Consider the following 71,775-nt stretch of genomic DNA (forward strand, 5'->3'; position numbering starts at 1 on the left):
ACTCGGCAGAGGCTATCCGGGTGGCCGGCGCGCGGCGCGCCCGAAGGCATCCGCCGACCCTTCGGACCGCGTGGGGTCAGAGGTCGCGCTCGGGAAGTCTCGGCTCTGGGTTTAAGCGCTGTGCAGTCAGGAAGGGAGGATAGGATAGCGCTAGCCCGACTGACTAGTGTCTCGGCTGATTCGTGTGGGGTAGAAGGGGGCACAGAACGGGATGGTGGCTAGTGGTGGATGATGGGATGGTGGTTAGGTTAGTGCGTACTGCGTAGAACGTAGCGGAACATGCATTGTTTTTTCATGGCAAACAACATGCAGCATAATGTGCGGGATTATGCCAGAACTCATACAAAAGGGTAATAATATTTCGGCCGAGGGAGTGGATCAGTGCCATGACAAAGCATGACGATGCTGCCAAAATCGGGATGCTTTTTTGCCCCCCATTTTTTACCCCTAACATGCAGCGCTTAATCCGAACTTAGAGGTCCCCGACTGACCTTAGACCTTAAAATCGCACCCGTCCGGTGCGCCACCTTTTCTTCAGGGGCGCTCTTCTTGGTTGTATCTGTTCTTACCAATAACTAAAGCAAATCGAATGTATAATAAAAAGGCATACCTCGAACACAGTTTTATTCACACCCGCTCGTGTGCATACTTGTTTTGACCTATACCTTCTCGCATCATAATATTACTTCAGTGCTTAACCCTCAACGGAATTTTGAGTTTTCTGCATACGAGTATACCCCGGCCGAGGGGGGGGGGGGGGTGATTGCGACCACTCTCCGTCTTTTTGCCCCTAATTGAGCTAGCGCCTTGCGGATAAAACTGAGCGCGTGCGTCGTATGACATGCAGCAACAGCAACTGGTACCCGATTTGAATGTCTCGGGTCAACCGATAAACTCTGAGGTCAGCTCAAAGTCGCGAGATCGGTTTTTGGTAAACAACTTCACCACATAGTGGTTACAGAGCCAACATTATGGCACCATCGAGTTTTGCATGCTCAACTTCAAGCGCGTCGAATAGTATACGCTTTGTTTTCGTTGAGGTCAATTTAAGGCATGTTCACATCAGGTCATGGTCAGGGCAGAGCCACTCAGGCCACGAAGCTGGCCCAAGGAGGTCATATATGTAGCTTCTTCGATTCGGTAGGTCCTCACAAGTCCACTGGTGGCTTCCCGACTCGCTAGCTCAATTTGATCGGGACTTTTTGGTGAAAACTCCTGTGACCTTAGTGACGTCATAAATGAAGTCGCCTAACTTTAAGAATGGAAAAGTGAATGCTGGGGCTTGCAAAGATTGTATAAAATCGCGAATTAATGCGCTTGAGACAGCTTTAGATGGCTCCTGGCGCCAAAATAACAGCTTTCATATTTCCCAACTGATCGATAATCGTGAGGTTGCGTGTCCGACCTGGCTTCAGGTCACTCTTAAGAAAAATACGAGATATCTACATACAAGTTGAGGCCTCTGTGAGATAGTACTAGATCATATAAGCTTCATTCCCCGTTGAAAAGTCCCCTGGCACGAAGGGTGCTGCGACGTCGCGACATTTTGGGACCTTACAGAGGTTCACTTTTGACGTCATTGGTCAACGGCCTGACCTTAACCTTCGCACTTGTAGGAGGGTGTCGAACAGCCCTCCTACCCTCAGTTTTTCGCAAATAACTCGCGCAAAAAGCGGCTGATTGCGACGACACTTTCAGTACCCTCGAGTTAATCAATATTACGCCTACCCTGTAATTTATATGACCCTGACTCAAAAGACCTTTGGCTTGTGATTTGTTTTCCGAAACCATGTTTGGCCGGAATCGCGTGTTGGCGTATTTCGCGTAGAGCGCGTTTTATGTCTTTTTGTGGCTTTAAGCGATCAAACATGTGAAAGGATGTTGATCCCATGGATTCTAGTGGGTATCAAGGTCACGTGAAGGTCAGTCAGGTCACTGATCTTTAATGACCTTTGTTCACTCTTTCGAGTTCTACATGTTTCTAGGGTAGATTTTGGAGTTGATTTCGCATTTAGAAACCGTTTGAACATTTAAGAAGTAGTTTTGGTTCCCTCGTAACATGTGACCTGATGCACGAAAACATCATCTGTGATCAAAACTAACTTGAAATTCGTGATCAGCACCCCGCAAAACCCTATAACAGCTTCACTTTACGAAGCTCTAACAGGTCCCGATTCCCCGACTTTTGAGTTATATTGACCTGTCAACCAATGACCTAGGACCTTGAAATTGGGTATCATCGGCCTCCTCTCGTCACGGGCAACACGCTCTTTTTTCCGCGAAGCGTTTGCTCGATCAAGGGCTGAACGGCAAAGGGGTCCAATGGATCCTCCTCCCCCCCCTAACGATAGACGCTGGCAAAACACCAATATGGGCGAGGGTGAAAATACAGCTACTGTCATAAAAATTGAGCTTAAATCAAAGGTCAGGCTTGCCAAATTTCAGCTTTCGCAGCTATCAACAAAAATAAACATGTGGAGGCGGCACCTCCCCCCCCCCCCCCCCTCCTCTCGGCCACTGCCAGCGAGGTTTTAAGCGTATCATACACGTTACAAGGCATCATATATCAAGATGACACACCCCAGCAGCCATATGCACTGAACAAAAACTTATTACCCACGCTAGTCTATCGGCACCATAGCACATGGTCGAGACTGTCGTCAGCCACGGACGCGCACTCGACCAACCCTCTGAGCCCGTTGACTGCGGGTGACCTTGACATGTCAAGCCTGATCGGCGGCCGGCCGCTGTCGTGCGTCGTTACACGCGGAGGGGAGGGAGACACAAAGCTCTGCGTTATAGTTGACCTCTGACCTTTCCCTGCGCCCTGGTCACTGACCCCGCTCCATGTCGCTGGGCGGTGGCATGGCGGTGGAAACCGGTTCTAGCCTCTACACATGCCACCATTCTAACCCTCCCCTCCCCACGCTACTACGCGGCGTGGAGTACGCTCGTGCGTAACTGGGCGGAGCAAGGGGTCACGCGATACAGGGGCGGAACTGGTTGCCCTCCCGCTCGCCGAGCGACCTACGACTAATACCCTGGAGAACCGTACCTACTTCGTTAAATTTTCGATTCTCGCTAAGTTGCCGTTTCGTCGTTGGAATAGAGTTACGCGGCAGCATATTGGAGCTGCGAGCCACCGTCCAAAAGCAACTTAACCCGCGCGGGGCTGGGGTCTCCAGCCGAACGCGCGGGGCTGGGGGGGGGGGGGTAAATTTTACCCCCCCCCCCTGTTATCTCCCGAACTAATGGTCCGATTTGGAAAATTCAAACGCCAATCGAAAGCTCTCATCACGAACTACTAAAAACATGTACTTAATTTAAAGTTTGAGGTCAAGGTCAAGGTCAGGTCAAGGGTACAAATTGCAAGTTTCTACAGTATCGGCCTTGCACCGTAGTTGCCGAAGAATGGAGTCATGGACTGAGACTGATCGCCCAAAACGTGTTCTTAGGCTACCAAGACAATATTCGTTGCACACAATATCATTCAGAGGTCAAGGTCAAGGTCAGGTCAGGTCAGGTCAGGTCACCAAAAAACAAAATATAGAAAAGGGCATGTGCGACACATGTTTTATGGGTCATTTTACTCATAGAATTCAATAGGCACACTCAATAAGTGATATGGACCACCTCTGGATGAATTTCAGGTCGAGGTCAGGTCAAGGTCAGGTCAAGTGAGGTCAAATTTTGAAGTTGGTTGTTAAGGCCTAAAAAGGTGTCTATCTGATGCAGTTTTTCACGGTGAATCGAATGGTGCTATTTTTGTTTCCGTACGAGGTCTAAAACTTCCAAAAAAGTCATTTTTCAAAAAAATTGTGTGTCGTGACGTCATAAAATTTTGAATCACTCCCACTTTTTTGAACCGATTCTTCTAAAATTTGGTATGTAGGTGCACATAGACCACTTCTCTGACATATATTCCGGTTTTTTCGATAGACTCAAAATTTTGGATTTTATAATGATTTTCCCAAAAAAGTCAGTTTTTTGAAAAAAATTTAGGCCAAAATCCAAAATTTTCAAAACACCGAGATAGCCATTTGATAGACAAAGTAAAATTACGTATAACCTTTTTTTGTTACGTCTTGATTCCTTTAAAAATGAAGATGTTAGCGGCGTTTGAACTTTTGCCGTTTTTGAGGCGAAAATGGCGAACATCACGTCACTAAAACGTCAATTTCTCAAAAATTTTCCGACGGATTTCGCTCAAATTTTCAGGGAACGTGTCAAATTGATGTAAGAAAAGGTACTCAGAGTTTGGCGGCGCTGCGCGCCGCCGTTTTTGAGATATCGCAAAAATTCGCGAGGGGGGTAAAATTTACCCCCCAGCCCCGCGCGGGTTAAATTGTCAACAGCAATGCAAAGAAGTCTGTTATTGCTCAGAGCTTGCTTTTTTGAAGAATTAAAAAGTGATACAGTACGTTAAGAAGGCAGCTGTATTCTTGAAATGGATTGTTTCGAGGCAACTATCCGGAATCATTCAGTCTTTTCTGAGCTCTGTTTGAGTTATTTTCTGTACCATCGACACAGACCATCGTGGCAGACGCACCGATGCTGCACTGAAACTTTCCGCCCCGAAAACATGGGATAGCTCACCCCGATCGTGTGCAAGAAGACCACGCGCTTGTAACTTCCCACTGCCCAGCCGGCCGCCCGGCAGATGTCGTGGCGCGCGGTGCCGATAACGCGCTGCCGCCGGCGCGCGGCGTCGAGTTCTCGCCCTTATTGACACCGGCCGGTCGGCGGGCGTAACATGGTCCTCTTTAAGCCGTTTGAGCAGCGCCTAGCAGTAATACTTTTCGGAAAAAAGGGTATCATTGGACTCAGAAAAGAATACCGCACCACATGAGCCATGAGCCCATATACTTTTCCAAAAATCGGTTTTTTTGAACAACCCTACTGGGGAGGGGTCTGCTACTGATATGAACTGCCGTTTCCCATGGCAGTGGCACACGTAATTGCTGGACATTTCCCGAAATAAAATCAGTATGTCGGTGTGTGATTAGATTAGGTGACGCGCTGCTAACGGAAAGAGGTATGGTGCATGTTGGCGAGGCATGACTGTCGCCTAGCAACCGAACATAATGGATCCTAGACGGCAATATCGTGTTACATAACCCGGATTAGACAATCTGCTCTTCCCTTGACGATTAGCTCATGTGACACTAGCAGAAACATCAGCTTTGCAGTGTACCCAGGTAAAACCCGAGGATATTTAGGCCCGTAGCCAGTGCTGTGATCTATGCCAATATATAGGTGGTTAGGGCCCAAACTTGAAAGAAATCGCTATAGATCTATCCAACATATTTTGGCTTTCAGATTTAGTTCAAAAATTTACAGTTGCTTTGCACATTTGTCAGCTAAGATGTAATACAGATTTACCAAGCAAAGGTTGATCACAAACATAATATTTTTCGGGCCCATTTGCATCGCGTACCTATATGAGCACGTAATACCTTTGTACGACCTAATCGCGCCGCGCCTAGAGGACCTTTTGTCGAGGCTGCTGCGAGAAAATAAGTGTTGGCTTTTGATCCCCGTAGAAACCCCATCGCAACACACCAGCGACCTTGCGTGCTGCCACGGCGAAGAGGTCGAGAAAGCGGTAAAGGAGGAGGGAGGGGGAGGTCGTATTCAGGACGACATATTCCGTCACGACGGCCTACTGGCCCAGCTTTTCTGGTCGATACATATGACGCCAGAGACCAACGCACACATAAAAACCGAGGACTTTGGCGACCGAGCACATTCAGGCGTCGGCCAGCTAGGAGACAGGTAGGAGACCGTGTCATTATATGTAGCCTACCGTATCCTAAATATTGAAAATGCCAGCTTAGTTTTTTGTCACATGCTTACGTAAGAGAAGGAGGGGTTGATGCGACCCCTAACATTTTCCGTGATCATAGCGTGGAAAGGGTGGCGCCAAGACCCTAGGTGTTGGTACCTATGCCCTGTAATGAGTTCAGGTCCAGTCATCTCAGGTCAAACAAACAGGAAACAAACAGTGCATGACCATGTCAGAGAGCAAAGACCAGCCTTAGGGCTGACACAGACCGTCTTTCCGCAGTCAGGAAATCGCATGCGAGAGCCTATTCAGATGCCTACACTAAATGACGTTCGCATCAATCGCACGCACCTCCCGCATACGATTGGAGCGAGCATGATTTAATGTATCGGAAAAGGTTATCGAATGCGATTTCCTGGCTGCGGCAAGAGTCTGTTTCAGCCTTTAGCGACTATTTCGACTGAAAGCAGCTGGGGTCAATCAACGTTTTTTGCTAATGACTTGGAACACGGTACAGATAGAACTTCAAAAATGGTGTCATTGTGTTCCACTTGCTAAGCCGAGGCAAATGAGATACTACATGTATCTCAATCTCAAAGTAATCTTTTATTACCTTCGCCCCAGTGGGGGGGGGGGGGGGCATATGTTACCACCCTGTCGCGTTTTTTTGCGTGTAATTAAAAAACCGCGGCGCGTCGCCGCTTTGAGTAGCTTTTTGTACATCAATTTTGGACAATGTGTGAATTTTTTACCCCAGGTGATGTCAGGTCAGGTCACCAGGTCAAGTTAACCCTCGCCGGCACAGAGTAAACCTTAGGGGGGGGTTGATGCAACCCCCCTAGGGTTTTTCGCCAATAACTCGCGTAAAAAGCGGCCGATCGCGACGAATCTTACAGTACCCTCGCATTGATCAATTATACACCTACCCTGAAAATTTCATGACCCTGACCCAAATGACCTTTGACCTGTGACCTCTTTTTCGAGACCATCTTTGGCCGGAATCGGGAGTCGGCGTATATGTCGGCTCGCATTAGCCGCGCATTTGCAAGCTTTTCGTGGTTTCAAACGTTCAAACATGTGATTTGATGTTGCTCCCATACATTAGGGTGGGTATCAAGGTCACCTGAAGGTCAGGTCAGGTCATTGACCTTTGGTCACCTCGGTTCACTTTTTCGAGTTTTACATTTTTCTAGGCTAGTTTTTGGAGCTGAATTCGAATTTAGCAGCCATTTGAACATTTACGAAGTAGTTTTGGTGCCTTGGTAACATGTTACGAAGCTGTCAGAGGCGGATGACAGGTACTACGAATACCCGTCACGACCCCTACCGGTTGACCTGACCTGACCTGACCCAACCTGGTCTAAACGCTTAACGACATCATCTGTGATCAGAACTAACACGATATTCATGATCAGCACCCCGGAAAACCCTATATTAGCCACACTCTACGACTTTCTAACAGGTCCCGATATTTCCGATTTTCGGGTCATTTACCTGACCTGGAAGGTCAACCGTTGACCTAGGACCTTAAAATTGGGTATCAATGGCTTTTTCTCTTGACGGGCAACACGCTCGTTTTTTCCGCGAAGCTCTAGCTCCATCAGGGGTCAAACGCGAGGGGGGTCGACCCCCCCTTGTGCCGTCGAAGGACTCAAAATGGCCTGTGCCGTCGAGGGTTAACCCTCGCCCGTAAACGGCGATCTGCCACCTTCGCCCATGCAGGGGGGGGGGGGGGTTGGTGCGACCCCCCCCCCCCCCTTGGCGTTTGAAAACGGAGCGTCGTAGAGCTTAGCGGAAAAGACCAACGGATTGCTCTCGCCGAGATCTCGCGATTGGTGGTATATTTTTTGGTCCTAGGTCAACATTTGACCTACTTTTGACCGGTCAAAGGTCAAATTTTCGGAAAAATAGACTTTTTTTTCAACTTTCCGCGGCGATTGCGGCAAAACGGTGGGAGATATCGACTTGAAACCTTCACTATCGTGTTCCTTGATCAATTCTCTATCGTTTGGTATGTATTTCGTTTCCCTAGCTCTAAAAATGGCGCGTTGGGAGCGCCGGAAGTCGGCAAGGTCACAGTCGGCGGCAGAAATTCAAAAATCAAAATTTAAATTTTTGAAATCTGATTGCATTTTTGGATTTCGGAGGTCCATTTGCTCCCTATAGAAGCTAATATTGCTGCATATTCCCATTGAGGTGACAAGAATTAGCAAAATAGTGGTTCGGGCGCTTTTCAAAAATAGTACCGGACGCTGTTCCTCTTGTGACGTCATAGCTCCGTGACCTGACCTGACCCGGTCAAGTTTCTTATACCATATGATAGCCAATACTTGCCCCAACATGCATGGGAAGTTTCATCACGATCCATCAACCGATGACCGTACCACCGGCAGGAAACCTCGGGCGTTGGCACTCAGTTTGTGAAAATCCGGCCGGAGGCTGTTCCCTTTGTGACGTCATAACTCCGTGACCTGACATGACCCGGTCAAATTTTTTTTATCAAAAGATGCGCAAGGTTTGCCCCATAAGGTACCCAAAATTTGGCGGCGCTGCGCGCCGCCGTTTTTGCGCTATTTCCGAAAAACCTCAGGGGGGTTGCACCACCCCCCCTACATGGGCGAGGGTTAAAGGAGTGTAAACCAAATATGAGCTTGATGTGACTTGAGGCAGCCAGAGCCCGGAGTGCGATCATGCCTAAACATTAACCTGCGTACCGACGGGGGCGGATATCCGCCCCCCCCCCCGCTGAGGTTTTTCGTAGATAGCGGGAAAACCGCGGCGCGTAGCGCCGCGAAACTTTGTAAGACAATTCTCTCATCAATTTTACACATGGTGTGCAAGTGTAAACCTCCTAACTTTTAAGGTCAGATCACTTTGAATGACCCAACCTCAAGTCACTTTTTTGCAACTTTGTCACCGTGCCAGAGCTACAGTAGATGTCGGAGGCCTTTGAAAGTCGCAGGATGTTATAAGGTCATTAGTAGCTACAATTTTTTTTATCTCGGAATTTTGATATCGATGACTTAACCCTATTCCTGGCGGGAGGGGCCTCAGGAGCCCCCCTTGAGGTTTTTTGGTTATTTCTCCCAAACGCGTTGAGCTAGGAAGCTCAAATTTTCTGACTTTTCCTAAAAGGCTTCTACGCAACATGTCTGAAAATTTTGAGTTGATCTGACCTCAGGTCAGGTCACCAGAGGCGGTTTGGTGACCCTACCTCAGAAAAGTTTGCAATCACGCCAGAGCTAGAGTTTTTGACCGATCAATGTCTTCTCTTCAGGCTTTAGTTAGGGTACCAGTATGTGCAAGTTGTATATCTCGGAATTTTGATATCGGTGACCTAAGGTCAGGTCAGTTTCGCGACCTCCCCATTATAAGTCAATGGGGGAAAAATCAACTCCCTGTTTTTACCACTAAAACGGGTCGGAATGGCCCCATATACCATGCATGACTTCATATACGATCAACCTTCACTACCTTGAGGTCTGTTTTGCTGTTGGGCAGCTGTGAGGTCATGTGACGTCATCAAAGGTCACCAAAGGTTTTTGGCCAATAACTCCGTACAGGAACAAGATACAGACGCGTGGATGGTCTCATTGTGTTCAGCTCGTCAAGACGCATCGAATGATATACATGATGACCTCGAGGTCACGTGACCTGAGGTCAGCCTTTGACCTTGACCTTTCGAGGTCAACATATATATCATTCGATGCGGATTGACGAGAAGATCACGATGATGCCCTTAGTTTGTTCCTATCTTGACTAATTCGAAAGTTATTCGAGAAAAACTCTCCATATCTAGCGCCGCCATTTTGACTTTTTCGACCCCTGTGACGTCATCTTTGACCTGACCTGAAAATGACCTTAGTAAAAATTGTAGATCTTGACCGTGCGTATCCGATGCCGTTTACCGTTTGTCGCTGCGATTTGTAGTTTTTGAGATCTGAAGGGGGGGCCGAATCGGCCCCCCCCCGCAAGTTTCTTGTCCCGGCGGAGCCCGCCAGGAATAGGGTTAAGGTCAGATCAATTTCTCGACCTCTCCATTATAAGTCCATTGGGGAAAAATCAACTCCCTGTTTTTACCACTAAAACGGGTCGGAATGACCCCATAAACCATACATGACCTTATATACGATCAACCTTCACTACATTGGGGTCTATTTTGCTGTTAGACAGCTGTAAGGTCATGTGACGTCATCAAAGGTCACCAAAGGTTTTTTGCCAATAACTCCGTACAGGAACAAGATACAGGCGCGCGGATGGTCTCATTGTGTTCAGCTCGTCAAGGCGCATCGAATGATATACATGATGACCTCGAGGTCACGTGACCTGAGGTCAACCTTTGACCTTGACCTTTCGAGGTCAGCATGTATATCATTCGATGCTGATTGACGAGAGGATCACGATGATGCACTTAGTTTGTTCCTATCTTGACTAGTTCGAAAGTTATTCGAGAAAAACTCTCTCCATATCTAGCGCCGCCATTTTGACTTTTTTACCTCTGTGACGTCATCTTTGACCTGACCTGAAAATGACCTTTGTGAAAATTGTAGACCTTGTCCGTGCATATCCCATGCCGTTTACCGCTTGTCGATATCTTGCTTCGTTCTCGAGATCTCAGGGGGGAGGGGCGGTCATCCGCCCCCCCCCCCCCGTTGGTTCTTAGTTGGCGCAGACCCCCGTCGGTGCGCGGGTTAATAACTTTCACTTAGATCTGACCTGTGACGTCATCAGTGACCTCAAAGTTGAAGAAAAATTGGGGCTCACTAGAAGTTTTTCAGGGCTATCAAATGCCATTTGAATGCTGAAAATCTGACCAACAGGTTGGGAAGGCATTGACAATTCACTGATATATTGCGCCATATGTAAAAGATATCTTCTTTTGACTGTACCTATTGTCATAACGCAATTTATTATTTGCAGAAAACGCGTTCAGGGATCAGCAAGGAAATGAAGTTATTCGTTTGCGTTTGGATCATCGGCTACATGTTTGGGGTGGCCAGAGCTTGCCTAGACATCCCGGAGTATTACGGTGGCCTCGACTCCTCGCTGGTGATCGGTGCCAGCACGCTGGCCAGCCCGGCGTCGTCCTGCAACTGCTGCGGCCTGTGCCACCAGGACACCGCCTGCAGGAGCTTCAGCTTCCGCCCTGACACGGGCGAGTGCACCCTGTACAACCGTGTGGGCGGCTACGGGGAGCTCCAGCGGCAGCCGGCCGGCAGCCAGGTCACCCAGTTCTTCTTCATGCCCTCCAGCTCCGGGAGTGACGAGTTCTGTCGCTCGGACAGCGACTGCGTGACGCCGGGAGACGCGTGTCGCGGCCGCATCTGCACCTCCGACCCGACGGTCACCTGCCGGCGAGCCTGGGAGCGGAACGGCGCACTGCCTGACCACCGCTACTTTGGCTACCTGGACGGCCAGGAGCACAGGCTCTACTGCCGCATGCAGGGCCAGTACAGCGGCGCCACGCTGCTGCTGGCCTCGCATAACGTACCCACCGACGGCGTGGCCTGGTCGGCCGACAACGTCCTCTACAAGTTGCACCCGCGGGACGGCTACCCCAGCGAGGCCATCGACTACTCCATTCTCAGGTAAGTAACGACTCCATCCCCAAGTAATACACCGACTACCCCGTCTCCATCCTCAGGTAACCAAAGCAACTGCACTGTTATCAGGTATAATAGCTATCCAATTCTAAGGTAAACTGATCTACCCTATCATACCCTATCATACCCTATCATCAGGTAATGTCTACCCCATCGTCAGGTAAGCAAAGACCAAAGTAACTGCTTTATCGTCAGGCATTAAAGGTAGTGTGCCACCTTTGAAAGATTTCCCATTTTATTTTTCCTAGGATAAGAAGCTTCTGTTTTTACCTAATATCGCAAAAAAATAAAAAATGGGCCTGGAATAGTGCCTTTTTCGCCTAAAAGTTTATCGGTTTTTCGATATGTATATTGTATAACAACTGTAGTGGGCTCACCTGCAAACAGGCGTCGGCAACAATCGCGAATGCGGCGCACATGTGACAATAAGCAAAGGTCATTATAGAGTTACGACGTACGGGAATGAGTTATCAGCTGTCTAATCGTAGACAACACAATGTCGAGCCTTAAACGGTAAGCCTGCATTGGTATTGTTTCTTTTATTTGGCTGTCGAACATTATTTATGGTTTGAAATATGATTTTATGTAAAATAATTGATATGAAAAAGCCGTCTCTTAAGTTATGACCCCATTTCACCACACGCAAGTGGCAGAAATGACAATGATCAGCTGACGCATTTTTCTTGGCCGAAGTCAGAGCGCGCGGCCCGACGCACCACCACCGCACCACAAAGTATGAGCAGAAGCCGCGCCCAAAGCCAGGGCCCCGGTAACGTGAGGTAGCCGAGTCGGGGCAGCGTGCGCTGACCCAAGCCGGGGCCGCAGCTTTGGGCGCGGTCTACCGCATTCCCGCGGGCAGCCCCGGGCTATCACATGACACCGGGAGGACGCGCGGCCCCGGCTTGGGTCAGCGCACGCTGCCCCGACTCGGCTACCTCACGGGGCATTCCACGTCAAATCAAACACCGAAATCCGTCATCCCCTTCGATTTTTCTGAAAATTTGTAGGCAGACTGGGCATGGTTCAAAACTGAGTTACGTGTAAAATTTTCGAAATTTGATAACGTATCGCCGAGATATAGGTCATCGAATATAGCCAAAAATGCCACACATCTTTTTTTTTTAAATGCTTATAACTCTGGTTCCTTTTCTGGTATCAAAATGATATTAACAGGGTCTTGTAGGCAATTGATAAGGCTTTGATTTTTAATTATAAAATTAAATTGAAGTGACCTTGAAATGCATTTGACCTTGAATTAAAACAGAAAAATTTAAATAGGAAAAAACACGCCACCTTCGATTTGAGTAATTTTTACATATTATGTCCGTCACAATGTTCCTAACCATCTGTGAAAAAAAAATGGAGTGGGCCATTCATAACTTTCGCGGCAAACGCCGTTTTCATGCATCAACATCACGCAACCGCGCGTGACCTTGAAAGACAGAGTCAAGACATGCTTGCTTGTGTACACTTTCTGAAATGAATGATTGCTGATTAGTGATATCCCAAACTCTGCGAGAATGGAAATGCATAGTCATCGTAGTCAAGCATTCACGTTCCATTGTAAAAGTGTCTCAGGCAAACGGTATTTTGCGGTGAATTTTGAGCCGTGTGGAAATGCATCATGAAATAGATTCAACGAAAACATTATCACGCAACGATATCTTCACGTCTTTTGATCTTCACTATACGAAAGAACATACATTTTTGAGTATGTATGGGGAATTTCTAGTTAATCCGATAATAAATAAATATGGCAGTTAGAGTCCTGCTAAGAGTAACATGTCGCCGGCTGAGGCGGGATCGGCCGACGCGGGAAACGCAGCAGTCACAATTTTATGTTTACACGTTCATATTTCAATTGTTTACCAACCTATTTTCAGAATTCTTTCACCATAAGATTGCCTGTACATTTCTTAGTCTTCTCACAAAATTTGACGCGAATCGAACGTAATCAGCGGTAAGGAGCGCGATGTAAAGACGGAACCGTTCCGTTCCGTCCCGGCACAGTCTACAATTCAGGCGGCGCGTAGCGGTCGGCGCCGGCTGCCGAGTCGCCGCGTCGCCGCGGCGACAGGATGTTCACTTTACACCGCTATTACTAGAACAGTTGTGAACCGATTTTCTTATTGCTTGCACGATGAGATGTGCAATTCAATTCTGGACAGGTAGCCATAAGTAATTTCGCATCAATATTATGAGATATTGGCGAAAAACAGGAGGGGTGGGGCGAAATTCACTCTTCCCCCTCCACTGCGCGTGATAACATACGTTTGCATATGTGCCATTTTCTTCAAAACTTATGAATGGCCCACTCTAATTTTTTCACAGGTTGTTAAGAATATGGTAGGCAATAAAATATATGAAAATGAGCCAAATCGAAGGTGGCGTGTTTTTTGCTATTTCAATTTTTGTGCTTAAGAACAGAGTTAAGCAAATTTCAAGGTCATATATTTAAGTCGATGTAATTCTAAACAAATGCTTAAGAAATTACCTAAACATTAAGGTTTATTTCATTCAAATCAAACAAGTACAACCAAAGTTATGGTCGTTCAAAAATATAAAGATACAACATTTTGTAAAAAAATTGATGCCCTATATTTAGAAGACCTGTGGTCAGAATGTGCAAAAAACATCAATGTAATGTCCGGGGCGACACAAGAACTCGCTCACAAATTTATAATGAAATCGCTGATGGTAAGGTGCAAAACAGCCGATTTTTGTTCGATTTGACGTGGAATGCCCCTCACGTTACCGGGGCCCTGGCTTTGGGCGCGGTCTACCGCACCACCTAACAGGCGTGTTCGAAACCGCAGGAGATGATGATGAACGGGTTTATCGAAGCTTGATTGGATGAGCATATCGGTAATAGCGATTTCAGTGTGTGCATTTATTGTTCATAGTGGTGTAAATGTGGTTGGGGTACGACCGACAACCCGTCGGGGCGAATTTCGCACTGGGGTACTCAAAATTTGAAGAATTTAAGACGTTTCCATGAGTTTTGAAGGTATGGATAAGTTCTAAAAATCCGGTTCTCCTTATCTGGGCCATTAACTCCATACGGTCCAGGAAAGCTGGCACACTACCTTTAACCCGCGCATGACTGGGGTATTTTCCATAACGCGAGTGACTGGGGGGGGGGGGGGCTCTACAGAGCCCCCCTCCTATCTCCGAAACTACTGGGCCGATCGTCAAAATTCAAATGGCGTCTGATAGCCCTGGAAAAACTGTCGAGCGAAACCTATTTTCATTGACCTCGAGGTCACCGATGACGTCACAGGTCAGGTCAAATTAAAAATTATCGACATTTTTGCTAGTTCACAATTTAGGCTCTGACCACCGGACGGCCGGTCCGATCAGGCTCATTTTTGGTTTACGCACTCCTTGACGGATGCCTTAGATACCCTGAGGGTACCGAACTTTTACTTCGAATTTATAAGGTCAAGGCCAGGTAATCCTAGGTCACGAAAACTGTATATCATGTATCGGTCACGTGACGCATGTTTTATGGTCCATTTTACTCATAGATTTCGAAAATAGTGTCGTCTGTGTCATTTGAGGTCAATGTCAGCTGAGTTTACCAGAAGTCAGGTCACTTTCAGGTCAGAAAAGGTCAAATTTTGAAAATGAAATTTTTCAACAAAAAAGGTGCCTATCAGATGCAGTTTGAGCTCAGGAACACGATGGTGCCATTTATATTGCTGTACGACGTCAAAAACGTACTGAAAAACGGATTTGAAAAAAAAACATAGAATTGTAAAATTTTGACAATAATGCGAATAACTTGGCTATTTTTGAAGATATTGGGCTAAATCTTGCAAATGTAGTTCATCAGTAAGTGTTCTATCCCTATATTCCGGTTTTTGCGAAAAGTCAAAAACTTTTTGAAAAAATCAAAAAATATATTTTTGTAATTGTAAATACATATTTTTCAAAAATTGCAAAATATCGAAAATTCCAGATGTCAGTTTGATAGCTACGTGTATTTGTAGTCCACTCATGCAAAGAAAATGGATCTAGCTTTAAAACTGAGCTCTTGAGAGCGTTTGCCGTAATTCAGTATTTTGCATGAAAATCGGCCGACATGACGTCACTCTGACGTCATTTCCGGTCAAACCATGGTAGCTAGAAAGTTGAAATTTTGAAACAAGGTGTCAAAGTGATGCCTTTGAAGGTACCGCAAGTTTCGTGTTGATCCGTCAAACTGTTTAGAAGATATTGCTGAAAAACGGGAGGGGGGCTCTGTAAGGCCCCTCCCCCCAGTCATGCGCGGGTTAACTACTCAATCCTCAGGTGATCCGGTTACATACTACTTGATACTACCTACTCCATCCTCAAGCAATAAGTGCTCTCTTACCATGTAATAAATTTACTACTCGATCATAAGGTACCGAGTACTCTCTTATCAAGAACCCAAACAACTACTTGGTCATCAGGTAACCCGCTAACCACTCCATCACCAGGCATAAAGACCTCAGTCCAGTCCTGGACCTGGAAAAATAGCGGCCAGCATCCATCCAGCTGAACAGTTTTGGTTGCCGTTTTAGCCCTGGCCTATGTTGATAACCATTGGCTTTGGGACGGCACTGTGTTGACAAATCCTCAAAAGCATTGCGGCGCTAAAAGTAACGTTAGTATGACGAAGTGTTTTTGCTAGTGGGCATCGGTAAAGGCTTTTTCATGCCGGGTTATGTGGCGAATGCACCAAGCTTGACCAGTATATACAAATATCTTTTACAACAAATATATTTCGCGGTCTGAAAAGCCATACAATAGAGATCGTATCTACAAATACAAGTACAAAATACGAATATAATGAACGTATTCAATGTTTTGCTAGAAAATAACGTATGCTTCTTTGATAAATCAGGTATTCCTATAATGTAAACAACAGTTTCTATCGAAGCTGAAACTTACTACGAAACAGTAGGTACGTAGCTCTTTTCACAACGAAACATTCTTATTTTCTTACATGTAGTCTATTCAGTAGATAGGTACACTCGTTACATTATCGCATCATTTTTGACCCTCCAGAGTCCACAGTCCACACAACACGTCGCGTGTGCTGCACTTCGTGACTTTAGAGCCAAAGATGAACAATAAGCTGTTTCCTCGGTCCACTCTAGTCCGTGCACCATCAAGGGTAGCCGTAGCGACCATTACTGTAGCACTAGTTTGTCTTACAACTAAGCCAGTCTCAGCCTGCACTCAATAGATTCATCTCGATCACTTCAGAAAGTTTGCGAAAGTGTGTTTATCAAGTCAGGATTTCGACAACCCGTTGCAGAAGTTTACTTCTTGCTCTTAAACACGCTTCTGCGGTTTAGTTTATCGCCACAAAGAGGGACGCAGCCGAGTGCTCCAACCTGCTCTCAGGCTAGGCGATGTCTTCCGAGTTCTTACACAGGCTCAACAGTCACCACCTCAGATCAACTCAAGCCTGATGACGGGGATGACGAAGCCGCGCTGGGGTGTGTCTCGCAGTTGGGCGATCTGCAGGCGCCGCCTCCTGATGTGTTGTCGCCAGCGTCTGGCCATCAGCATCTGCAGGCACGGGTCCAGCAGCCCCGACATGACGGTGAAGAGCGCCACATTGCCGAGGTACTTCTGCTTCAGACTCAGGTTGCTGGTGTTGAACGGCACCAGCACGGTCTTGGCGATGACCGTGACGAGACAGAGCTGCGCCCAGCTGTACGCCGGCAGGTAGTTGCGAGGCCGACCGGTGTCCGGTGTCCCGCTACTGACCTGCAACAGGACCAGGCTGCAGAAGAACGTCAACAAGTGCATGGCGCTGTTGATGGTGAGGGGTATGTTGGGCCAGACCTTCAGCTCCGAGGACAAGGTGTCTGTGCACCAGAATGTGTAGGCCCCTGGTAGCATGTCGGCAAAGAAGAGGGACGAGAACAGGCCAGCCAGGAGGAGCATAGCCACCCGGTTCTGCCAGGCGAGGAGCCGCTGCGTGATGCGCCAGGCCACGGCCGGGCGACGGGCGACCGTCAGCTGCAGCAGACGACACAGACTGAGGAGGCTGTTCGAGGCGGTTACCAGACCGATCCCGTTCACTATCACCAACCCGTGGATGGCACAGACCGGGCGCAGCCACGTCGCCGGTAGCATCCCTCGCAGGCTGTCCACCAGCAGGCTGAAGGCGTTCGTCATGGGCCAGCATATGCCGTTGATGAAAGCCCTCAGAAGAAGCAGCTCATCAAGAGCTCCAGGACCCTGTGAGCGTCTGATGTCACGAACTAGAAATAGTGACGGAACGGCAGAGATCACTATCTGAGCCACGCAAAGCAGCTGCATGGAAGGATCCAGTGGGTCACCCTGCTCACCTGGCTGGAACGAGGTCAGGTCCACCGCTGCAGATACGTTTTCAGCCGGAGCGCTCAGATGCATGATGGGGGCCAGCACCGTCGGACGCTGCTGAGACTCCCGCCGGGCGCTCCTGAGACGGCGTAACTTCACTGTCCTGTCGTACACAGACGGGAGCTGGCTCCCGGGAGGCCAGCCGACGTTCACTGCCACGTCTCTGCGACGGATCACCAGCCCAGCTCCGGCCAAGATGCACCTGCGACTTACCGTGTCAGGTATGAGACGCATCTACCGCAGCTGGGAGGCTTTATGGCAGCTAATACCTTGACTGACAGTCACAAAAGCATTTCTGCTGGGATCTGCGCTCTGGTGGTCCGAATATAGCAAATCAATGTGGAAAATGGCGTTTTTATCGGTTAGCTCCCACTGGTCCCCGACCAAGTGACAAGCAGTGACAAGCAATGCGGGGCGGTCGAAAGAAGAAATACACATAAGAAAGCACTGTATTTGGTCCAGTCAAAGGTGCGATCACAAAGGTCTGGCCCTCAGCGATCACAAAGATCAAGCCCTGCACATTTGACGCGTTTTGATGAACCAACTCATACTGCAATCTAATAGAGCAGCTATAATGTTTCGAAAACCAACGGTAGTTCTGGTAAACCTTCTCTGGTAGAGTACTCCTAATTTCCATGTACTTCTGTGTAGAGAGAAAAGTGGTAACGTCACGATATAGTACTAACTAATAGGTATACGTAGAGCAAAAGACAAAATTGCAGTTTCTTGAAATCATTAACGTTATTTCATCCCTTTTTCACTTTTCGCTCCTTGCGCTTAGCACCCTATCGATTTATTTCAATGTTTAAAAAACACAGAGGAAATGTTTCGAAAATACTGACCAGCGGTGATCTCACTTCGCCTCTTGTTCCGCGCAGGTACGCTGACCTGATCAGGGACTCGATGTCAGGCAGCACCTACGAAGTGTTCATGATCGCCCACGAGTACCAAGGAGAGCCAAGTAAGAAACGCACTACAATTAGCTAGAATCGGCACTCGGACAGTGGGTCTGTGAATTATATGTGGAGTAATATGTAGGCATTGTAGCATGAGTGTAAAGTAAACACAGATAAATCTGTAGTTTGACCACCATCCCTCTGTCCCGTTACAGGCCCCTATTTGTATTGTGACGCCTCCTGGTCCGTTACAGACTTCTGTCTGTAGTGTGCTGCCCCTTTGACCCGTTACCGACTTCTGACTCCTGCCTGTACTGTGACGCCGCTGTCCCGTTCCAGCCGTGGTGCAGAAGCTGACCGCCTCCCGGTCGCTGACTCTGATCGGCACCGAGCTGGTTCCTCTGAGCGGCGGTCAGTTCCAGGTCAATCCGACTCTGGCGTACGACGACGGCTGGCTGGCGTTCCCGTACCTTATTAACGACCCGGCCCGATCGGAGCTCTACACAACGATCAACTCGCGCACCTCGTACTTGACCTGGCGGTCGGTGGTGACCACAGGCGGCGATCTGCTCTGGCCGCTCAACAGGCCGCGCGCCACTGTGGTCCTCTACATCCGCGAGTGAGCGTCCGCACGACGCGAGTCCGTGAGCGTCTCTTGTGAGCGTTCGCGCCACATGTGGCTCCTGCGAATGTCCGCGCTTCAAGGCTCCTCTGCATCGAGCGTCCGCGCCGAAGGGGCGCTCTGCGTCCGGTCTTCGGCCCTCTGCGTCCGCAGAACAGCACACAACAGTGTCTCAATCTGTACACTCCGAACTCACGAAGATGACAGGTTCTTAGAACCACTGGATCTCACCATTTTCAGCACTGCAAAGCGACTAGCGAGCTGTTGCGTCATCAGCAGAAATCGAATCGTTTTTGACGACCTAGCTACTCGTGATATATCAACTACTTCCCTTTAAAGCTGTACTTCAATGTTTGGTTCTGTCGTGTCAATTTCGCCACTGTTTATCTTTCGCCCGGCAGGCGGTGGGCCTCCCGGCCACCTTCCGCGTGGTGAGGGGGGGGCATTTTTGCCCTCCCTGTATCTCCGAAACTACTAGACGGATCCGTAAAATTCAAACGGCGTTCGATAGCCCTGTCAAATTTGTCGAAGGAAACTAAATTTCATTGACGTCGGAGTCACCGATGACGTCACAGGTCAGGTCAAAGATAAAATGTTTCACCGTTCACTAGGGAATGCGCTATAACATCGAGTAACACGAATTTTGTCGAAAATCAGCGATAAGACGTCAGTTGCTTAGTGCATATGTTGCTATTAGAGGTCACTGATAATACCAGGTCAGGTCACAGGTCAGGTCACTAAGGGTCAGCACATGAACCCAACTTTACTAAGATTGTGCGATGCATGTTTTATGGCCATTTTTCATTTCCAACTCAATGGTGCTGGTTATAAGACCATCACGGTTTAGATCACTTTCTGGTGGAGGTCAGGTCAAGGTCAGGTCAAAAAAGGTCAAATTTCAAAGTTGATAGTTTTGCATAAAATGGGTGCTTATCGATTCGATGCACCTCGTCACGGGGAGTCTAATGGTTGTCCTTGTTTTGCGCTACGAGGGTTAGAATTGCTAAAAATAGAGATTGAAAAGTTGACGTCATCAATTTTGAAGTTTTTTTTTTTCGCTATAACTTGGCCAAAAAAGAGGTATCGATCTCAAATTTGGTATGGGGATAGAAGGGGTAGGTACTGTCACATATATTCAGTTTTTTTTCGAAATTTAAAAAAAATGGATTTTTCGGCTATTATATTAAAAAAAAAATATTTTCTTGGTTTTTATAATTTAAAAAATCCGAGATTGTAGTTTTTTAGCCCCGTTAATTCTACACCTTTTATGTCAAAAACTGTTTTCTGTATCTCTAAGGCTGTAGGCCTGACAGGTCTTCTTGCGAAACTTTTTTTTTTGTTTGTTCGAAAATGGCATAATATGGGTACCTACCTGACGTTTTGTAAATGGGTAACACTCTGACGTTTTTAGTGGCCAACATATCAAAACCTTTGGATTTTTTGTCACAATGTGCAAAAGCTTTTGACGGGAGGGTACTGATAGTTTGGTGACGATCGGCGCAGCGGTTCTGGAGATATATCGAAAAAACTAAGGGGGGGGGGGCAAAAAATGCCCTTCCCCCCCCCCACCGCATGGAAGGTTAGGTTACTGATCCTGTTATTGACAGGCAACCTACCGTGCATGACTGTTGTGCTCAAATTATGCCGTAGTTCACAAAGAGTAGCAAATGGGTCAAATGTGATTTTAGTTCGGGGCACGTTGAAAAAAATCAAGCGAGGTGTTAAAGAAAACGAGGCAACGTATCATTAGTCAGTGGCCCATTTTCTGGTTATCGTTAAATTTTATTTAGCAATATTATCCGCGTTTTTTATTACTCTCAAAAATGTGTCGTCTACTCGTTATCGCGTCACAATAAATAACATATTTCTCCCAAGTACGTATGCAGCAGTAAAACAGCCTAAAACACAAGGCGTCATTTCATGGCGATATATTTGTGACATCAGTGCACATACATTTATTGACAGTGGTGAAGTGCACGAAAACAGATTCGGTCTCTGTTCAATCAGCGAGAGTACACCTCAAAGCACACACTGTATATTTTGACACAGCTACCATCATCGCAGCAGCAGTTAGAACAAACACATTTACAGTACGCCAGCGAAATACGTTTTGATCAGAGGGCTCTTGGCTGGTGCCAAGCGATCATCTATGACCAAGGAACGCTAAATACGATGTATAGCTACGGTAATTAGCATGGAAGGCATCATCACAGTAAATCAGTTTATTTCACAAATGCTCCTAGGAATACGAACAAAGTGAACAAGGGGATCTTCATCTCTAATATGGCCATTGCTAAGAGCGATAAACAATGCATATTTTAAAAGGAAACCACACCTGGCTGTCAGCCACAGATACACCTCGCCACACACATGTTCTGATAATAACTGCCGGTCATTCTATCAGGGACGCGAAACCGGGTCGGTGTACCTAACCATTGTGGACATGTGATCATAGCTCATAACACTGACATATAGACCAAGGAAAATGGTACAGGCACAGAACTCATACATATAGAGTATGAAGCAGCCATTAACCACCATGGAGCAGGCATGTAACACAATCTGTGCAAAAACCAATCAGCAGCAGGGAGCCCGCCGCTGTGAACGGACGTCCTACTTCAGTACGCCTTTTGTCCCTTTGTCCCTTTCTGGGTGTGTGTGCGTGTGTGTGTGTGATTGTGACCGGGCAACGGCGTAAGCACATTAGTTGTGATCACAAATTAAGAATGTAGTTTACAGCTGGCAGTTTCTGACATATAATGCGCTTTTTAAAGGCACTGGGAATTTCCAGGGGTCCTTTCCGACTGCTACAAGCGCACCTGTGTTTTCATAGGCAGCCTCATGTAGTGAACACATTTCAAAAGTACGAGTACGCTTCAACCTGGTCTTAGTTGACGCTGATTATACGTTTACAACAATGTTCCCACACGTGATAAAGCGCCAACTATACTCAGTAGACAGTTAAAAAATAATACTATTACGAGTAGAATCGATACCCAATTCACGAATGCACAGCTTGCATGATAGCAATCAGCCCTACGAGCTACGGTTTTAGCTCCGTGAAACGCAAGCCCAGTCACGATGTGAGCTAGCCGAGTCCTGACGCATGGCCGCTAGCTCACGACTCATTAGTGGGGTCAGCGTTGTGAGCTAACGAGTTTTGACTCATGGTTAATAACTCAAGACTCATAAGGGAGCCAGCGCTGTGAGCAAACCGAGCCCTGACTCATGACTGTTAGCTCACGACTCATTAGCGGAGCCAGTGCTATGAGCTAATCGAGCCCTGACTCATAACTGCTAGCTCACGGATAATTAGAGGAGTCAGCGCTGTGATGCAGCCGACTCAGTGAGCTGTGAGCTGTGAGCGCGCACACTGCTGGTGACACGGGCCGGGCCGCACGGAAAGAACGGCACGGCTGGCCGGCACGGACAGCACACGGTACCTCAGCACCGACCGGACACGGCAGCTTGTCATGGACGTTCGTTCAGTCAATATTCAGCCATGAACGTTAACTCGCTGCTATCACGGCAGCGGGGCGCTGGCGTTAACTCGGGAAAGGTGGCGTTGACACGGCTGTATCTCGGCGACACTCGGACGCTTCCGTGCGGGCTGGATCACTCAGGAAGGCGCTCGTGACCTGGACACATTTGATGGCGGTACACTGGGACGGCTGACCTGGCCCCCTGACCGCTACTGGCGGGTTTCGCCGTGACCTAGACACCTACTGGCGGGCGGTGCCCCGTCCATAGACAGATGGTGCCCCGGTGGAGTGAAGTAGCCGACAGTTGTACCCATGGCACACTCGGTCAGCGGGTTATCTAGGGGACCGGCAGCGCCCGGGTCCATTGGTGGCCAGCCGGTGAGCCCATCCGGCGGGGCCGGCGTCCAACTCTGGCCGCAGGAGGAGGCTGGTACGGGGCCCGTGGGCCAGAGCTGCGCTCCGCTCACAGGCGAGGGGTGCGGGTGGGTGAGCCGCGCTGGTGGACCAGCACAGGCCGCCGGAGAACCGTGCGGTGGCGTCAGGAGACACGCCGGTTCCAGCTTCACCGCACACCGGCCGCCCGGACCGGTGGCGCCCCACTCGGTAGGCGGCGAGTCACCACACCAGTAGTTACCACCACCGCCGCCGCCGGCGCCACCGTCAGCCCAGCCGGCCGCGGGGCCGCCGGTCGAGACTGAGGAGGCCGGCGAGGGAGTGCCGACTGTGGTCCTGTATCCAGAGGCCGCGGAGAGCGCCGCCGGCGGCCACTGACACTGGTACCCGGCCGCGGCGTGCCTCAGCTGCTGGTCCTGCAGCTCAGGTCGCAGGTAGGCCGGGGAGCCTAACGGTACGCCGGCGGAGCCCAGCTGAGGCGAGCACTCCGGGAACGGCGCCACTGAGCACGGCGGGAACGGCGCTGGGCAGGTCAGGTCGCCGGAGACGGGCTGGTGCACGGCTGAGAAGGGCTCCGGGCAGAACAGTCGGTCACCTGTGGACAGGCAGGGAGGGACAGCGTGTCAGTGGGGTACGTCACGGTCAGAGCAGGGCCTTCAGAGGGCATCGGTCTCAACTGCGGACGGGAGGGATGGAGAACACCTCAGCGTTGTGCGTTAGAGGAACGTCTCAGATGAGCGCAACAGAGGACACGACTGGAGAGAACTATTTGATGAGCAGGGGTAATTTGGCGTGGAATGGAACTGTATGGTGAGCAGGGACATCGCGACGCCAAGGCTGTCAATGGATGAAAAGGCTCAATTGACCGCTTAGCAGGACTCGGAAAACGCTAGTGATTTATCCAGTAGGACTATGTAGGCTGGAATCCAAAACATTACACGAATCACAATCACGCAAGCTTTGGGATCATCCTCTCAATAAAGAAATATGATGCCACACTGGATCGGATTTATTCATGTATGGAGGCTTACAGCGCCCAGAATGTAAAAGTACAGTGATGCCAATAGTTTTGCTGGTCTGACATCATTGTAACTCCGTGAAGGGACGCATAAACTTGATGATTCTTGTAGATGTAGAGTAACACTGGATATATGACAATGCCCGTCTAGGCTAGTGGCCGTTGGCACACTTCGCCCGCAGATTTCTGCGGTGAAAATTGACCAATAGCCATCCTCCATCTTCATGGCTGCGTCCCGGGACTCTCCGGGTTGGCATGCCAAAATTTACGACCCGTTGCCGGCCCGTCGCGTCGGCTGCCTGCGGCCGGCGCGAGCACTCGACACATCATAAAACCAAATATCCACCGACCGCGCTCGGCGGGTCCATTTGGAATTCCTCGATAATTGCGTGAAACGTATGGCACGCGGCCCGAGAGTGAGATGCCACTACTGGGGGCATTACTGGCGTGGGGGACTCATCGCGGATAGACTGTAGTCAGGTAGCTTCAAGACGTGTGTACGGTACGTCGTGTCATGCCATCTTTGCATGGCTGCATGACTGCACATTTTCATGTCCATAGGCGCGGGAGCCGGGGGGCAGTGGGGGCAGCTTGCCCCCCCAACTCTGGGGCCGTGGGGGCGGTGCCCCCACAGCTTTGAGACGGAATACCACACTTTTTTGCAAATGTTTTCTTTTTTTTGTTGAAAAAGCCGAGGGGTGAAAAATAAGTGGCCTAAAACCGGTGAGAAAACTAGATTTGGGGGTACCCTAGGTTAATCTCTATTATGGTGTGCCCCCCCCCCCCCCCCCCAGTCGGAAAGTAGTTCCCGCGCCCCTGTTCATGTCTGTAAAGCTTGGCAATATTTTTTTTTTTTATAAATATGTGATAGCGTTTGAAGGCAAACGAAGAAAAGCACTGAAGGACAGATTGAATGTGCCCTATAACTTCAGAGCTTCTGTATCGGGTGTGCAAGATCGGATTTTCCCATACCTGCTACATTGCATGATTAAATCGAGACATCCAGGCATTTAAACGGCACGTGCACTATGCTTTAATATTACAAGCCGTGTGGTTCAAGGGGTGTGGTTAAACACGTTAAAGGTAGTGTGCCAGCTTTCTTGGACCGTATGGAGTTAACGGCCCAGATAAGGAGAACCGGATTTTTAGAACTTATCCATACCTTCAAAACTCATGGAAACGTCTTAAATTCTTCAAATTTTGAGTACCCCAGTGCGAAATTCGCCCCGACGGGTTGTCGGTCGTACCCCAACCACATTTCACACCACTATGAACAATAAATGCACACACTGAAATCGCTATTACCGATATGCTCATCCAATCAAGTTTCGATAAACCCGTTCATCATCATCTCCTGCCAGGGGTGTCGATTTCTCAAAATGGTTGGGGGTGCTCAACCCCTGCACCGGGTGAAAGATTGCAGCTTTGCCATGGGCACAACCGTAAAAGGCATGGTTGGGTATCCCCATAAGGTACTGATAATCCCGGGATTTCCACTAATATTTCCCAAAGGTTGAACGTTCTTCAAAATCATTCTGCTCGTCCTAGTACTTGGCTACCTCATTACATAAACATCTTTCCGAAAAAGTCGTACATTTGCCGGCAGCTCGGCAGCAGCCCCAGCACCTCTGTAATAAGGTGACAGAAACCGATGACCGCGGTTAGCACCGGTGCAGCAGCCCCTGCGGTCCACAGGGGCGGACATTGCGCGGGAGGCAACGGTATAGCTACGAGGCTCTGGCGTTAATCAGACGATCACAATAATCGTTAAAAAATGACAGGTGATCGCATTTCGATATTTATGGGTTTACGATTTTCCTCAGTGGCGTAGCCAGGTGGGCCCGTGAGGCTCATGCCCCCCCCCCCGTTAGGTTCAGGGGCCCATCGGGTTATTCGGGCCTGAGGGGCACTGCGGCGCCAATTGGCCGCTGAGGGTCCAGGTTGGCTATATTTGGACTCAGAAGGGCCCCACAAGGCTCGTAAGAACACCTCATGGGCCCACAAGTACCAACATTAAGATCTTCATAGGGGCCCAAGCCAGCCTCTGAGGGCCACTTGCCGGCCTCTGGGGGCTTAACCGGCCTATAGGGGGCCAGCTCTAGGAGCTGCACACCCGCCTGTAATGGCCCCACACCCATTTCTCTGAGGGCCCCTATAACGGCGACTGTGAGGGCCCTCACCGGCACCCCTGAGCGCCACACCGGCGTCTCTGAGGGCCCCACACACCTAACTCTGAGGCCCTACACCAATGCCTTTAAAAACCCTACATGGGCGGTTCTGAGGGCCCTTGTCAGTTACCAGCGACCCTGACGGCCCCACACAGGTGACTCGGAGGATCCCAGCGGCGTCTGAGCGCACCATGCCAGTCTCTGAGAACCACACAAGGCTCCTGAAGGCACCGGTGACCTCTTGATATCTTCTTGTCGGCCTATGAAGGGTCCGTTCCGTAACAGCAGTTCTGAGGGCCCCACGCGCGCCTGTGATGGCCCTAAACCAGTGTCTCTGAGAGCCCCCACAACGGCGCCTGTGAGGGCCGTCACCGGCGACTGTGAAGCCCCCACACCGGCGCCTCCAGTCCGAAGGCCCCACATTGCCATATCTGAGGGTCCCACACTAGTGCCTCTTAAGGCCCTATATCGGTGGCTCTGAGGGCCCAACATCGTAGCTTCTGAAGGCCCCACAAGTGCGCATGTGACGGCCACCCTGCCACCGGTGACATTTGAAGGCCCCACACCGGCGACTGAGGGCTCCATCGGCGTCTAAGTCCGTTCCGGTCTCTAAAGACGACCCCACAGGGTTTCTGAAGGTACCACCGGCCTCTGATGGCCCTTAGCCGGCCTCTGAGGGCCCGTCGCCGGTCTCTGGAGCCCCCTGCTGGCTTGTAAAGGGTACGCGCCAGCAGCTCTAAGGGTCCGACACCCGTGTACGACGGACCCACACCAGTGTCTTTACAACTTAACGTCTTTTTTCGCTCTTCTTCTTAAAACTAACTTTTCTGGCTTTACATCTTTATTTCATGCCTTGTAAATTGCGTAATTGTTTTATTTTTATTAGTGAAAGACTGCAGAACAATTATTTTCCTCAAGCAGAGTTAGTGGGAGTTATTGAGGGACAAAATCATTGGGGGTGCCCGGAAAACCATTGGGGGTGCTCATTTGAGCATGGGGGGTGCTGCAGCACCCCCAAAGGTATACAAATCGACACCCATGTCTCCTGCGGTTTCGAACACGCCTGTTAGGTGGCTTCTGATGCTCGTCGAGGTCGGAATTTCCAAATTCGCGTGGTGCGTCGGGCCGCGCGCTCTGACTTCGGCCAAGAAAAATGCGTCAGCTGATCATTGTCATTTCTGCCACTTGCGTGTGGTGAAATGGGGTCATAACTTATAAGTTATAAGACGGCTTTTTCATATCAATTATTTTACATAAAATCATATTTCAAACCATAAATAATGTTCGACAGCCAAATAAAAAAAAAAAAACAATACCAATACGGGCTTACAGTTTAACCCGCGCCCTGCTGGGGGGGGGGGGGTGTTTGAACACCCCCCCCTGTGGTTTTTCGCAAATATCTCAAAAACGGCGGCGCGGAGCGCCGCCGTTTTTGGTACACCTTACCATACATCAATTCTACACATGTTGTGAAAATTTCAGACCAAGGTCATTCAAGGTCAGGTCACCAGGTCACTTGAAGTGACCTCACCTCATAAAAACTTTCAATGTCTGTCATAGCTACACCGAGTGACCGATCGCTTTGAAACTTTCAGCGATTGCTAAGAGCAATAGCATGTACAAAATGTATATCTCAGAATTTTGATATCGATGACCTAAGGTCAGGTCAATTTTGCGACCTCCCCATTATAAGTCAATGGGAGAAAATTGAAATGCGCCTCTTTTGGATGAAAGACATTATAAACACTCCCAAACACCGAATTACAAGTGGTTTAGACACACTGAACTTGAAAATGGTGTCCGTGACCCTTGTTTATGCCCTGAGGTCATCTTAGGTCACGAATGGTAGCTAAAAGTTTTTCGCAAATAACTTTTGATAGAGGCATGCTAGAGCGATGAAAACGCCTTAGATGTGTTCAGCTCGACGATACGGATCGACTGATATGCAACATGACCCTTTCCGGTCAGGTCATGACCTTGACCTGAGGTCAAATTTTCAAGTTGACCTTTCAAGGTCAAGACATAGTTCATTCGATGCGTCTTGACGAGAGGAACACGATGCCGGTAAAAGTAAGCTCGTACAAGGCTTGGGTCAAAAGTTATTGCAGAAAAACTGTTTTCGAAAAAATCGGCTATTTTTGCAGTTTTTGCCCCCTGCAGGCAAAACCGTTGACGTTAGGTCAAATCTGAGAGAACTGCTCAGAAAGGGCGTTAATAGGGCTATCGAATGCGCTTTTCCGCGGCGCTGTAGCTCTATTGGTTCCCGAGTTATGCGTTGGCTTCTTGGAAATTTTCGACATTCGACCTGGAAATCGGCGAAATTTTGCCTTCAATGATCTCTGGTGACCTGACCTTTGACCTGACCAAAAAATTGACCGAAGTGATTTCGTCATTATTTTTTACGCTCTTTCGAACGCCGCCTTCCGCGTATCGCTACGTGGCCCAGGAGCCGAGTTACAAGGGGGGTGTTCAAACACCCCCCCCCCCCAGCAGGGCGTGGAAATCCAGGACCCCCAGCAGGGCGCGGGTTAAGGCTCGACATTGTGTTGTCTACGATTAGACAGCTGATAACTCATTCCCGTACGTCGTATGGTCGTAACACTATAATGACCTTTGCTTATTGTCACAAGTGCGCCGCATTCGCGATTGTTGCCCGACGCCTGTTTGCAGGTGAGCCCACTACAGTTGTTATACATATCTAAAAACCGAAAAACTTTTAGGCGAAAAAGGCACTATTCCAGGCCCATTTTTGATTTTTTTTTGCGATATTAGGTAAAAACAGAAGCTTCTTATCCTAGGAAAAATAAAATGGGAAATCTTTCAAAGGTGGCACACTACCTTTAAATACGTTGAACCACATGGTTGCTGACGTCACTATCATATAGTTGTGAGCTTTTTGGCAGGTATGGGAAACACCTTCCAGCCCTAAGGCGGGGAATTCAATAAATGTCACCTCGCTTTTTTAGCAAAATCACCTCGGGCCTAACGGCCCTCGGAGTTTTCGCTAAAAAAGCCTCGGTGACATTTATTGAATCATCCCGGCCCCGGGCAGGAATATATTAATCTTATTGGATCTTTAATGGTCAATAACGTTTGACCTTAGGTATGCTGTCAATGAACTGAGCATATATTTGTCGCAAGACCATGCATCTGTCAGCAATCAGTATTTCCCCACGCTTCACCTGTCAGTGCCCAGTGGTAGAGATTGTCTTCATCGCTCATTCAACAATACAAACATCACATCTTCGAGATGAGGACACTCGAATGAAACGTGCCACGAGTAGCGATCACTGAATCCATCTGTTCGTCATCGATTCCTGCCTGTCCTGTCCGTCCGTTCATCTGCTTGTCTGCCCGTACGTCTGTCCGTTTGTTTCTATTCATGTCTGTGTGTCTATCTGTTTGTCAGACTGTCCGTCTGATATCCGTTCGTCGGTACGTCTGTCTATCCGTCAGTCCTTCCATCCTTCTGTCCGTCCGTCCTTTCGTCCGTCTGTCAACCTATCCGGCTAGTTTGTTCGTCTGTCCGTCTGTCCGCCCTTTCATCTTTGCCGGGCCTGCCCGTTGTGGGACGCGCCTTCAGGTGGCAGTTGGTGCCACTGTAGACCACGTCACCACACACTCACTGAGTCCCAGTGAGCGTTTACAGCGTGTCGTAAAACTGACCGGGCCGGTCCCCTCGGCAGGGCGTAGTATTGACAGATGTAACCACAGACAGACAGACAGACAGACAACAGAGAGACGAACGAAATGTCCGGCAGACTGATGGACAGGCTTAGGGGAGAGTGGGGTACCTAATTTGGCCGCTTTTTTTAGAAAACGATGTAACTAAAAAACGACAACACATTTCTCCATTTTCTCAACGCTGACAGGTGTGGCATACATTTTACTTTACTGGACAGTAAACTTGAAATGATAGAGTAACTACTTATATTGAAATTGTGACGTATTACAAAGGTCTGCAAAGCGGCCAAATTGCCCCACTAGCAGGGTTATTTGGCCGGGGGTGTGGGGCAATTTGGCCGGTGTTAGTTTGAGGCCATGATTTTTGTTATAGGCGAGTCAGCTTCACATTCAGCAATGACGCGTGTCCTACGACGCATTTGAAGCATTTTGGAGGTTGACTCAGCCGTCACAGGGGTCGAAAATAGCCAAAATAGCGGCTCTAGATGCGATGACAGTTTTTACGAATAACTTTTGAAGTAATCAAGCTAGGCCAAAACTAAAAGTACCATCGTAATTCTCTCGTCATTCCGCATCGAAACATGTATGTGTTGACCTCGAGAGGTCAAGGTCAAAGGTTGGCTTCAGGTCACGTTACCTCAGGTCGCTTGACCTCAAGGTTACGTGAGTCATCATGTCATCATGTATATCATGTATATCATTCGATGCGCCTTGACGAGCTGAACACAATGAGACCATTTGCGCGGCTGTATCTTTTTTCTGTAAGTATTTATTAGCAAAAAATCGTTAGGTAACCTTTGATGACGTCACATGCCCTTACAGCTGTCCAATAGGAAATATGGCATCAAGGTAGTCAAAGTTGGTCATGAATCATGTCCTTTATGGTATAATTGACCATGACAACACGGCCGTCCCAGCATAGTGACTCTGAGCGCACCGGCCAAGTTGCCCCGCTAGACCCGGCCAAATAACCCCACATTGCCATTCCGAAAATGTTTGTCTATAAAGTTGTCATGGCTGTACAGAACTACATGAAATTGTTCTTGGAACCGCTGAACACCCTCAAGAATGGCGCTATAATGTTGGAATTCGTTTACAGCCCAAATACTACATGTTATACAAATTTTTAAACGGAAGTAAAAGTTACCATTTTCTAACGAAATTCACGTTTTATTAATTTTGAATAAAACTAAGAGGGGGTAAGCCGTTTTGACATTTGTCCTCGGGTTAGTTCTGCCGATGACAAATGAATAGAGACCAAAGTTATTTCATTCACTTTTATCAGCTTTCGTACAGGTGGGGGCGGCCAATTTACACCACCGGCCAAATTACCCCACTCTCCCCTACGTTATACGTGGCTTACGGACTACAGGACGGACAGACGGACTTCTTCTTTTTACTCATGACATATCGGTCATGCTGTCATCAAATGTGTAACTAAGAAGTCCACAGCAGTGCCTCAAGCCATATACGACAGTATGCCCCTACTTTCAATTCACACCGCCTCCAACAGCAGGACGGTAGTTTGCCGAGCCCCGAGGTCCCAGCGGACAATCAACAGCCACCATTTCACTGCTGCACACTGCTCAAAGCAGTCCTCACCAATACCACCCCCTCAGGCGGCGTGGGATGGCAGTATTTCAGCTGCGGCCACGGCCAAAGGACGGCTCAGGCCACCGCGTCTGAAGCGGTGAAAAGCGCAAGACGGGGCCATTTTCAGAGGCACTGACAGCCGGCGGCGGAGGACTGGTGCTGAATACTGAACAGCGCCGTGCGGCGGACGCCATGGTAGGAGTGTGGTAGGGTGTCTCGAAAAATAAAGTTGACATGCCTATAGTCCAAAACATTTGCAATCGAGTCTGCTGGTTTCGAAAATCGCAATTAAAAAATTATGAGCCATTGTCTTCAACAAGCGCAGTCGCGATTTCCAAAAGCTTGCACCCACTTTTCGGGCGTTGCAGTCTCCATTGGTTTTGCTTGGTGTTAGTGGCAGTAATAATACGGTGGTTTTCACGAAAGTCTCAGGCAGAGTTCGTGGGTGAAGAGTTTAAGCGTAGTTTCAGGTCGGTAGTTAATTGACTTTATTTAGTGTAGACGTTGTCGATACACTTTTTAACCCTATTCCTGGCGGGCTCCGCCGGGACAAGAAACTGGCGGGCGGGAGGGCCGATTCGGCCCCCCCCCCCCTGAGATCTCGAGAACGAAGCAAGATAGCGACAAGCGGTAAACGGCATCGGATACGCATGGACAATGTCTACAATTTTTACTAAGGTCATTTTCAGGTCAGGTCAAAGATGACGTCACAGGGGTCGAAAAAGTCAAAATGGCGGCGCTAGATATGGAGAGAGTTTTTCTCGAATAACTTTCGAATTAGTCAAGATAGGAACAAACTAAGGGCATCATCGTGATCCTCTCGTCAATCCGCATCGAATGATATATAAGTTGACCTCGAAAGGTCAAGGTCAAAGGTTGACCTTAGGTCACGTGACCTCGAGGTCATCATGTATATCATTCGATGCGTCTTGACGAGCTGAACACAATGAGACCATCCACGCGTCTGTATCTTGTTCCTGTACGGAGTTATTGGCCAAAAACCTTTGGTGACCTTTGATGACGTCACATGACCTCACAGCTGCCCAACAGCAAAACAGACCTCAAGGTAGTGAAGGTTGATCGTATATGAAGTCATGTATGGTATATGGGGCCATTCCGACCCGTTTTAGTGGTAAAAACAGGGAGTTGATTTTTCCCCCATTGACTTATAATGGGGAGGTCGCGAAATTGACCTGACCTTAGGTCACCGATATCAAAATTCCGAGATATACAAATTGCACATACTGGTACCCTAACTAAAGCCTGAAGAGAAGAAATTGATCGGTCAAAAACTCTAGCTCTGGCGTGATTGCAAACTTTTCTGAGGTAGGGTCACCAAACCGCCTCTGGTGACCTGACCTGAGGTCAGATCAACTCAAAATTTTCAGACATGTTGTGTAGAAGCCTTATAGGAAAAGTCAGAAAATTTGAGCTTCCTAGCTCAACGCGTTTGGGAGAAATAACCAAAAAACCTCAGGGGGGGGGGGGCTCCTGAGGCCCCCCCCCCCCCCCGCCAGGAATAGGGTTAAAGTCACGCCTGTAATGCGATCTTCGCTTCAGCGCAGCTAAACTCTGGACAAACCACGTCCGGCACCAGCCCATAATCTCAGTCGGAACTCGGACCAGACACGCTAGCGCCACAGACGCCTATGTAGTCGACACTCGAGCCCAACCGCGGCAGCAGCACAGTGATAACTTTCGTCTGCTCTAACCATAATAATAGTACCCAAGCCACAATTGTGAGCCGTCTCGTGTCCAGATCCTGCCGAGGACGAGAACGACGGCCGCTGCCGCCCATTGAGGAGCGCTGAGTTTCACCTCGAGGGGCTGCGGCCGCCAGTGTTGATTGCACTCTCGTGATGGTGTCGACTGTCTATGTATGCATTGGTGGTGAAGTTCCTCATTCATTCTCAGGCCATGGCAAAGCCCGGTCCAAGTACCCGTAACCAGACCGTGGTCCCGGTCCTGAATGTCCACCTAGCAGACCTTCCTCCAGCTCCATTGGTCTCTTACACTGGCGGATCTGCAGGGAGGGGGCATTTAGGGCTATGCCCCCTCAAAGGCCTAAAGTGGCCTGTTTGCCCCCCCCCCCCCAAACGATAATGAAACATAGTTCAATCAGTGCGTGACCCAGCAGCCAAGTTAAACAGGGGGTGTTTTACCACCTCCCGGCCCTCAAAGGTTGCGCCAAGCACCGACCCGGAGCGGGTTAACTGGTCGATAAAAGCAATGTGAAGTGTTTACAAAGTGATATAAAGGCATGGGTCGGGTGGGTTACCATTTCTATATTTTTTCTTTTTAGTTAAAAAATGTTCATCGTGTCAGGGCTGTGACGAAAAATAAGTGGCCTAAATCCGATGAGAAAATAGGATTTGGGGGCACACTAGGTTTGGCTCCTGCATGAGTTGCCCCCCCCCCCCAAAAAAAAAACGCAAATCTGGATCCGCTAGTCTTCCTCGCACGCAGCAGCGATGTTCTCCGATGATTCCTGAAGCAGAGGAATGCTGCTAGCGCAGAAGAGAGTCGCAGAAGCGTGTCGGCCATGACGGCCGATATCAATGTCAGCCGTGCGAAGTCAAGGCTCGACCTCCCACTTATCCGGACAAAAAATTGGAATGGAGTGCGCTCAAGAGCAAGACAGAAACGTAGAAAACGCGGCATATCATGTGTGTTGGCATTCTTACTGCATTTTACCTAGTCAGCAACATGGATATTAGCTTTTAGCATAACCTACTGTCAGCAGGATGAGTATCACTCAGGTAGCAATTTTTGGATATGTTGCGCTAGGAAAGTGTCTTTAGTAAATGTTTATGCAACAAATGTATTGGTTCGTTGAAAGATCGCAAGCTGAAGCGAGAACGCATTTATACGGTTTACGTGAAAATAACACCGAAGAAAGCCTACGGAGACTGCAACGCCAGAAATTGTCAGGAAAGGGTTACGATAGACGAGGTGCGCTGGTTCTTAACATTAAATGAATTTTTTTAAATCATCATTTCATGTCATAATAAGGCTAGATGCATGTGGTTTTTGCTATAGGAAGTGAATTAATTTTTTTGACCCCACTTTCGAGACACCCACTGTGGGTGTGGGTGTGGGTGTGGGTGTGGGAGGAGGCTGGGCACAGTGGGGAGGCAATCGCACGGCTGATTATGGCGATATTTGTAGAGATTTTGGAGTGAAGGGCAGCAGATACAAGAAGAATTAATCACTATTCTACTCGTATCTAGTTAGGTGCATGCACTGTTGGGAAAAGTTTTGAAGAAAAGAATGAAAATACAGTAGCTCAGCTAGGCTCCCGTTGAGAGCTTAGGTAGCGAAAAGATTCAAGCTCTAATCGTAATATTCAATTAAATTAAACGCAAATTGAAATCTTACTTGAAAAGACTATCAGACAACAGTGCAAAATGTCCGAATATTGATATTGCAATATCTATCCTGCATGTGCTCAGAAAGCAGACGGGTGGAGGTAACACCCATCAGTTCCCAAAGCTCCCGATGCTGGCAGCCACCGGAACTGATGCGGGACACCCCCGGTGGGCGTGGCCTCCGACGCCGGGAGGCGGTGCAACAAAAGACCAATAGTGCCGTCCTGGGCAGTGAGGGCCGGCCCGGTATGGCACGGGCCGGGCCTGAACAAACAGCAGCGCCCGTCGGCCGCGGCAGCGCCGCGCCTTTACGAGAGGCGACAATGGATGAGCAAACATCGCTCACCGCCCGGTACAGGGACGGTGGACGGTGGACGGTGGACGGTGGACGGTGGACGGTGGACGGTGGACGGTGGACGGTGGACGGTGGACGGTGGACGGTGGACGGTGGACGGTGGACGGTGGACGGTGGACGGTGGACGGTGGACGGTGGATGGTGGACGGTGGACGGTGGGCGTCGGACGGCGAATGGTGGACGGTGGACGGCAGTGCAGCCGTAACACACACCTCGGTAAATCCCCCTGTCCACATGCGCACACCGCCCGGGCCGTATGCTGCTGTGGTATTACCCCCACTGACCTCAGCTGGGGTAAGACCCGTCACTACCGCCGGGTCCATCGGACGGACCTAACACACTGCCGTCCATCTCTGCAGGTAGTATCCAAACAGACATTGCGGTCCATCTCGGCAGGTGACATCATAGGTGCTGGCTATGTGAGGTCACCCATGACGGAATCATCAGGTGGTAGCCAGTCGCACACCCTATCCAAAGACAGCCTTTCCGGCCAACTGTTTTGTTAGAGCTTTGTGCAACAGCTTTGCAACTGCTTTGTTATAACAGATGTCTTTAGATGCAGTAGCTGTAATGATCTGCTGAAGATTTTGCGTCAGTTGTTCAGCTGGTGTAACTGGCTTATCTTGTAGGTGCGTCATTTCTGTTCAATCCACAACTGTCCATAATCATTCGTGGAACTAGCTATACGTATAGCAGCTTTCATAGACATGTGTATAAGGCTGGTCCTGACGAGACATGCGCCTGAAATCTGAAAAAACGAGCAGTCTATTGCAGCAGTCTATATCCCTTGTCAGTTGTCACCAAGCTCGTCTCCACTCCCTGATCAATCTAGGACAACACACAGTTCACCAGTTGCCGTTCCTTTACACCAACTTCATTACTGTGATGACGCCTGTAAACCATCCCTCCACCTGAATCCTTCCCACGTCTGCGCCAGCTGGTCCATTAACCCGGCAATGGTGCTCCAATATCCACCTCGGCGGTGTGTTGGATCCGCCACCGCTGCTCCATTACCTAGTCCATTAACCCGTGTAATGGTAACCAGCGGCCGCAGCTGGGACGTGCGCCTGCCCGCGGGACAGGGCTTAGGGACTGCCTGAGGGGCCAGGTGGGACAGAGTGGGACACTGAGATGCGCCTGCCCGCGGGACGGGGCTTAGAGACTTCCCGAGGGGCCAGGTGGGACAGGGTGGGACACTGAGATCACAGTGTGGTGGTTGTGGAGTCGTGACTCGTGAACGCTATGAAAAGGGTCGATGTGACCGCAGCCGGCAGATTTCGAGTGGTAAGAACTGTTTCATCAAAAGAAATGGCCAATTCCAAATGCCAAATAGGCCACTTCAATATAAGGAAGGAGCCGAGCATCGGGCACGTTGCAAGGAATGCATTGACAGCACTTGGAAACTGTTCAAAACAATTATGAAAGTGATGCAGTCATTTGGCGGGTATGTTATTGGTGCCCTCACCAGACATCGCAAACCAAACCTAAACCAATGACATAAACGATGTATCAACTCTCAGCTTTTAACTTGCATTGTGCAAATAAAATGTGTAGCAATTTTACAAGTATTTCTTAGTTGTGTAGGTAAACTTGAGATCAGGCCAGGGGCAGCTTTGCCGGATGGTGGCTAGGACGATAAATTAGGAACTGCAAGGGCCTGGGGTCACTGGAAAACCCATGGCTTGATTTATGAATATGAACACTCATGGTCGTTCTGTGGGTATGTATTCCAACTGCCGACAGTAAAAGTTAGCCGATGATACCTTCACCGTAGAGGCGGTGGTCGGGTCTGTTCAATTAATCCCAAATGGCGCCTAATTGTCCACAAGGGACGCACACCAAGTTTACATTACAGCATACCCGCGCGCCCGGACAATGGTCGCTATTGTTCGGCGGGTCAGCTGTGCCCGCGGGCTGCAGTGAGGGTTTCCAATGGTTTTACAGCAGCCGAAGTGGCTGTGTGGTCAGCACTGCGTGTGGATAGTGAAACAAGCCAATACACTGGCTAGGACGTGCCACACACGCCGGAGAGTTTGGCACGCCTCAAGCCGCCTCTGACCCACGACCTGACTTACGCCACACCTCAATGCACGCATGTCACGGACGTCGGGGAAATACGAACACATATAACAAAGATCAGGCGCAAATTTAGCAGGATCCAGGATCCAGCTAAAAAAAATAATTCCTAATAATGAACACGCAGCTCATACACTTACCATTCTCCGTTGGTGCAGCTCCGACCGTTGAGCCTCGGCCTCGTCCGCCCTTCCTCAGGGGGGAGCCCTGGGGAGGGGGCTGCGGCAGCCGGCTGGGGTACGGCTGAAACCGATCTGGGGAGGGGGAGGGGAAGGTGACCGGTCAGAACGAGACACAGCTCTCTCATGGAGCCACCGGGTCACAGAAACAGCAAAATAAATGGGAGTTCCTAGAATATAGCGCACAATACACGAAATGTGACGAAATGCAATGCGAAACGAGTGGTAATACAACCTAGAAGAGCATGTCGACTCAAAGTTTATCAATAAATGAGTGCCTAGCCGATATAACTAACTGAAGTGATGAAGGACAGTCGACACTACCTAATTCAACGTCAGTTCAGGAGGTATTGGATGGCTCGACTCTTACTTTGGGCCATATGTGCTCCCTGCTCAGTGTTCAGCTGCTGCTGCTGCTGCTGCAGTTGATGTTGTTGCTGCTGTTGTTGTTGCTGCTGGTGGTGATGCTGCTGCTGCTCCCCGTTGAGCATCTGCCCAGTCTGAGCCATGCTCAGCTCAAACGCGGCCAGAGCCGAGGCCGAACGGTTGAAAGCCCGCGCGAATGGATTATTCTCCACCTTCAGAGCGGTGACCTAATCGAGGGCGAAAAACGGGCGAAACGGAACAAAACTCAGTGAAAACGAAACAGATTGATACGAACAGAACAAAAAGAAAACTTAACGGAAGAACTGATATCAGTGCAGCTAACACGAGTAGAAAGCATGATAAACAAAAAAAAACTTAACATAAAAACAGCACATATAAGCGAAAAATACAAATAACTAAATTGAACCAGATCCTGCATGTCAGTTAAAGCAGATAGACATTGCACATCGCACACAGGCGGCGCCTCACCTTGTCGTTTTGGTAGGCGGTGACGGCCACGAAGCCGGTGACCCGGAGCCGGTGCGACATGACATTGACCGCCTCCAGGCCCTGGCCCGGGATGACGTTCACACGCACAATGTGCAGTCGGGGCTCGTACATATGCATCGAGTTGAGCGGCATCTGCGGCAGGCGATGGTGGGGCCGGGGTTAGAGCGAGGGTTAGATGGGAGTTAGAAGTGTGGCTAGATTTTAGAGGGAGGAGTTACCGTGGTATCTGCAACGCGAATGGTTAGATCATACGGCGGGACTAAAGCGAGTTGGGATAGATGTTGGGTTCTTAGAAATAGCAGCCAGAGGGTGGGAAATAAAGGGATGGGGTCAGATAGTTGCGAAGATATGGTATTTGTGTTTGTGCTAGATTCTTTATCTGCCGCCTAATACAAGTCATCTCTGTAGACTAGGTACTCTTCATTATTACATGGAATCCTAAATATCAATACCACAGGGATTTGTTAACAATATAGCTTATTGATGACAGATCTAAGAGAGCCGCCCTGTGCCATTTAATCCGAGTCTCGTGTCAAATGGGTGACACCGCGGGAAGGGGACCCGCTCATCCCCGTCCCCGTACCGTTATAGGGCGGTCAGTCCCGTGGTGTTTGGTTACCGTGGTCAGTGGTGGGCGCAACAGACGATAGCATACGGTATATGGGCGGCGGCACACTACCAGCCAAATCGATCAGCTTACGCTGGTATCCGCCATCAGTTAGTTATTAGTTACTAGTTAGTTAGTTATTAGTTACTCGTTAGAGCAGTTATTATCCTTCAGTGCGTTCCGCCTTTCCACCCAATGTTTCACTAAAATGTCGCACCCCTCTCTCCTTCAGACTCATACCTTCACACACGGCACACATTTCCCCAAACTGACGATCTTTCACCCCCGTAGTTCGCTCGCTGGCAACGCCTCTGCGCGGGTCAGAAGATCAAAAGCGCCGCCGCGGCGGCTCCCGTGTCCGGATCACACCCCATAAACACCCATCGAGGAGCGATCGGGGAGGGGGGGAGGAGGACCGCGCAGTGATCGGGGCCCCATATGGCCCGTCAGAGTGTGCCGGGAATACACACACCTGGACAGACGCGGTCAGCCCCGTCCGGTCATTGGGAAAACAGGTGGCCAGGGGCAGCGGACGAGGGGACCGATCACAGCATTGACGAAAGGCAGGTATAAGAGAGGGAGAACTGCATACTTAGAAATGAGGACACCAGACCCAGTGGCCGTTGATTTGTATTTGCTTAGTTCTTCTTTCATACAGTTACTGCGCAAAGCTAATTCATCTTTTTCGTAGAAGTACCAAAGCGCAAAGCGCACCGCTTCACAAATGCACGTATCTCCAAAGAAAGCTCATAAAACTATATCCCGACTGTAAAACATACAGAGACCGCAAAAAGACCCGATTCGCAGAGCCATCGCTGCTGTCAATATCAAGCACACACAAATTCTGTGTACCGACCCGAATAGCGTGCCATAATAGCTTTCGGCTTCCTAGAGCAGTGAGAGGCACCAGACTGTGTAGAGCAGACTGTGTCTTGAATCTGAGTGACCTGAGTGACCGGTAGTGAAGAGTGATCTGAGTGACCTGAGCGACCAATTGCGCCTAAAGTCAAGCTAATATCGGTAGCGATTATGACTGGAGTGACCTGAGTAGCCGGTAGCGACTATGACATGGTTGACCTGAACGGTTTCGCCTAAAGTCAAGCTACCGGTAGCGACTGTAACTGGAGTGACTTGAGTGACCGGGGGTGAAGAATGATCTGAGTGACCGACACCACCTGTAAGTCGAGTGGCAGTGGCGCGGTGGTGGCGAGCGTCTAACTCCCAGAAACCAAGTGCCGTGTATGCCCAGTGATTGGTGCCGAGTGACGTCCAGTAAACGGTGACCAGTGACGCTTGCCGCCCAGTTACGTTTGCCGCCAAGTGACCGGTGCCGTCTGCCGCCCACTGACAGTTTGACGCCCGGTGGCCATGTTCAACTGCAGGTCACGACCCGAGCCACTGTGCGCTCTGGCCTCTGGGTCGTGTTCAACTGCAGGTCACGACCCGAGCCACTGTGCGCTCTCGGCCGAGCAGCAGCGCCGACAGGTAACGACTGCCGGCGGCCGCGGCCGATGGCTTTATTGCAGGCCGCTCGGCCAGTAATGGCCCGTTACAGGCCGGTAATGGCCTGCTACGACCGGCCGCAGAGGCGCGCGGAATACGGCAGCGGCGCTGTGACGTCATCGGTAGGAATGTGACGTCACTGGTCGACGGTGACTGGTGGTGCTCCAAAGAGGGGAGCGAGAAGCACTACCAAAAGATTCCGAGAGCCAGACTGGTGTTCAAAGCCTGATAGGTTTTCCTAAGTCTGATTGGTGTCACGACGATCTCCTCTAGTAAATTTAATCAAGTATATATTTAATATATTTAATATAGTCATATATTAGCCATATATTTAATCAAGTCACTCCGTAAATTTGGAACAGCTTTGTTTGGGCGAGACATTTCTGGTATCGACATAACACACCAAACAAAAAACTGCACTTCGCCCGTGCCAATAAATTGCAAAACGCTCATGGAGAGGAGAGGAGAGGAGAGGAGAATAGAGGAGAGGACAGGGGACGTTACGGGGTCGACTAAACATAGCACACGGCCCCGCGCCTAAGGCCAGCGCAGATCATCACGCTATGGGGCATGGAGCTAACTTTGACATACGGCAGGACGGAAGAGGGTGAGTGCAGTGCGAGGTCTTGTATTTTCTGGAGAGAGGAGGGGACTGGGTCGGCTGAAAGGTCAGGTCAGCCGGAGAATAGGTCAGAAGGTGGCGACGGCCCGACAGCTGCGGGGAACACGGGACACTGAGAGGAGAAAATGGGGCCAATGATGGCTGAAACAAAATACCGAGAGAGAGAGAGAGAGAGAGAGAGAGAGAGAGAGAGAGAGAGAGAGAGAGAGAGAGAGAGGGAGAGAGAGAGAGAGAGAGAGAGAGAGAGAGAGAGAGAGAGAGGGAGAGGGAGAGAGAGAGAGATGCTACTTGGGCCGATCGATATGCTGATCGGAGCTGAACTCAAAGAATGGCTAAACCATACCATCGGCTGACCAAACCGAAGCCTAGTTGTTTTAACCAGGCACCTCTGGCTGGATCGTTTGTTACGCTCCCATTGGAGTCGACCAAATTGGAAGATGCTTCCAGTTCCATCCCCTCCTCTTCCCGTCTCCTCCCCACGGCCGACATAGCTCACCTCTGGTCTGTTCCCAGTGAGGTCACCAATGACCACTTTCTGCCGCCTTCTCGGGCCTTTAATTCGACATTGTCCCTCTCTCGGCGCCTGTTTAAAAGGCGCGCCTTTATGACCCAGTCGGCGCGGGAGCCAGGCCCATCTCATCCACACAGCTGTAAACCACATCAAACGCTGCCGCACAGATACCGATAAATCAGCTGTAGATTTTTTATGACACGGGAATCCGCGCCGGCGCGGATTAAAAACAATAAAAGCCAGTGCGCCCATTTGGCCGGCTGATGCACGGTGTCATACTCGGCGCATTAGTGCGCCGTGTTTGTGTTCGCGGCGGTGGCGGCGCGATCAAAGTGGCGCGGCCGCCGTTCCCGCCCACAATGGTCCATAAAGGTGGCCAGCCCGCCGCCGCCGCCGCCGCCGCCGCCACCAGACGCCGCGCCGCCCCTCTCTCCTCTGCTCCGGCCCTCTGCTCGCCGGCTGCCGTATCGGCTTCAGAGGTACCGACGGCGGAGGTGGGGGCGGCGGGGGCGGGGGCGGCGGAAGTCAGCAATGGATCCGGCCGCGCGATAGAGACCTGCACCTGCCCCCGCCGCCGCCGCCGCCGCCACCGTCGCTTCCGTGGACGTACCAGGGAGCGCAGGCAATCGGCGATTGGATTGAACAGCGCCCGAACGAGGCCAAGTCAAACACCGCCGGCTGTATATCAAACACAAACGCAGGCCGATTGAACAAACAGAAACCGAAGTGCTGGACATGGCCGTTGGGCTCGGGGTCAAGCCATGAAAAGGTTACCGATGCTTGGAACATGCAAAAGGAAAATTAGGCAAGCGACGGAACTGAACTCTATTCGTATAATATATATTCACCTAAACCTACTAAGATGTTATGACTGTTTTGCTTGGTTTTAATTCAGCAATAGAACTAGGAAAATTTAACTGTTATTTTCACATCCTCATGAAAATGTAACTGCTGTTCTATCGATGTTTTTTTTTTTGTTTTTTTTTTCGGTTGAACGGTTTATTTTCGTGCCACACTGCAACATACATTGTTCCTCTCCAATGCGCAACAACACAACAAAGACGCCAAACACAGAACAATGACCCGTATCCTTCCATATTGGCGCTCTGACCTACCCAATGGACGACACAGGCGAACACTATATAAACAAGAAAACAAAACAAAAAGCGAGCATTTGGTATGAAGCTTTTTTTCACTGTTGCACCAAAATCAATAGGTAGGTATTGTTTGAAGGTTGAGCTGCTGTTCTATCGATGTTGATGTTCTGGTGTGGGTAGGTAAAAATGCCGGCTCCCTCTTACCCGAGAGAACCGTTACTGAATACAAAAATTGATGCAAACCCTGACGTTTTGTTCCCCCCAGTTCTCCACTGGAACGCTGCTCCTCCCCCCCCCCCTCCCCGCCCGGCGGCGGCTGGACCGCCCCCTCGGCGGCTGTGACCAATCAGGAGCGCCCGTTCCAGGCGGCGGCCGAACCACAATGGCCGCCGCGCCGCGCCCGCGCCCACAGTTTACACAGCGTTCCACCGCGCCGTAGACACAGGGCTGTGGTGGCGGCGGCGGGACACGGTCAGACACAACGAACGGATGTTTGCAGAGGTGTGTCATCGAACAGCTTATGGGAGGAAGGCCCATGTTTTTTCTGCGGCTATAGATTCTGCGAGCTGGTTAGAATATCAAGTAGGAAGACTTTCAGCAGCCATGTCACCTCAGCAGCCGGGGGCCAAGCGCACACCTACATGCTCATAAACATTGGTTGCCTTTACTGAATTTAAGACTGTCTTATCTGTTCATTTAACCGTTTAATTTTTGTTCTAATATTATTCAAATACTCAAATAGAGCAGCTCGTAAACAAATAAAACAAACGTTTGAACGCACTGCGTTCGTCGTAGTGCTTAGCAAAGCGTGCAAACTTTGTCATTTTGTTAGCATTGGTCTAGTAGTTACCAACGTAAGCAGCCCAAAAAAGCATGAGCATTCACACATAAGCTGCTCCGATGACACCAAAGCAAACATGTCGGAGTGTTTAGATCCCCATTCAACACTGCTGCAATCCCCGGATAGCTCAGTGGCTGACGCCATCTTTGAACACGGCACCTACCTACCGATCATAAGCTCTCCAGCAACCTCAAAACATCCCCGAGAGCCACCGCAATTTCCAGCGACCTTTGCGACTCTTGTGATGAAGTCCATCCCGGCTCTCAAGATGGAGAGGAAAGTAACCGAGGAAAGTGAACGCTGCCGATTGCCGAACGGTTACGGGAACAGCGACACATGGCTTCCACGGTCCACCACTCACCATGCTCGGCCCAGCCGTCTTGTCGTTGGTGATTTTCACGTCGTCGAAGCAGATGGCCTCCGACATCCAGTAGGCGCCCATCTGGTAGGACTTGGGGTGCACGTAGACGGCGGTGGGAGGCGGGTCGGCACGGGCAGTGGACGTCTGTTTCCAGTCGCCGTGGATGTACCGGAACCTGTCGGAAAATGGGAATGGTATAACACGAGCTGGCCGGACAACGGCATAATGTGACGAGCTGCCGGATAACGGCACAACATAACAGACCAGGCGGACAGCGGAACAGGCAAAACGAGTCTGGTGGACAACAGGCAAAGCATAGCAGACCTTCGGATAGCGAAATAGCATAACGGATCTGACGGACAGCGATAAAGGCATAACGAGCCTGCCATAAAGAGGGACGGCGTAACGTAACGAGCCTGCCGGACAACGGAGCTGTATAACGATCGTGCTGTCGTACAGATCGGCGCTACGTGAGCGTGCCATGTAATGGCGATGCCATGATCTGCTTTATGTCTTTTGATATTTGAGCGCAAATGGCGCGACACAGGTAACATTGTATAGATGAATCATGAATGAGAGAAAAATATTTCGGCCACTTACTTGATGTCGTGAACTTGCACAAACTCCAGACACATGGCGTACAGACAGGTCTTTTCCAGGCCCGACACCCGCAGTCGGATCGTGGGGAACATCTTCCTGCGAACCAGAGATCCGGTCAGTAGCTGCCAGTCACTGGAAGCCAGAAGTTATCAGAACGGTAAATCACCGGTCACCTCCGATCAGAGACTAACAGTCAGCAAAAGATCTGAAGCTCCGGCACTCGGCAGTTCGAGCTTTTCGTAGATGAAACAGAGAAATTAGGCAGTTGTTAAATGTCTAAACAAATCTTCCACTAAAACAACAAAAATAATAAAAGGGAAATGTAAATAAAGATTGATAGCTTGTAAAAGAACTGCCCATGTAAAACCATAAAGCCCCTTGCTCACAAATTGAAAAGATGATGATGCATTTCATTAGACAAAAAATTAACATGTTCCAACATTTTTCCTTAGGCAGCTGGTGACAAACGGAAAAAGGGTGCTCCTGCACTCGATACAAGGGGCTTATGGCGGGGATCATCTGAGCTTGGGGATACTTGCTGAACTTATCCATAACCAGGTGAATGCAGTGAGAAAGGCCGGATGGATATGCTTCCAGCTTAGTGTAAGGCGACAGGCCGCCTCAATTTGTTTTGTTGCGACAGGCTGCCTCAATTTGACTTCATACTTCTACGATAAGCTAAGTTATTTCAATGTTTTTTTTTTGTCTTTACCCCGGAATACTTGCCAGTAGTCGGGATAAATGTTACCCCGCGCATGACTGGGGGGGGGGGGGGTCTACAGAGCCACCCTCTCGTTTTTCGGCAGTATCTTCCAAACCGTTTAACTTATCGACACGAATCTTACGGTACCTTCGGCAGCATTAATTTGACACACCTTGTGTCAAAATTTCAACATTCTAGCTACCATAGGTGGGCCGAAAATGGCGTCAGAGTGACGACATATTGGTCGATTTTTATGCAAAACATTGAACTACGGCAATCGCTCTGAAGGCTTCAGTTTTTAAGCTATATCTTTTTCTTTGCATGAGTGGACTTTAAATAAACGTAGCTGTTACATTGTTATCTCGGATTTTCAAAATAAGAAAATTTTGAAAAACGGTACAGTAAAAAATATATTTTCTGATTTTTTTTTTTGCGTGTGTGTGTGTGCTTTTTTAATGGAATATATATAATTGAACACCCGTCGATGAACTTCTCTAGAAATTTTCCATCCCCACATCTTCAAAAATGGCGGCGGCCAGTGCCTAAAATGTGAACAAGCCAAAATGCTGATAATTATTACTTTAATCAGACCAGTGACATTTAAGGTCATCGGTGACCTCGAGGTCAATGAAATTGGGTTTCGCGCGACAGTTTTTCCATCGCTATCAGACGCCGTTTGAATTAGGACGATCAGCTCAGTAGCTTTGGAGATAGGACGGGGAGGGGGATCTGTAAAGCCCCCTCCCCTGCAGTCACTCGCGTTATAACCCGCGCACCGACGGGGGGGCGGATATCCGCCCCCCCCCCCTGAGGTTTTTCGCGAATAGCGGGAAAACCGCGGCGCGTAGCGCCGCGAAATTTGGTATGACTATTCCCTCATCGATTTTACACATGGTGTGCAAGTTTGAACCTCCTACCTTTCAAGGTCAGGTCACCAGGTCACTTTGAATGACCCAACCTCAAGTCACTTTTTTGCAACTTTGTCACCGTGCCAGAGCTACAGTAGATGTCGGAGGCCTTTGAAAGTCGCAGGATGTTATTAGGTCATTAGTAGCTACAATTTGCATATCTCGGAATTTTGATATCGCTGACCTAAGGTCAGGTCAATTTCGCGACCTCCCCATTATAAGTCAATGGGGGAAAATCAACTCCCTGTTTTTACCACTAAAACGGGTCGGAATGGCCCCATATACCATACATGACTTCATATACGATCAACCTTCACTACCTTGAGGTCTGTTTTGCTGTTGGGCAGCTGTGAGGTCATGTGACGTCATCAAAGGTCACCAAAGGTTTTTGGCCAATAACTCCGTACAGGAACAAGATACAGACGCGTGGATGGTCTCATTGTGTTCAGCTCGTCAAGACGCATCGAATGATATACATGATGACCTCGAGGTCACGTGACCTGAGGTCAGCCTTTGACCTTGACCTTTCGAGGTCAACATGAATACTATTCGATGCGGATTGACGACAGGATCACGATGATGCCCTTAGTTTGTTCCTATCTTGACTAATTCGAAAGTTATTCGAGAAAAACTCTCTCCATATCTAGCGCCCCATTTGGACTTTTTCGACCCCTGTGACGTCATCTTTGACCTGACCTGAAAATGACCTTAGTAAAAATTGTAGATCATGACCGTGCGTATCCGATGCCGTTTACCGCTTGTCGCTATCTTGCTTCGTTCTCGAGATCTCAGGGGGGCGGTCATCCGCCCCCCCCCCCCGTCGGTGCGAAGTTGGCGCACACACACAGAAATATTGAGCGATGTCAAGTTCAATATACTCGTAAATAGTTCAAATAGCTTCAAAGCTCTGCTTCACGTAGTAAAATATCTTTAGTTTAAGTATTTACGTGATAAACAAGCAAGGTATCCGTCGCACAACGCCATAAATATTTAGGCGTGCATATTTCGAATAAATGTACCTGGCAAAATCATGTACAACATGTCACTGGTAAAGCGAATCAGATGCTACGATTTATTAAGCGAAATTTCAAGGATTGCCCACAAGCTGTAAAGGAAATCATGTATTTGTCCCTTGTTAGGACACATCTAGACTATGCCAGCTCTGTTTGGGACCCATGGGGAGAGGGTATGAAGCATGAGCTGGAAATGGTTCAAAGGCGCGCTGCTAGATTTATACTTAATGACTACGACCGACATAGCAGTGTTACTGACATGCTGGCCACAATAGGATGGGTATCCCTAGAAAGCCGACGTAGAGAGGCGAGATTATGCTTACTGTACAAATTACACCATGGCAACATGAAAGTAGATGTTAGTAGAATTATATGTGAACCTAGCTATATATCACGGAGTGATCACCCTAAAAAGATAGAGAGACTTCCGTCGAGATTACTTCAGTACCATAACTCGTTTTTCCCAAAAACCATAAGAGAGTGGAACCAACTTTTGCCCAGCATGATGGAAGCCGAATCTGTGGAAGATTTTCGGAAAAACGTTCAAACACATGTAAATTCGGCGTAAACGTGATTGTAATTGAAATTGCTCATGAGTAATGCAGAATGAATCAATCTAAAATCAGTAGTAATGTGAGTAGGTATGTACTTGTGTGTATGTACTTGTGTGTATGTGCGATACTGATGTGTGCATGATGTGTGAACCAGATTTAACATCACCAGGGCCAACCGGCATTCGTGATTGTTGTAATACATGATACATGATACATAATAAGTAAAGGCATCAAGAATAAGTTTGTTTTTATACGACGTTTATTGGTTAACTAACAAACATCGGCAGTTTTATTACACCACACAAGCATCTTTACGCAAAACAGGATAATGTAACAGCATAACAGATGTTCAAATACCTAACTGATATGTTTTCATGCAAAGCAAGTGTATCCATAAGCGAATGAGTGTTGTGTCACACTGGTAATTGCGGTACACATCCAGAGCACCGTTCGTTTACGTCAACCCGTGTAAATTTAGCGAAATTTTGAGCTAAATGCTGACGGCGGCGGCGCCATTTTCGCAATCTGTCAGTTGTGCGCCGGGGACCGCGGGGGCCGGCGGGAGAGTGTTGTGGCTGCAGTGCGCAGAGTGAGTTTGCCCATTCTTGTGACATCAGTGAGATAAAACAGTGCTGTGGTGTTTATCTAGTTGGATAATAAGCTGAGTAATGAGTGAATAAGTGAATAATAAGTGAAATACTGCATTGTGGTCATCGTCTGATAACTGCAATCAAGACCGAGTCGGAAATCTGAAGCGGAGCGACATTGGAGGAGCTGCTGGAAATTATCCAGCTTTGTCGGAGTGCTAAGGTGGGCTTGTAATTTTTCAACTGAACTGCTGTCGTGTTATGAAAATAATGGATGCACTTTCATGCTTTTCTAGGATTAATTAGGTATAGGTATGCTAATATTTTGCCAGATAGGCAACAGAGAGCCGATGGCTAATTAAATGAACGATAATTTTGGCACAGTGAAGTAGTGCGTACAGATGACATATTTTTTATTTATCAATTACGGGCAGTTGACGGGAGACGGGCGGTGGCTGCGGCCTGTAGCGGCGCCCATGCGTTGTGAAATATCAGCTTATAGACATCATAAGGTATATACGCTAATCTAACTTTTATTTCCGTCAGATGTCATGTCGATTCTTAACAATAAACGACAAACAAACAAACGTGTTTGCAGCATGGGGTAGGCATTGAGCATCACAATGTTTCGTTGCATTTCGCTAAGGTTCGCGGCTGGCGACAACGTCCCGCCGTGTGTCGCTTGCGTTACAAATTTTGCGGGCCCAACATTAGCTTTACCAGAAAAAATCGTTATAATAACCGTCATATTTGTGTAAATTTACCGCCATGAATTTGTGTACGATTACCACGCGAGTGTTCCTTTTGGTACTTTTTACCAAAAACACATATTTGTGCGTAAATGAAACGCGAGATCCGCGATAAAGTTACACTGAAAGCGGTTCTCCTACACAATAGTGAAGCACTCCGAAGCTAGCAAAACACACATATAAGTGTTCTTTTACGCAAAAAACAGAGTAATTTTACACCAAAAAATGTTCCTTTTGGTACTTTCAATTACACCGTTTTTCCGCTCAATATTTCTGTGTGTGCAGACCCCCGTCGGTGCGCGGGTTATGAAAAATACCCCAGTCATGCCTGCGTTAAATATTGATCAAAAATTCAAAAGGGTGGGCATCAGCTTCAAAGCCCGCCAATCAAAAGTGTGTCGAATCTCTCTCTCTCTCTCTCTCTCTCTCTCTCTCTCTCTCTCTCTCTCTCTCTCTCTCTCTCTCTCTCTCTCTCTCTTTCTCTTTCTCTCCACTCACCGCCCTTTCCTGGTGACAATCATCTCGTTGGTCCTCGAGAAGAAGGCCTTCCAGAGCTGCGCGCGCTCCAAGGTGACAGACACACCCTCGCGCAGCCGACAGGACGAGGGCACCTCCACCTGAGGGCAGAGGGGGCACTGTTACACAAAAAAGAAAACATGCAAACACCAAAGCAAACAAACACGAAACAACACACAAGACTGGCAATGGACGGTAGCGGCAAGCACTCATATGCGCCATAGCGGACGCTGTGAAAAGGACACGTGACTTTCAATGGACGGAGGAGCACCCATGCCTAAAGAGAACCAGCGGTCGGCGCAATAGAGGCACCTGACTGTCAATGGACGGAGAGATGCCCGCCTGTGGAGAAGCAACCAGCGGACGCTGCACAATGAAACAGCACAAAGGCAACTGAGACCACACAACCGGTATGATCTTAGAAGCGGCATTCGATCAAATTATCTAGCATTTATGTCTTCTTTTCTTTGACTAGTGGATGTTTCTCGAAATTACAAATAGCTATTCGTTCCAATTTCATCATCTGACAACACCATCCAATTTAAAAACCACAATCGGCAACATCACGCTGCTAGCAGGTGTCCCTACCGGGGAAGTACTTGAGAGTGTCGTAATGGTGCGCTAACGCAGGAGCTAAGCTCATTACAAGCTTCAGTAGCCAAAATTCGGGCCTGCTCCCGTGCCTTGGCTTACTCCGGATAAGCGCAGTTCGTTTACAGCTTAGCACTGACGGGCGTGTGGTATTACATGATTGGCGACTGGGCTTCCTTTATCTTCTCAATATTTTGGCTTAGATTGGTGAGGTACTTCCCGGATTTATAATTTAATCACTTTATTATTATGACAGGGCGTTGAGTGCAAAACGAGTCGTTTCAAAATGATTGAAAAATTCAGTGTTTTTTTAGGACTTGAATGCTTTCGAAACATGAGGAGCTCAGTACTTTGCAAACATGTGTCCATTTTACATAATTTAGACGAATTTTTGGTAGCATTATCCATTCTACCTATAAATTATCTGAAGGCTTTTCACCATGCATCTAGGCGACCGACACGACACGTGGTACGGTGTATTATATGCAAATGCCGATATACCCTGCCAAACCATCGTCCTACAGATTTTCCTGCAAGTGCCAGCCCATGACAGAACTCCAAACAAATAAACATCTGTCCCAAACCATGTGCAGTCTACAAATACCAAAAAGTCTACCAAATATTTGGTGTGTTTGGCAGATGGTCCTGTGCATTGCGGTGTGCACTGCACCGCACAGTCGTTTAAATAGCAGCACAGATGACCATTACCAGCCGGTGACCGACCCATTACCAGCCATGAGGCGGAAAAGTTGTGTCCCCACAGGAAGACAACCGCGACCTCAAGGCACCATCACCCAGACCTCACTAATTTCGCGGCTACCGCGCGCTCAGCTGACTCCATTTAGCCCCTCTATCACACGACGAACATTATCCGGCCTTAATGAACCTCAGTACATCTGATACATTAGGGACAACGAGAACGCGGTCACATGGTGCACCCCCCCCCCCTCCCTCCGCTGACCTGCGACATAGACGGCCCCGTTGCGGTGGGGAGGGGGAGGGAGGGGTTCTCGGGAACGCATGATCCCGAGATAGGGTCAGCGGAACTCCTCCTGAGTAAGAGCACAGAGGAGTTATGAGCAGCGATGACGTCATCGGTGACATCATCAGGGGCTATAGACTCGCCGGAACGGAAGGGGATGGGTAGGATAGGCAATGGAAAGCAACAAGAAGGGACAGTGACGCTTGGTCTATTCATGGCACCCAGCAAGATCATTAGCTTTTTGGTGTGTAGGTAAGTTAGTTGCTCTCATGAAAAATGCTTAAAGAAACCCATTGCAATGTAATAAATTTATTAGTTTTGTTGACGCATATATGAAAGGTACTGCTTCTGCGTTAAGTAGCGCTGCGTTTAAAATAAACCCGAGAAACGTGAAGATCCCTCTGGCGCCCCCGCTGCGACCGATACCCATCGAACCCGATTACGACTCGCTGACGAAGTTTTGTAAATACAATTCGAAAGCTCCGACCCGAACGATTTCTTGTGGAGCAAAATCCTAATTCACTTATTACAAAGGTAGTAAATAACGCTAGCCACCGCCGGGCGCCGGGCCCACCGCAGTCACAGGTATACCGCTACCAGCAGGGCTGCGGAGTCGATGGATTTTCGGCGACTCCGACTCCGACTCCGACTCCGGCTTTAAAAAACCGGCTCCGACTCCGACTCCGACTCCGGGCAGAATTGTCGACTCCGACCGACTCCAACTCCCGACTCCGACTCCGCAGACCTAGCAGGGCTGCGGAGTCGACAGATTTTCGGTGACTCCGACTCCGACTCCGGCTCGGGTTTCTAAAATCGACTCCGACTCCGACTCCGACTCCGGTCACAACTGTCGACTCCGACCGACTCCGACTCCGACTCCGACTCCGACTCCGACTCCGCAGCCCTGGCCACCAGCAGGGCTGCGGAGTCGAAGGGTCTTTCGGCGACTCCGACTCCGACTCCGACTCCGGCTTTAAAAAACCGGCTCCGACTCCGACTCCGACTCCGGGCAGAATTGTCGACTCCGAGCGACTCCAACTCCCGACTCCGACTCCGCAGACCTAGCAGGGCTGCGGAGTCGACTGATTTTCGGTGACTCCGACTCCGACTCCGGCTCGGGTTTCTAAAATCGACTCCGACTCCGACTCCGACTCCGGTCACAACTGTCGACTCCGACCGACTCCGAATCCGACTCCGACTCCGACTCCACAGCCCTGGCCACCAGCCACCAATATACCAACACAATCACCGGTATACCACCACAATCACCGGTACCACAATCACCGGTACCACAATCACCGGTACCACAATAACCGGTACCACAATCACCGGTACCACAATCACCGGTATACCACCAATCACCTGTACCACCACCATCACCGGTAAGTCACCACAATCACCTGTACTGCCACAACCACACCACCGTGTTTGCGCCACAACTACGGGACCGCCAACCCATTGGTGGCATAGACCGTACCCAAGACGTGAACCCTTCTGCGTTCCCGTCAAACCACTGCACTGGTAGTACCGCCAACCACCTGTGGTACTGCTGACTGCTAATCCCGCACAGTTCACAGCTTAGTCCAGCGGTGGTACCGCCGTAACCAAACGTGGTTTTTACCACCAATTCAACAGCGATACTGCCAACCACCGCTGCCACCGCCAAGCTAAGACAATACGGACACACGAGTACCTATTTTCTCTCATTTCTGAACAAAATAACTGTAGGCATCCATTTTCGGAGGCTTTACAAATTATCTCTGCATTGTATATGTGATCGCCTTAGCTTCATTGCTTGGGCCAGGGTTTATTGCGCATGATGTCACATCATAACCAATAATTTGTTTCTTGAAATTAGGCCACAATGGTTTGACATTTGATAGTAAATACTAAATCGGACCATATCCGACTGTGGTCCCAGTGAATGATCATTAAAGATCTGTGCGCCATCAGCAGTACTCACCCTTCTCAGCAGAGGCGCCAGCACCGGCTCCAGGTAAAGGTTCTCATCGGAGAATGCCTGCCGCCGCCGGGGAGCGGTCTCCTCCACCATGGCTGACCTCGTCCAGGTCACTGACCTGACCCAGGTCACCGGGGCTTCACTCAGACTACTACTCCACTCACTACACCACCACGGGAGCCCTGAGCGCGCCTCTCCACAGCGACCCGCCGCACCGTTCGACACGCTTCACGGATGACTGGGAGGATTCCGTGACATCGCATCGTTCAGCGCGGGCGGGGCGGAGCCATCGGCCGTTCAGCCAATCAGAGCACAGGAAGCCCATCGCAGCTCCGCCCACCGCGACGCCGTGCGACTGAGGCGCGCGGCGGTCGCTCGTCAGACTCCGCGGCGCCGAGCCGGCCGGTAGAAAGGGTCGGCTTGGATAGCAGGCTTTGGATAGCTTTGGATAGCAGGCGTCCTGTGATTCAGTTACCAGGACGATTTTTCGTTAGCACTGGCGAATCGAATGTTACGAGGCTGACATCGCTCGTACTCGTACATAGAGTTATTGACGCATTGAACGCTCAAAATCGTGCCTAACTGCCTAGTTATGTCATTACATCACTATGGTATTCTGGGGGTAACCATCAATAGCAAGCGACTTTCGCCGCATAATTGCCGTTTAGTGCTCGTCAATGCTTTGCAGCGAACAAAATGAGTTTGTTAGAGCTGAAGGAAGGTTCGAAATTAGAACATAAACGAAAACAGTATCAGTACCTATGTTTGTTTGCAAGGGAAGCATGAAAAAGAAACAACATTTTACTTGAGGATTATTTGATAATTAGGCAATGGTGTTTTAGAGCGAATAGCGGGGCACTAGCGAATAGTTTGCTCACGCCTTTCGTCATAAATATGTCTTGTGAATGTTTTCCTCCCTTCCTAGTTCCTCCCTTCATCCGTCTCTGTCTCTGTCTCTCTCTCTCTCTCTCTCTCTCTCTCTCTCTCTCTCTCTCTCTCTCTCTCTCTCTCTCTCTCTCTCTCTCTCTCTCTCTCTCTCTCTCTCTCTCTCTCTCTCTCTCTCTCTCTCTCTCTCTCTCTCTCTCTCTCTCTCTCTCTCTCTCTCTCTCTCTCTCTCTCTCTCTCTCTCTCTCTCTCTCTCTCTCTCTCTCTCTCTCTCTCTCTCTCTCTCTCTCTCTCTCTCTCTCTCTCTCTCTCTCTCTCTCTCTCTCTCTCTCTCTCTCTCTCTCTCTCTCTCTCTCTCTCTCTCTCTCTCTCTCTCTCTCTCTCTCTCTCTCTCTCTCTCTCTCTCTCTCTCTCTCTCTCTCTCTCTCTCTCTCTCTCTCTCTCTCTCTCTCTCTCTCTCTCTCTCTCTCTCTCTCTCTCTCTCTCTCTCTCTCTCTCTCTCTCTCTCTCTCTCTCTCTCTCTCTCTCTCTCTCTCTCTCTCTCTCTCTCTCTCTCTCTCTCTCTCTCTCTCTCTCTCTCTCTCTCTCTCTCTGTCCTCCGTTTCCGTTTATCTCAGCTGGCGTGGGAACCTCCTCAATTTCGACTCCTTCAGTAGCCAACGATCATTAGAGGGATTAAAAACGGCTGGGCGTCGTCATTAGACGGGTCAAAAGGGACAAAACGGTCGGGCCTGGTCGTGAACGACCGGTTGAGTGGGTTCGGGGGGGAGGGGCACATCTGGTACTGGTTTGATGCCTGAGGGAAGCGTGGGGGGGATGAAGTGGAGGGATGGCCAAGGAGGGGAGAAGAAGACGTTAGCTGAACCTCTCCCGATGTCTACGTGCTAATGTGAACAAGACAGAAATAATAGATTTTCGATTGAAGTATGCGTACCTATGCGTTGAACCGGAACAACAGTTTGTTTACGCTCTAGGTTCCGCCATGGTCACTTCTTGAAAAAGCAAAATATAGGTGACACCAGACATTAGCCAGAAGGTCACACGCATTATTTTTAGTCAGCACATGGATGACGTATTCCTAAGGAAGAATGGAATACCTAATCCATGGTCAGTTATAGTAGGAAGGCCACAAGTCACAAAACAAACTGCCCTTCAGATATTTAAATTCAAAGAAAGTTCAGTGATAACTATGTAAAAAGTGAAGTTCAATAAAATGTCTGATATAATTTGCAGCAGGCGTATTATGTGACCGGACCGGAACCATTCAAAGATGGGCGAGGCGTAAACTGCGTGGTAGAGGTAGCAAGGCAAACCGATAAATGTGGGGTAAAGGCCATGAACATAGACAACTTCTTTTCAGTTTCGGCAACGGCGGGTTATGTGAGCGTCGTGAGACCCGCTACTGCCACCATGATTTCCTCTCAATCAGTCAACGCGAACTGAACAGACAGGCTTCTTATTTGTTGCATTCTAATTTTTAACGGTCCTACTAGAAACAAATCAATTTGTTTCATGTAATAAAAGCAATATTACAGAGCTTTCAAGAATCAAGCGTTTTGCAGAAGCGTTTATTTTGCATATGGTGCACTAAACATATTTGACGTAAAGAAAAACTGATGTCAAGCTAGAAGTAAGAGCAGCTGATAAAAGCTGCAGATATAACCGTTTGTCGAAGACTTGCCCATCTTCAAATAAAGCCATTAGCCAACCATGTTGACCGCCGAGCCCAGACACTATCAAAGGCACCCAAACTCCAGAGCACACATTTCGTTCGAATATCTCCCATCGGTACACCGGAAATTACCGTTATCCGCCGGCGTGTGAGCCCTTTGAAGTTACCGCCGGCCGCGTGCCGCCCCCCCCCCCCCCCCCACACACTCCAAACCTCCGCCCGACCCCGCAGTGACCAGCGCTGAACAGTCTCACTCTCTCGGATCCTAGCGACCCAGGCTGCGCGAACCGCACCGTTCCCGCGCAATTGACCCCGCGAGCGCGCCGGCGCGCGTCATTTTCCTTTGATGTAGCCGCTACGGGGCGCGTGGCCGGCCCTGTGGAATTAATGTGTTTGACGAAACCCCTTCCGCTTTCTGGGGTCGGTACCGTTGTCCAGATTGGGTGCCATTGTGTCATTTGGGGGGGGGGGGACGTGCCTGTCGAAATGACTGCCAACACTAAACACAACACCCATTGAACAGTGGACACATTGCACGCTTGATATCATTGAGGTCCTTGGAACACAACACTGGTAATTAGGAAGGGGGAGGGGGTGTTTGTTTCCCTTTTCCTTCAGTGGTGAAAACAAGCTGTCGGGGCGGGGGGCCTATATTTTCAGTCTCGATGTGGTTCATACGGCAATGTGTTCCACATGCGGTCTGTCTGGGCGTGGTTCACAGGCAATGTATGTATCCTCCACGCACTGCCTATGTAGCCGTAGGTGTGGTCCTCGGCACAGCCCACAGTCAGTCCCCCCCTTCTCGTCACCCCTCCCCCCTCCCCTTGTCACCGGCAGCTGATCGTTATCCGGCCGTTTCCGATGGTCGTATACACGATCAGTGTCCGTGGCTCAGAGCTGGTTTTCCGTTTTCCGCAGATCAGTGTCCGGTAGATGGGTGCGATAGGCGGAGATAACCTCTGCACTGCGGTCCGCGGATAGCAGAGCCGGCGTGCGGCGGGCCGAAGGGATAGCAGAGCGGGCTCCGGCGAAAGGAGGGGTCACCTGCAGACGATTTCCGTGGTTCATGGGGTGACCAAATCGGCCGGAACAGGACAGACTGGAAGCTCATGACCTGAAGAAGTCATGACCCGCGACCACATGGTCAGGAGACTTCGCAGAGCAAAACAATAGTTTCTGGTGTCTCGTAGTCTGGGACTAACTATTTTGCTCTGGAATGTCGCGATCTGGAGAAGTTCACCTGCGAGGCAGAACCACAAAAGCTATCACAGCATTTACTCATACACCATGCCATATCCTGGGAAACTATCTTCTTAATTCAGAAAAAAAAAACTTAACCTTGTCTTATGCCTAACTGGACATAAGCCCTACATATCTCCCCGAAGTCTGATGTTCGGTCAATCCTTTTTTATGGCGAGTTCAGCCCAGCCGTTCCCCTAGGCTGGAAGATTACACCAAAGGTTGGAAGCACATGTGCACGTAGTGCGTATGGTAGGTATTTATTCCAGGAAGCCCACAAGGAACTAAAGGGTTAAGGTCTGGCGAGACATTGGCCTTCGTGCTGCGTTTTTCATATGACACATGACGAATTCGTTTGAACTTGACTTAGCCATGCGACACTGATTCAGAAACGTCAAGTGGCGCTGTATTTCCGACTGTTCTGCCAGTGTTCATATTAGCGAAGAATGTTTACAGGCGTGCCCACAGCTATCTACATGGATCAGCGCCACAGACAACTCACAAAAACATTGCCCTGACTCTGAGCACCGGGGAAAAGTGTGCATTTTCAGTAGCGTACCGGCGCTGGTTGAGCACTGATCGTTTTATAACCGCTATACGACAGTGCGCAGTTTCCTTCACGAAGGGGAAAATGTCTCTCCCCATCTGCAGTGGGATCTGTGGAGTCTGGGAGGCGCAGAGCTCTCTGTCCCGGCTCTGTATAAAGGCGATACGCGGCGGAAAGAGCAGCAGAGCGCAGAGCTGCCTCACTGGTGTCGGAACAGCTCACCGGCTCTCACAGTGTCTCACACCTCTCACAGCTGAAAACGCCATGAAGATGCTGGTAAGTCGATGCTGCGAATTTTGGGTCAAAATATTGCCATGGTTCTTTTCTTGTAGCTTTGAATAAAATGTAATCGCCTAGAAATTTTGAAATATCACTGCAAAAAAATGTCAAATACACCAGCGAGATTGTACTATGGCTTGTCTTTCTGTTTTGAACAGTTTAACCCTCGCACGACCAGGCCATTTCTCATAACACGAACGACCAGGGGGGGGGGGGGGGTTGTTAAGACCCCCCCCCCTGGCGTTTCGAAACGGAAGGTCGTAGAGCTTAGCGGAAAAAAAACCAACAGATTGCTCTCAACGAGATCTCGCGATTGGTGGTATATTTTTTGGTCCTAGGTCAACATTTGACCTACTTATGACCGGTCAAAGGTCAAAATTTCCGAAAAAAATCAAACTTTTTCAACTTTCCACGGCGATTGCGGCAAAACGGTGGGAGATATCGACTTGAAACCTTCACTTTCGTGTTCCTTGATCAATTCTCTATCGTTTGGTATGTATTTCGTTTCCCTAGCTCTAAAAATGGCGCGTTGGGAGCGCCGGAAGTCGGCAAGGTCACAGTCGGCGGCAGAAATTCGAAAAATCAAAATTTAAATTTTTGAAATCTGATTGTATTTTTGGATTTGGGAGGTCCATTTGCTCCCTATAGAAGCTAATATTGCTGCATATTCCCATTGAGGTGACAAGAATTAGCAAAATAGTGGTTCGGGCGCTTTTCAAAAATAGTACCGGACGCTGTTCCTCTTGTGACGTCATAGCTCCGTGACCTGACCTGACCCGGTCAATTTTCTTGCACCACACGATAGCCAATGCTTGCCCCAACATGCATGGGAAGTTTCATCATGATCCATCAAACAATGTGGGTATCACCGGCAGAAAACCTAGGGATTCGGCGCACACGTTTGGTAACTGTCGGCCAGAGGCTGTACCTCTTATGACGTCATAACTCCGTGACCTGACATGACCCGATCAATTTTTTTTCGGCAAAAGATGCGCAAAGGTTGCCCCAGAGGGTATTGAAAACTTCAGCCCGCTACGACAAGCCGTTTAGCGTGCACTTCGAAAAAACCTCAGGGGGGGGATTGATACAACCCCCCCCCCCCCTAGGCGTTCTAGGGTTAAGAGCAACTTGCGATTTAAGCTGTGTAACAAATGTAATTGCGGCCTGCGGTACGAACTGCGGCAGCCATGGTACTTTTTGGGACAAAGACTTCGTAAGGAAGCCCTAAGCTGATTGAACTTTTACAACTTAGCGTCTTTAAGCTTCTTGTTTCTGTAACACAGCTGAGCCATCAATTTTGCTCTCTGGACCCTTACTGAACCTATCTTTGTTTCCCCGCTACAGGCCCCACTGTCGCTCCTGCTGGCCGTCGCGTCCGTCTCGCAGGCATTCATCGTCGGAAACCCGTACCGTGGCTTCCAGACCCATCACATCGGGTAAGGTCATGGGATCCCTAGCTAAATCTCAAAATGAGAGTAGGCTGCAATTTTTCGTTATAAGGACAACGACCAACTTCTTCTATTTCTCGGCATTTTGATAGTGATGTATTTTGACTCAACTTAAGTATTTAATTTCATCAAAAAAATAAGCCGGAACATTTTTTTTAACATTGGGCAACTGCCTCCAACCCCTGTTATCACTGACCAAGGAATTGAAAATATAATTTACAACTACCCGTAAGCAACAGATGAACTCATTGCTGGCTGTTTTTCCGATATTTCCTTCAATGTCACAATTCTAACCAACCAACCAACGCCTCGTCTTTCCCGCAGCTTCAAGCCCGTTCGTCACATCGTCAACCACCGCCCAGTACCCGTGCCGGTTCCGGTGCCGCACAAGGTGTACAACCCGGTACCGGTGTACCGCGAGGTGTACAGCACGGCCGTGAACCGGGTGCCGGTGCCGGTGCGTGTGCCGCGCCCGGTGCGCGTGCCCGTGCCCGTGGACGTGCCTCGGCCGGTGCCCGTCTACCGGCCCGTGGACGTGCTGAAGCCCGTGCCGGTGGAGAACCACCACCTGCTGGTCAGGAAGGTCGGGGTGCCCCTCAGCACCATCGGGGCCGGGTACGGACGCCGCTACGGATAAGCGGTGGTCAACAACGGTCAGCCGTATCGACACCGCTACGGATCAAACCACCGATCCAAACTGCTTTACGAAACACCAGTACGAAAAGGCTTGGTCCAAACTACCGTATGGATCACACTACGGATAACGAGCCGATCAGTTCCGTCGTACGGAGCCCCGCTTCTAATAGAAGGTCGGTCAGCAACGAATGGAACAGGAGAACAGGAAATAGGTCACTGAAGGTGGCAACAGCGCCCCATGTGACATGAGCCGTGTGTGAGACAATAAAGAGCATGCTTGCAAAGATGATATTTGTGTTTGGTCGATTGGACGCTATGTGCTGAGCGCGATTACACGCATGGGCATAAAAAAATGAAATGAACATAGACTCGTCAGTCGTCATTTAGTCAGAAAGGTGCCACCAATAACCAGCACAGGGCACGCATCTTCAGACATTGTCATCGATCCCGCGCCCCACTGGGGTCTGTGTATAACACGCCCTACTGGGGGGGGGGGGGCTATTCATAGCCCCCCCCCCCTCCTAACTCCGAAACTACTGGACCGATCGTCAAAATTCAAACGGCGTCTGATAGCCCCGGAAAAACTACTGTCGAGCGAAACCTAATTTCATTGACCTCGAGGTCACCGATGACGTCACAGGTCAGGTCAAAGTAAAAATTATTAGCATTTTGGCTTGTTCACATTTTGGGCTCTGGCCGCCGTCTTACAAGTCAGATCAGGCTCATTTTTGGTTTCCACACTCGTGAAGAGATGCTCTAGATACTTTGAGGGTACCAAACTTGTACTTTGATTTTCAGGTCAGGGTCAGGTCATCACAGGTCACGAAAATATTATATCATGCGTCGGTCACGTGACACATGTTTTATGGTCCATTTGGGCCATAGATTTCGAATTTGATGTCGTCTGTGTCATTTGAGGTCATTTGGAGTCGAATTTCGCTTAGGTCAGGTCACTTTCAGGTCAAAAAAGGTCAAATTTTGAAGTTTACATTTTTCAACAAAAAAGGTGTCTAATGGATGCAGTTTGAGCTCAGGAACACGATGGTGCCATTTATATTGGTGTACGATGTCAAATACGTACTGAAAAATTGATTTGAAAAATTGATAATTGTGAATTTTTTGCAATAATGCGTATAACTTGGCCATTTTTGAAGATATTTAGCTAAAACTTGCTAGAGTTAGTCAACATCATGCGTTCTGTCACATATATTCCGGTTTTTTTCGAAAAGTCAAAAACTTTTTGAAAAAAATATAAAAATATAAATTTTGGATATTATTATATAACATTTTCGAAATTTTCAAAATTTTGAAAATCCGAGATAGCAGTTTGATAGCGCGGTCAATTCTGAGTCCTTTCATGCAAAGAAATTGGATCTAGCTTAAAAACTGAGCTCTTGGGAGCGATTGCCGTGGTTCAATGTTTTGCGTCGAAATCGGACGAACATGACGTCACTCTGACGTCATTTCCGGCCGACCTATGGTACCTACGAAGTTCAAATTTTGACACAAGGTGTCAAATTGATACAGCCGAAGGTCCTGAAAGTTTGGCGTCGATCCGTCAAGCGGTTTGGAAGTTATTGCAGAAAAACGGGAGGGGGGGGCTATAAATAGCCCCCCCAGTGGGGCGCGGGTTAAAATCGTGAAATAAATTCATTATATGGAGATATTTGTTATCAAAGATATTAGGTGCAGATTTGGTGAGAATTAGGTGCATTCAGCAGATAACCCGTCGTTAAAAAGGCTATTTTGTGCCGGCATGTGTCATAAATTTAATGCATTTCATTGAGCCACTCTGGTATGAAAAAAAATCACAAACCACTTTGCGTAGGATGAGTAGCGTAATCATGGGCCCTTACAACATTAATCTGCTTTTTATTGATACCATTGTTTGCATTTATACCTCAAACCCCCTAAATACTGAGTCACCAAAGTCGCACAAGGGCGAGACCTCCGACGGGTTCACCTATACGCTGTAAATTTGGCGTTTGTAGGTAATTTGTAGATTTGGCGTTTGTAATTTGGCTGTAAACATGGAAGCCGATCGCCAGGGCGGTCACAGTCACGCCAACCCGTCCCCTGGCTGTCCGGCGTCCGTGTTATGAAAAAGGACCTGACCCGGGCCAACCCGCGCCCCGCTGGGTACCTACTGGATTTCCACACCCTGCTGGGATTTGGTTGAACACATTCCCTTTCAAAATCGGCTCAAAATCGGCCTACTGTGTGTAGCGACACGCAGTAGGCGGCTTCGAAAGAGCTTCAAAAATCATGATGGTAATACTTTGGCCAGTTTTTAGGTCAGATCAAAGGTCAATTCACCACAAGTAATCAAAAGTCAAATCTGACCGATTTCGACAATTGTCGACAAAGCTCGGGAACGAAATAACTAACAGCGTTGCGGAAAAGCGCGTACGATAGCTGTCTAAACCAACAACCTGCTGGGGCTCCTTGATTTTCATGCACTGCAAGAGGAGTGGTTTGAACACCCCTTCCTTGCACCAAATACCTTTTGCAACACATATCTGCATATTATGAATTCATGTCAGTGTTTTAATAATAAAATAACGTCTAATAATTTGCAAATTAGGTATATAAGCAACAAGTTACCCCTGGCTCATAATTACTCAGGAACACAATGAACCTAATGCGTCCAAATACGGACCAAATCTGCACCAAATGTGAGCCTAATGTGTATCAGATGTCCGTCCTGAAAACGGCTAATAATGATGACATTACATTGGTCATGTCTTAGGCCAGGCCATAGCTATTTCTACCCTATTTCTACAACTATCAACAAAGTGGCGCATAGATCAAGCAAGGATAGAGCTACAGCCCCGCGGAAAAGTGCAATCGATATTTCATTTAACCCTTTTTGGCCGTAGTCTGTCCTCAGATTTGACCTAAGCAACCAGCATCCAACATCCAGCATAAGCATAGCATCCAGACTCCAGAGGCACTGGTGGATCCAGAGGGTCATATGGGGCAAATGCCTCTCCCCACTGCAGCGCCCGAAGTCGACGCAAATTTGCAGTTTTCGAGAATAAAACGAAAACTAAGCAGCTTTTATGCATGAGGAATGAAGATTGTTTTAGACTGCACAGCAGTGCGTAAAGAATCAAAATCTGACGAGTTTTTTGAACTTGGAAAAACCTTTTTGGAGTATACCCCCGCAGCGTCCAAGACCGCCTTTCTGGATCTGCCTGTGTCCAGAGGGCAAATACTGGCAAAAGGAGCTTTTTTGCGAAAACGTTTTTTCTGCAATAACTTTTGACTTGGACCTTGCACAAGCTTACTTTTACCGGCATCGTGATCCTCTCGTTACGACGCATCAAGCAAATTATAATTTGACCTGGAAAGGTCAACTTAAAAAACTGACCTCAGGTCAAGGCCATGAATTGACCGGAAAAGGTCGTGTTGCATGTCATTTGATCTGTACGTTCGACCAAAACACATCTAAGGTGTTTTTATCGCTCTAGCATGCCTCTATCAACGTTATTAGCGAAAATAACTGACGGCTTTTGTGACCTGAGATGACCTCAGGGACATAAGGAGGGGTAATGTGGGCCATTTTCCGATTCATTTTGTCATTTTTACTTGCTACTCCTTGGTTGAGAGTGTTTTGAATGATGTCCGTTCAAAGAGGCCCGCCTTTCAATTTCCCCCATTGAATTATAAGTCGCAAAATTGACCGAACCCTGGGTCACCAACTCACCGATATCAAATTCCCGGCATAAAACTTTATAAACACTGTTGTCCTTATTAATTGCTGAAAGTTTCAAAGGATCATTCAGTCGGTATAGCTATGGCAAGCGCTGGACCGTTTTCTGAGGTGATGTTACTTGACGTGACCTGGTGGCATGAGGTTGAGAGACCCGGTTCTGAATTTTTCCAACAAGTGAAGAAAAGATTTATAGTAAACTGTGCCAAAAATAGCGGCGCTCCGCCGTTTTTTTTTTTCAAAGCCGGAGTCCCCCGCCCTCAGCACTCAGCACTCAGCAGAGCGCGGGTTAAAGCCGCGACAAAAAAGTGGCATACTATTAGCATGTTCACCAGCCGTGTCTTGTTTACTGCTGTGTACTACAGCGGCTGCGTATTGTTGTGGGCTTTTATACTCACACCAGTCAAAGATCACATCCGCCACCATAGATCATATCATTCACTCTTTGATTCGCTCTGATTTCCCGGGCGAACGCGGAAAGCTGCGCGCCACAGGAAGTGCCACGCTAAAGCACAACTCGCCGTTGGTGACCAGCCGTTTATCCCGCTGAGATTTCATCTAGACGGCTCTATCACAGCCGTCCGAACTGAGAAGAGGCCACGGCGACAAGGTGTTTTGCGAAAGGAAATCCTGCGTCTCGAGGTGGCGTTATCGCCGGAAGGGTGTCGCCAAGGTGGGAATGGACCTAGCTGTTATCTGCGTGTTCGTATAAAGACGGCGGACACCGGACGACGGCAGCTCAATCCAGCCGAGCCACCGGAGCGGGATAGTGCGATCACCCGCTCACTCCAAACTCAACATGGCAGTGCTGGTAAGAGGACAGCGGGCTAAAGGCCAGCACGCGTTTTCTTTGCTTAGGGTGAAAAACTATCAAGCTAAGCTGTATTTATCAAAATTGCATTGTATGTAGAAATATTTCGTTTTGTAACTGAGTCTACCAACTACTATTGAAGCTTAAATCGTTATGACTTCTAGCCATGTCGATGCAATGCTCTGCTGCTCAGCAAAATAGTGTCGTTCTGTGTCATACGAGACGAAAGGGTACCGTCGGGCTGTGCGCGGTTCCCTGCAATACTAGGGTATTGTTGTGTGTGACCATGGGGTGAATTAGACTACGACGATGACTTTGTTGACAGATTGTGCTCGCGGCCACCCTGGCCCTCGGTCAGGCGCTGTATCCTCCGCCCGGCGGATACAGTTACGGATACAGTCACCAGACACACCACGGATACGGACACCAGAGTTATGGGCATCCGTACCCGTACGGACACTCGTACGGACATCCGCAAAGCTACTCGTACGGACACCAGACGCATCACATCGGGTAGGTTACGGTAATGAGCTGATCCCGGGAACGCCACTGTCAGAACGTGATGGGAATAGGCCGCAATATACGGTCTAAGCAAAATATAATATATTTTTTGCACGCTTTTCCGACCTCTAATGATTCAATAGAATATATTAGATGCTATATTGGAGTTCCAAAGCGTTATTCAGTTCTAGCACTTGATAATACATACGTTCGTACACCCGTTTCATAAGCCTGCTTCCAGTTGCCCCCTCAGTGGTAAAACCGTTGAGTTTCGGACAGCCCGGACCACTTCTGACGAGATCTCTTCATTTTCAGCTACCAGCCTGTTCGTCACGTGGTCAACCACCGGCCTGTGCCCGTGCCGGTTCCGGTGCCACAGAAGGTGTACAACCCGGTACCGGTGTACCGCGAGGTGTACAGCACGGCCGTGAACCGGGTGCCGGTGCCGGTGCGTGTGCCGCGCCCGGTGCGCGTGCCCGTGCCCGTGGACATCCCGCGGCCGGTGCCGGTGCCGGTGCCGGTCAATGTGCCGCGGCCGATCCCCGTGCAGAACCACCACTTCCTGCTGCGCAAGGTGGGCGTGCCCGTGAGCGCCGTGGGCGGCGGCTACCCGGTGGCGCCCGTGGCAGCCGCTGCCGGAGGCTACGTCGGCTAGGAGCGCTGCCTCCTCGCCCCGGCCACCCTACATCTCGACCCAACGTCCGACCTCGCCGCTTCTATCACCAGAACCACATACTGAGCGGAACTTCAACTCCAATCACCGATTACCACTATGGTGCATACTCGTGTGTACAATTTGGTATGTGTTGGAATTGTTGATATTACCTCTTGTCACATTTGTTATACTAATTTGTGAATGAGGTAGGTATATAGCTATTCGCCTTGTTGATATATGTGAGAAAATACATATTCTTTTTGCCATTACATATAACTCTTACCGCCTAAACGAACGATGCTATGGACCACTACCACCGAAGGCTTCGTTGTTCACTAAAAACCCTCAGTCCAGCAATTGCAGTGTCACAATTACAGCAGCCTTACAGCAGACACATGTGTTAGACATGAATGTCAGAACCGTCACGCTCCTCGAAACGAGGAATAAAAGTGCAGAGTTGTAGTGGAAAATGATATTTCGGAGTCCAGTGCCTCCAAAGTGTGAATGAATTATTAAGCATAAAGGGTACTACAAGGGGGTGCCTTAGGCCCATTTCTAATTATTCTTTAGATACATAATTCTCCTGCAGTTCACACAGGACAAACATTTATCTATTCAAAATAATTTATATTAGGACCAAAACGCGTTTCGATTATTTCGTCATCAGTTGGTCCTTAATATATGTCAGTATGAGCTTACAAACATTTATCTGGCAAAATAAGCTGTCTGTTAACCCTCGCCCATGTAGGGGGGGGTGCAACCCCCCCCCCCTGAGGTTTTTCTTAGCTACACGCTGAACCGTTTCAGATAGCCTGCTCAAATTTTCAGTACCCTTTGGGGCATCCTTTGCGCAACTTTTGGTAAAAAAAATTGTCAAGGTCATGTCAGGTCACGGAGTTATGACGTCATAAAGGGAACAACCTCCGGCCAGATTTACGCTAAATTGGAGATTGTTTCACAATGGTATAAATGCCGACAGACCTGATACACTGATGGATTGTTTTAGAATCATAACTGGCTGATTTGACATTGGCACAATGTCCGTTGACCTTTTCAAGGTTACTTAAGGTCAAGGTCAGGTCAGTGACCTCGGTTGACCTGTAATGACTTCTTGCACTTGTATGCCTTTTCGGGGTATTTTGATGCCCTGAATTGGAATTTGCTATCCATTTCAGGCATCGTGAGTTGTTTCTTGTAGTTTATTTTGGGTCAGGGTCAGGTCAGTGACGTCACACGCCTGACGTGACCCAATGCACAAATGACCTTGCAGACTTCCGATGCTCCCAACGCATCATTTTTAGAGTTATGACATCGAAATACACACCAAACGATAGAGAATTGATCAAGGATCACGATAGTGAAGGTTTCAAGTCGATATCTCTTACCGTTTTGCCGCAATCGGCACGGAAATCTGAAAAAGTTAGATTTTCCCGAAAATTTGACATTTGACCGGTCATAAGTAGGTCAAATGTTGACCTAGGACCAAAAAATATACCACCAATCGCGAGATCTCGTTGAGAGCAATCCGTTGGTCTTTTCCGCTAAGCTCTACGACGCTCCGTTTTCAAACGCCAGGGGGGGTCGCACCAACCCCCCCCCCTGCATGGGCGAAGGTGGCAAAACACCGTTTACGGGCGAGGGTTAAGATCTGTTTGGGATAAGTTTTCAAGGTTAAGATGATCTCAAAAGTGAGAAGCATAGTGTAGTTTTACAGAGCAACCTCACTTAGATGACAGAGCGTTGACAAAGCTCAGGTGACGAATAAAGCGATCGCTCTTAACCCGCGCGGTGCTGGGGGGGGGGCGTTTTTACGCCCCCCGCTCAGGTTTTTCGCGAATATCTCAAAAACGGCGGCGCGCAGCGCCGCCGTTTTTGGTACACGTGTTCCTACATCATTTCCGCACATGTTGTGAAAATTTCAGACCTAGGCCGTTCAAGGTCAGGTCACCAGGTCACGTCAAGTGACCTTACCTCAGAAAAAGTTCAAAGGCTCGCTATAGCTACACCGACTGAACGATCACTTTGAAACTTGCAGCGATTGATATGAGTAACAGTATGTATAAAATGTATATCTCGGATTTTTGATATCTGTGACCTAAGGTCAGGTCAATTTTGCGACCTCTCCATTATAAGTCAATGGGAGAAAATTGAAATGCGCCTCTTTTGGACGAATATCGTTCAAAACGCTCTCAAACATCGGTTCATAGGTAAACATGACACACTGAATAGGAAAAATGCACCAGTGACCCCTCTGTGTGCCCCTGAGGTCATCTTAGGTCATGATTGGTCGCCAGCAGTTTTTTGGCTATAACTTTTGATAGAGACGTGCTAGAGCGGTGAAAACACGTCAGATGTGTTCAGCTCGACGATACGGATCGACTGATATGCAACATGACCCTTTTCGGTCAGGTCATGACCTTGACCTGAGGTCAAATTTTCAAAATGACCTTTCAAGGTCAACGAATAGTTCATTCGACGCGTCTCGACGAGAGGAACACGATGCTGGCAAAAGTAATGTCATGGCGCTTATGAGTCAAAAGTTATTGACGAAAAAACGTTTTTCGTAAAAACGGCTATTTTTGGAGTTTTTGCCCTCTGGAGGCTAAACCGTTGACCTGCGGTCAAATCTGAGAACATTACTCAGAAAGGTCTGTAAAAGGGCTATCGAATGCGCTTTTCCGCGGCGCTGTAGCTTTATCCGTTCCCGAGATAGCCGTTGGCAGTTTCCAAAATGTTGAAATAGTCAACATTTTACCTTTGGTGACCTCTAGTGACCTGACCTTTGACCTGACCCAAAAAATGACCGAAGTGTTTTCGTCCTTATTTTTGACGCTCTTTCGATTGCCGCTTACCGCGTGTCGCTACGTGGCCCAGGAGCCGAGTTAGACGGGGGGGCGTGAAAACGCCCCCCCCCCCCCAGCACTCGGCGGAAAGTTCAGGCCACCAGCACGGCGCGGGTTAACCCTATTCCTGGCGGGGGGGGCCTCAGGAGCCCCCCCCCCCTGAGGTTTTTTGGTTATTTCTCCCAAACGCGTTGAGCTAGGAAGCTCAAATTTTCTGACTTTTCCTAAAAGGCTTCTACGCAACATGTCTGAAAATTTTGAGTTGATCTGACCTCAGGTCAGGTCACCAGAGGCGGTTTGGTGACCCTACCTCAGAAAAGTTTGCAATCACGCCAGAGCTAGAGTTTTTGACCGATCAATTTCTTCTCTTCAGGGTTTAGTTAGGGTACCAGTATGTGCAATTTGTATATCTCGGAATTTTGATATCGGTGACCTAAGGTCAGGTCAATTTCGCGACCTCCCCATTATAAGTCAATGGGGGAAAAATCAACTCCCTGTTTTTACCACTAAAACGGGTCGGAATGGCCCCATATACCATACATGACTTCATATACGATCAACCTTCACTACCTTGAGGTCTGTTTTGCTGTTGGGCGGCTGTGAGGTCATGTGACGTCATCAAAGGTCACCAAAGGTTTTTGGCCAATAACTCCGTACAGGAACAAGATACAGACGCGTGGATGGTCTCATTGTGTTCAGCTCGTCAAGACGCATCGAATGATATACATGATGACCTCGAGGTCACGTGACCTGAGGTCAATCTTTGACCTTGACCTTTCGAGATCAACATATATATCATTCGATGCGGATTGACGAGAGGATCACGATGATGCCCTTAGTTTGTTCCTATCTTGACTAATTCGAAAGTTATTCGAGAAAAACTCTCTCCATATCTAGCGCCGCCATTTTGACTTTTTCGACCCCTGTGACGTCATCTTTGACCTGACCTGAAAATGACCTTAGTAAAAATTGTAGATCTTGGCCGTGCGTATCCGATGCCGTTTACCGCTTGTCGCTATCTTGCTTCGTTCTCGAGATCTCAGGGGGGGGGGGGGCCGAATCGCCCCCCCCCCCCCCCCCCCCCCCCGCCAGTTTCTTGTCCCGGCGGAGCCCGCCAGGAATAGGGTTAAATGTAAATACAATACAATACAATACAATACAAAGCAAACAATAACGATAACTTTCCTGCTACGAAGCTGTTTAAGCATCAATAAGGCTTTTACCCGATCAGCAGTATATCAGCAACATAGCATATTATCTAAATAGTGCAGACGTTAACATTTTTAAATAATTTTAGAACAGAAATCAAGCAGATATGGTTGAGAAAAGGACACATAATTTACAATACCTACCTACACAATACACATGCATACAGAATCCAGTTATTGCGATGTTCAATGACATCAACGCTCCAGCAGTAAATCGAGACACCGTCCGCAAAATGACCGCAAAATGATTTATTTAACTGAGTGAATATAGATGTTGATAGGCTTGTTAGTAGTCCATATTCATAACAGCGACGTTTCTGCATACTTCGCGGCCAAACAAAACAAATTATCATAGTTAGAAAATAAACGTCATAATGAAAACGGTGAAAAATTACTATTTTCATAAAACTTCTGAGATAGGTACTTACATTGCGTTTCTTAAAACTATCGAGGATTAAGAGTAAAGAAGTCTATATACAATATACATATAATACCAGATATCAAGGCTAAGGTCAAGTCGAGTCAGGACGCAGCCTAACTTCCCAGCTCGCCTGTGACACAACTGCTCTGCCTCTGGTCATGACCTTTAGATAGGAAACAGAAGAGGAAGTTGATAAATCTTATCAACGGAAAAACATAATTCCGGGTAAACACAGGAAGATTTGAGTCAATAGTATACTATGAAAGAAACAAAGCGTCTTGCTTATCTGGCGCAGGAAGTTTTACACGTTCAATCTCAGGCTGTTTTATCTCTTGCGGGTCGCTGGCAGACTTTTCCGCCGTTTTGATAGCTTAACTTTATCGCTGATTTCAGCTGCCTTTTGATAGAAGCAATGAACAAAAACATGAATACTTTCAGACCTAAGGGAAGCTATAAGATTTCGCTCCATACAAACGTGTGCAATGACACTTCACTCATTCATGCATTCACTCTTGCGTTCATTTAGGCTCATTTATGCAAGGTTCTAAATTTTGTCACCTGTCTTACGTCCTAAACGATGGACAGGAAACAAAGAAAGCAAATGAACATAGCCAGCTGGTGTATGAAGGCCGATTTGTCGTTCGAAAATCAAAAGGATGATCAGCTCACCTAATATTCTCCATGAATGGGTGAATAATTGAAATGCGAAGATGTTTTTTTTTCAGCCTAAACATATGCAGTACCTACATGCACATACCTACAGATAACTGGGCATGTGCAATCATGAAGTGTGTTCATTAGAACCTGCGTAATGCTGAGGTCTCAAGCTGAACGCGGCATTTTACTCCTTTCTGCTAATACCAGAACGTGTGATCACAGCGAGATGAAGCAGGCAATAAGTAAAAACTTTCAACAATGATCTAGGATCTCCAAAACCTTGCTAATGTAGTCTGCCAGTCAAGAGAAAGTCAGGTCAAAAATCAAAACTATAAGAGTTTCAACATTGTAAGCTTAGAAGCCAAAGCCACGAAGAGTAACTCGACGGATTTCAGTCGGAATGCGTATTACTATGAAGAGACCGAAACGCAGGTGAGTCTTTATACAAAGGTCGGAATAAAGGTTATGTCGGGTCTCAAAAAGGTCAGGGTAAATTCCAGGTCAAGATCGCACTAAGGTCAGGCCAAAAAAGTATTTATTCAAAGATTTTTTTTCAAATTTTAGGTTGCTATTCATGTTTGGCAGGCATGTTGTTTTCAGGGCGAGATAAATGTTTCATTTTTGTACCTGATCTGGATAAAGTTATCATCTTTGAAAATTAAAAGAGTGATTCTGAAATGTAAATGGACCATTTCAGTAAACAAACTTGACAGGATTCGTGATCAAACTTTCGCATGAGCAATAAGCAGTGTGCATAACATCAGTAAATTTATGTTTATAGTATCGGTGCCTTGATAAGCCCTAAAAAAAAACATTCTAGTTTTATTGGAAATGTTTCAATGCCATAAGTTAGAAAATGCGTTTCCTTATATTTCATGGGTTATAAATATGATGCAACTATTATTTTGCATACTGATTTCAATAAATAAAAAACAGCTAAAACAAATGTGAAAAGCATTTTTTCCATGCGGATGATCCATTGCCAGCGTGAAACGCGATGGATTCATATAATGCACATGTTGTCCAAAGCTAAAATACATTTCCGCATTCCCGATATCAAGGTCGTGTAAAGAGGAATCCTGGGACTGT

The 71,775-nt window shown here is 48.5% G+C and overlaps 3 protein-coding genes across 3 annotated transcripts; 2 read left to right on the top strand and 1 right to left on the bottom strand.

Annotated features, from left to right (window-relative positions):
* The first annotated feature begins 10,708 nt into the window (after nt 1-10,708).
* LOC122386402 lies at nt 10,709-21,140 on the top strand. The gene is made up of 3 exons (XM_043375572.1): nt 10,709-11,373; nt 18,633-18,715; nt 18,990-21,140. Exons 1-3 carry the CDS (start codon nt 10,733-10,735, stop codon nt 19,271-19,273), a joined length of 1,008 nt encoding a protein of 335 aa, XP_043231507.1. The 5' UTR covers nt 10,709-10,732; the 3' UTR covers nt 19,274-21,140.
* Nucleotides 21,141-21,187: 47 nt separating this feature from the next.
* On the bottom strand, nt 21,188-53,409 carry LOC122386428 (T-box transcription factor T homolog). Its single transcript, XM_043375607.1, has 8 exons — nt 53,173-53,409; nt 49,619-49,737; nt 44,607-44,702; nt 44,007-44,181; nt 38,444-38,596; nt 37,959-38,181; nt 37,550-37,663; nt 21,188-23,742 (listed from the first exon to the last, which is right to left on the bottom strand). The coding sequence occupies exons 1-8, from the start codon at nt 53,260-53,262 to the stop codon at nt 22,964-22,966; spliced, it is 1,749 nt and encodes a 582-aa protein (XP_043231542.1). The 5' UTR covers nt 53,263-53,409; the 3' UTR covers nt 21,188-22,963.
* Nucleotides 53,410-64,332: 10,923 nt separating this feature from the next.
* On the top strand, nt 64,333-65,861 carry LOC122386426 (uncharacterized histidine-rich protein DDB_G0274557-like). Its single transcript, XM_043375604.1, has 3 exons — nt 64,333-64,401; nt 64,727-64,914; nt 65,218-65,861. The coding sequence occupies exons 1-3, from the start codon at nt 64,390-64,392 to the stop codon at nt 65,555-65,557; spliced, it is 540 nt and encodes a 179-aa protein (XP_043231539.1). The 5' UTR covers nt 64,333-64,389; the 3' UTR covers nt 65,558-65,861.
* Nucleotides 65,862-71,775: the final 5,914 nt, after the last annotated feature.

Source organism: Amphibalanus amphitrite, unplaced genomic scaffold (assembly GCF_019059575.1).
Source record: "Amphibalanus amphitrite isolate SeventyFive unplaced genomic scaffold, NRLGWU_Aamphi_draft 000250F_arrow, whole genome shotgun sequence".
NCBI lineage: Eukaryota > Metazoa > Arthropoda > Thecostraca > Balanomorpha > Balanidae > Amphibalanus > Amphibalanus amphitrite.

Excerpts from the sequence above, each read along its gene's own strand:
- LOC122386402 (XM_043375572.1), top strand. The coding sequence starts at position 10,733 with ATGAAGTTATTCGTTTGCGTTTGGATCATCGGCTACATGTTTGGGGTG. Across the intron at positions 11,374-18,632 it reads ATCGACTACTCCATTCTCAG|GTACGCTGACCTGATCAGGG; the intron begins GTAAGTAACGAC and ends TGTTCCGCGCAG. Across the intron at positions 18,716-18,989 it reads CGAGTACCAAGGAGAGCCAA|CCGTGGTGCAGAAGCTGACC; the intron begins GTAAGAAACGCA and ends GTCCCGTTCCAG.
- LOC122386428 (XM_043375607.1), bottom strand. The coding sequence starts at position 53,262 with ATGGTGGAGGAGACCGCTCCCCGGCGGCGGCAGGCATTCTCCGATGAG. Across the intron at positions 44,182-44,606 it reads GTGCAAGTTCACGACATCAA|GTTCCGGTACATCCACGGCG; the intron begins GTAAGTGGCCGA and ends ATTTTCCGACAG. Across the intron at positions 38,597-44,006 it reads AGACGGCTGGGCCGAGCATG|ATGCCGCTCAACTCGATGCA; the intron begins GTGAGTGGTGGA and ends CGCCTGCCGCAG.
- LOC122386426 (XM_043375604.1), top strand. Across the intron at positions 64,915-65,217 it reads CACCAGACGCATCACATCGG|CTACCAGCCTGTTCGTCACG; the intron begins GTAGGTTACGGT and ends CTTCATTTTCAG.